Genomic DNA, 71,071 nt, shown 5'->3' with positions numbered 1-71,071 from the left:
CGTTTAGGGTGGACGAGGCGCGGCTGGCCAGGCTGAAATCGGCCTCCGCCTCCGCCTCCGTGGGGGATTCTCACGGAGGAGGAGGGCCTCTGTCCAACGGCGGACACCTCGGTGGCGAGACGGACCACCGGCGGGGAGAAGCAGATCCCTTTTTCATTTCAAGCTCGTGCGGAGAAGAGATTATTGTCCAAAGTCCCCAAGGAGCCGAGCAGGGGAGACATAATAATAGCCACACACTGACTAATATATTTATATACCCCATCAAGTCCTGTGCCGCATTTGAGGTACGTACAGTACTGTATAGGCAGGGTATGCCAATGTGCCAATGCGCCCCTGTGCCACCCACGGTGAATTATAATTTTCAAAAAAATGTAATTTCAAAGACGTGAAATGTCACAGAGCAGCTTGTAATGCCACACACAGTCATTATGCAAATTGCATCCTCCTCCTCCTCCTATGTTAGGGAAGTTGCGGTCTCTTTTTATTTTAACGATTTATGTGTAGTGTTATGTTGCCATGTCACGTCTGGTGCTCTCTCTGTCTGCCACGTGTGTGTGTGTGTGTGTGTGTGTGTGTGTGTGTGTGTGTCTGTGTGTATGTGTGTCTGTGTGTGTGTCTGTGTGTCTGTTTGGACTAAATGAATGCATTTGTATTCATCTAGTTCATATGCAATAATCCATGTGATTTTCACCCGCTTGTTGTGTATAGCTGAAAGAGTGAGGCTGGGAAGTTTGGGAAGTTAGAGTGTCTCATCTCTTAAATTGTAGCAGAGTTTCCTCTCTGATTGTAGTGCAATGTTGTGTAAATATATTTCCTCATATAATTACGATACGATACAATAACCCTTAATTGTCAGTTTTCACTGAAATTCATTTTGCATCCCTGAACAAGACTCGTTAAAGGAGTTTTTATGAATAACCCATGTTATTTCACAGTAAAATATGCAGTGTTAATCCAACACTGGGAGAGAACTCTGGGACCAAAATACACTAGAAGATGTTAACCTGACTCTCTCAGAGTTGAATCAGCAGTGCAAAATGAATTGCGTTGCACCCTCTCGTTGTGTGTGTCAGGTGAAAGAGTGGAGCGTGGGTCCTGTGGGCCTGCTGTATGATCGCGTGTGGATGGTGGTGAACGAGAACGGGGTGTGTCTGAGCCAGAAGAGGGAGAGCAGGCTGTGTCAGATCCAGCCGCAGATCTCGCTGGCCTCCAATGCCCTCCGCATCAGGGCTCCAGGTGCGACCTCCATCCAGCCTCTAACTGGGTTATCTGTATTGCAGGGCTTTTTTTGCTATGTAATGAGGAATAAGGATTTCTCTTTTGGAGTCCTTCTAGAATTTTCCTGGAACATTCTACCCCTTCCATAGAATGCTGTGTTAGAAATCCTGCTGATTATTAGTGACATAATAGGGCTATCTCAAAGTTCAAAAAAAGTCTATTGCCATGTCGACATAGTCAATAGGATTTTTTCTTGGCATATCCCCAACATCAAAATCATACAATTGACAAGCACACAACAGCAAGGTACATACAGTAAATAAAAACATGGATAGACATAACAATTGACAGAAATGGTCCCAGCAGTCATTGGACAGCAGTTAAATTACAGATAGCCCTGAGTGTTAAAGTGCATTGTAGATAAAGTGCATAGGGAGTGGGAGTTATAGCATGTTAAGTTGTCTGATGGTCAGTGGGTATGTGCTGTTCTTAAATCTGGATGTACAGTAGATGATGTGATGTTTCTGTACCTTTTACCTGATGGGACGAGGTTAATAAGGTGGTGTGCTGGGTGTGAGTGATCAGCTATGATTTTCCTTGCCTTTCTGATAACCCGTCTTATAAATCTCAAAATGTTCACACGTGTGGTCATACTTCTCAAGAGTTAAGAGGTCATTGACGATGGTTTTATTCAATATCTCGCAAAAGAACAATTCAAAGGTAATTTTCTCATTTATTCAGTCGGGATAATGAATGGGGGAAAGTCCCCTACAAGTTGTTGTGCCTAGGCTGACAGCGGTAGAACTTTTTTGTTTTCTCCATGGAGGCGGGGAGAGGACGGGAGGTCAGATAATGATTTGGACCCTTATTTCAGTGATGGGCATCCTGGATTCGGAAAGCATAATCTTATGCCACAATTTCCCAAATAATCTGGTTCTACATGTGCACGTCATGTAATAGATATGACTTCAATACTTCAATCAATCAATCAATCAAAAATATTTATATAGCACATTATCATACATAAATGTCATTCAATGTGCTTAAGAATAGAGAAAAGAGAAGAAAAAAACTATATTGTGTTATAGATAGTGTGTAATTAACTATCACCAAAGGCAGATGAGAATAAAGCTGTTTTTAACTTCCTTTTAAAACAAGATATTGTTGGGGCAGTTCTAATTTGGACAGGGAGTTGGTTCCAGCATTTTGCAATTTACTTGACTTCTCTACATAGTCTACTCTCTGTTTTTATTAAGACTGATGATTTAGAGCACGACTACAACAAATATGTGGTACAAGGTTATTTCTTTGCTGTTCAGTCCACCCAGGAATTCGTGGGCATTTTTTCCAAAATTCGCGATCTGAAATGCCCGATGGTGCATGAGGATTTCCAGAAAATCGTGGTAAAAGTTGCAGAGCTTTTGATGTTGTTGAGGTTTTGTTTTACTGTAGCTGTTGTCGTTGTTGTAGTAGTGGATGTTCAAGATGTGGTACCAAAATGTCCCCCCACAGGCATGAAAAGCATGAGCGTGCCCCTGGGGAACTGGAAAGAGCTTCAGGCCTCAACTCAGAGGACTTGCCAGAGCAAAGTGTGTGGAGACAGGTGCTGCAGCTCAACATGTCATGTTCTATTTTTTTTAGTCTTCTCTTCCTCAGTGAGGACTATATCTGCACGTACACTGTAAGAAGACCAAAAAAAGCACCCATTTCTCTTTTACCTCTCTCTCCATCTCCAGGGTACAGACAGTAGATTGCGGAGATGAAGCTGCCGCTTGGTTCTCCGAGTTCCTTGGAAAGCCTTGTCGCCTTATCAAACAAAACCCCGACTTTATCCGTAACATGAAAAAGGCTTCAAAAAACGGTAGGTGTACCTGCCAAGTTTTTTTGTCATCATTTTTGAAAGATTTACACTGAGGTGACACACAGAAGTTTTGATATACCTACATAGAATACGCATATGTAGACAGCATGTAGCACATCCAGTTTTGTATTTTGTATCAAACCACATCTATTTTTTAGTATTGAATTGACATCAGTTGAAAATAGATGTCTTTGAGTGAAAAAAACCCCTCACTTTTCATGCATCTTATGATAATTAGATACAATGACCCATTTCCATTCTCCTTTTTTGAGATTCAGTAATATGACTCAATTCCATTTCTCCGGCAGTAGGAGACTGCCCTGCCGCTGGTCTCTCCCTGGTGAATGAGGCCCAGTACCTGCTCATCAATGCAGCCAGCGTGGAAATGTTGCGCCTGCAAATTGCCAACCGGTAGTACCACTCCTCATTATTATCATTCAATCATTTATATATTCGCTGCCAATACTGCATGTGGCACATTGAAATAATGTCCAATTTGACCTTTTCGCCTTCCCCCTACCACACAGTACATTTTGCAGTGTTAACGCAACTCTTAGAGAGATTCACCAACACTGTGAATGCTATAAAGGAAGGAGTAATTCCACACGTTTCTGTGTTTCATCTGGTGCATCAATGGCAAACGGAGAAAGTTCTTGAAACTTACAAGAAATACTGTCTGGAGCAACACAGACCACAAAGACAACACAGACACAGATTAACGTTTCCCTACCATGTTGATGAATGTTTCCCTACCATGTTGTGCACCTGATTAAAAGAACAGACTGCATATGTGTAGCTGTTTCCTCTTAAATGTGACTCTATTGAAGGTGCACTGTAGTAGGTATTGCAACTATGCTGCCTGCTTACTTTGCTACCTATTGTCAAATTTGATCTTTTCACGAATTTACTAAATAATAAACTAGTATTTACTAGTATGACAAAAGTACAGTAAGTTTTGCAACTTCAAATGTCTATTTCTGGATATTCAAAATGGCGGACATGGCAAAAATCCACCTTGTCATGAAAAGTTTTTTCAGTCATAATGAATACTTGGAATTTGATGGTGGTGGTAAGTGGTGATGGTGGTGGGCTGCATGAATTCTGGAAAAGAAACTGCTAAATAGTGCAACTTTAAGCGTCAAATTAACACTGCAAAATCTACTTTTTGTTGCATGTTCCTTCCTGGTGGTTGTCCAAACATCCACGGGACAGACGGGACGACTCAGGCATCCCTCAGCCAATCAGCACCCTACAGCTCACAGCCCGCTTCCGGGCCAATTTGGTGGTGTCCGGCTTGCATCCTTTCGAGGAGGACGACTGGTCCGGTTTAACGATAGGCCACACCAAGTTCCGGGTAAAAAAAGTTTTAACAAAAGAACTTGTCAAATTCCAGGTGAAATGCTTTCTGTGCATCACAAATAGCCTTTACTATTTTGGTTGGTTACCAATAGAAAACACACACCTGGTCGAAACTCTTTGCTCATCTCACACAAGTCGCACACAAACTGCCACTGACGAGTACTGATTATTTCTGTTCATATTATTTTACATTAATATTCCTGGCTGCTTAATGTTGCTTTATGTTAGTATTCATGGTAAACTTCAGTAAAATGGCAGATCTCTTAATTCGCTCCGCACGGCACTATGTAGTTCTGCTGGTTCTGCAGGAAGTGTGAGTGTCAGAAGAGCTGCAGTGTGCTTGCTTCCTCGTCTGCTCTAATGAGTGGCATTTTCCTCAGGTGGTGGGCCCATGCGGCAGATGCCAAATGATTGGCATCGATCAGGAGACTAGCTCCCGCAGCCAGGAGCCGCTCAAGACGCTCGCTGACTGTCGCCAGTCCAAGGTACTGTAGCATAGTCTTCATTATTCCCACTATAAACTAGACCAGATCCTACCGGCAGAACATGTTTTTGGCTTGGTGGGTTGGTCTGGCATCGCACCATAGGGGATAAACATAGCTGGGCCGGGTATCGGGCCTGGCTCTGTCCTCTAATTACAGCGCTCTGTATAGTCTTGAGTCTGTGTAGCGAGATGTTGCGATGGGCTTAACACCCTGAATTTGCCTATGGTGCGGGCCCAGACTGTATATTTCATTTCATGGTCTGGCTTGCCAGGCTACTGAATTGGTAATAATGTATAAAATGCGTGCAAGATTTCAACACATTCTGATTGCTGTGACAGAGAACATTGTAAGCCATAGGTAGCTGGATAACGGCTTTGTCGTCTAAAGAGGTCTGTGATTGTTATGAGTGACTGCCCACCCCCCACCCCCCCTCCACCCCATCTGCCTTACTTGATATTTTTTTTCATTCCATCCTCCTTTTCAGTCAGGGTGAAAATTGGTGTAATCAGAATATCTTCATGTAAAATGGATCTATTCTTCTCACTGCCCGAAGGCAACATGACTTAAGGACTAATAGCTCAATTACATGCAGACATGAGACATTTTCCAATCGTCACACAAAGCACTTTTCCCATAGTGCCAAGTCATAGTCTCATTAATGCGTTTGTTCACAGGTCACCTTTGGTATTTATTTGCTACATGACACGATGGACAGCTCTGGCACAACTCTCACCACACTCTCCGTTGGGACTCCGATATATCCAGAGAAATCGAAATTGCACGACTGCTGATGGACTATTTTATTATCAGATTTGTATAATTTTTTTACAAAAAATATTTTTAATATCTAATGTCTTTTAATGTCATATTGTGTATGATATATTGAATATTGTGCCTTTTTGTGTGCTTGTACAATAACCTGGACCAATGTGACCTTGCTGCTCTGCGGATCAGTCTAAATGTATTTTGGATTTTATTACGTCCGTCAAGGAAGTTACTGTATGTGTTTTGGATATTATTTTCTCTCTTACTGGTCAAGAGTTTAGTTGTTGACTAATGGACTTCTTTGTGGATCTGGAAGACATTTCATCTCTACACTAAGATTCATCCTGGGCTGCGTTTCCCAAAACTATTTAAGTAGTAGGCCTACTTAAGCCTAAGCAGTACTTCAGCATGCGATGCCCCAAAGGCAATATACCGCATCACTAAAAGTTCATGCATACAATAATTTCATTGGCCTACATACAATATTTTATTGTATAAAATGCTTGCGCGAAGTGCACGTACAAGGTAAACTAGTGTATTTATAAACTTTTAGTGATGATGCGAGACCAATTTCTGATATATTGCCTAGGGGGGAACCTCATACTTAAGTACTACTTAGGCTTAAGTACTTCATAGCCCTGGTCAGATCAAAACTAGGCATGAAGAAATGTCTTCGAAAGCGAGACAAAACACCTTCAAGCCTCAAAAGATGTCCACAGTTGCCTACAACTAAACTCTTTTGAATATGATGACCTGAATGAAGCACAATATCCACAAGACATCTTCTCTCTTAAAGGGTTTACAATGGGTGTTGGTATATCAAGTGGACTTACACTTAAGTTTTTAGTTTAAACCACAACTGGTATCAGTGTCCCAATTTTAACACGACTCTGTATGTCATGCTCAACTCAACCTAAAAGTCGAACAATTTTTTAATTGAAGATGTTAAACCCATTTTACAGATTTAAAATCATTGAATAAGCACTGAGATGTGAGGCTGTGTTGAAAACGAGTCTCACGTTTTAGAATCACATGAATAAATGAAGGAATAAATGAATGAATGAATGAATGAATGAATTAATGTTATTTGCCCGATGGGAATTTGTCTTGCCATAGAACAAAACATCACTTAGTCATACAGACTAGTACAGCAGCAATACAGAATGACATGTCTAAAAACATACAGTTGTCTATATAGATTTAAACAAATAAAATAATAAAAAGCCTCTCTGAATTTAAACTTATTTAGCAGTTGAATGCAGATAGGCACAAAATATGTTAAGGCTCTAATTGTTTTTTTTTACATAACCGCACCAAAGTCCTGAGGGAAGAGGGGTGTAGTGTATTCATATTTCATAGCGTATTCAAATTTGCTTGATAGCTTGATAGATTCAGCTTTTGTTATTTTTCGCTAGTTGTGTAATCTTGTCAGGCATGTTTGCTGTTTTGAACAGAATTCTATTCTCTTGCGGTCAGCATCACAATCAGGGGTGCATTTCTGGAAAGCGTAGTTGTTAGCAGTTAACAACTTTGGTAGTTGCCAATTGGAAACCAACCTTGCAACCAACAAAGTAGCATAGTTAGCAACTACGCTTTCCAGAGTTGCACCCCAGACTAGTAGGCTACTTCAAGACATTCAGGATGCACAGGCCAAATTTAGGCTATGAAACCCAAGGCCTTCCTTGTCTTCATGGCCATGGAGGAGTGAGATGATTGATACCCTTCATTAGCCACACTGGTTTCCTGCTCAATCTGGTGTCTTTCAAAATCCTTCTGCTTGTTTATAATGCTTGGCACAACCTAACACCCACCTCTCTAGTCTTCTTACGCCATAACTACCTGCATTCCTCTGACACACTCCTTCTCACCACCTCTTCCACATATCTCCGATCTATGGGTGACAGCAGGTCTTTTACTGTGGCTGGCACCAAACTTGGGACCAGCCTTCCAAGTTCCACCTTTAAAAAACATACTCAAAACCCAACTCTTCACCCTTGTTTTCCCATCACAAGGCTGACAGGTTGAGGTTTTATTATTTGTCATTTGTGGCCTAGCAACAAGTGTTGTTTAATCTCTTGTTCTTCTTTTACAGCTTTTTCAGCTTTATATTTGGCAAAAGCATTATATTTAGTAGTTCTATTTCAGCATTACAGTATATTTTAAAGTGTTCTTGGATATTTTGAAAGGTGTTCCAAGTAATATTTATTATTATTATCATTATTATTATTATTTAGGCCTATTATTATTATTAATTAATTAATTAATTAATGTGTTGGCAGAGCGATTTCTTGTGTTGTAGGGGAGCAAATTGGGAGTCAGTAAGGCACTGCCACCTGAATAAGAGCATTACAGGTAAACATGAGTATGCAGAGATGGACACATGAAGCATTCCAACTATGGGATGCTGCTTTTGAGAGTATTTTTAGAAGTAGCCAGCTGCACCTGCCACTGTGATCAAGACTACGTGTTCTGGTCACGTCGTCCGTGCTGTGGAAAGATCATCTCTCTGAAACATCACTTCAAGTCCCCCCCCCCCCAACCTTGCCATCATGGTCACTGATGTCAGGCAATAGAAAAAAGCCTTTCCCCGTGTGTTGCCAATGCCATTCCTCTATTGTCCTTCACTGTGTTTGTGTGACTATGACCATGTAGCCCTTACTGAGGTTAAACTGGAGCTGAGAAAAGTGGAGCGGCATTTCTCATCTCATCACAGCATTCGGGATCTAACTCTATTGTATTACTATCTGTACTGAAGCAGAGGGAGCACAGCTCCAGCGGTTTGGCTGCGTTGGTGAGGGGGGGAGGCTTATGCCCTTATGCAGAGAACATATGTAGCCTATACAGCTGGGAATCCCAACCTTTTCCAACTTGGGACCCCCTTGAAATGTTCACAAATGTTTGGGACCCACTTCTGACCCAATAAGCAATAAAACTCAAAGAAATCGACAGCAACACAAACAAAAATAGGATTTTGATATTTAGAAAATTATTTCAAGGTCCACTTGGAATGCCTTCAGGGCCCACCAATGGGCCCTGGCCCACAGTTTGAGAATCGCTGCTATACAGTAATGACACTTTTTTGTGGCTTTTTTGTTTTTAAATAGTTTAGTTGTTGACGTATTTAACAGTATCTAACAACAACATGGTAAATGTTTCATTAGCTGTTCATTACATTTTTTGGTTATAGTTCACTTTAGTCAGCAGACTACAGTATGTGTCAGTAACCTTTCAAAATAACTGTTTTGAGCAGAAGATGACGAAGCTTCCCAGGCACTCACCATTTTGTACATTGCATAGCAAACAAAGCATCCCCTGTGACATCCAGGAATGTTTCATTCCAGTGACTAACACATGATGATGATGACCGGCAGCTCTGATAAGAAGAGCCACTTGCCTTGGAGCAATGTTAAGAGAGCTCTATTTTTAGAACTGTGTCATGCTGAAGTAGACGTCGCCCCCTAGTGGATGTTTGTATTTATGCAGCAGACGTCCCGCAGTTTATATTTGGCAAATTATGTCCTCCAACTAATACTGCTGGCATTTGGGCCAAGTGGTTTGTCTGCATGTGAGAGAGACTGTTCACTGCCGATGACAGCAGTGCGATAGTGGATGACAGCTCTAGTACACAGTAATGTGTGGAAGTCGCATACGCCGCCTGAAGAAGATCGTAGTTTCTCCGAGGTACACTGATTTATAGCAAAATGGAATGATGTTATGATGAGAAATTATGTCAAATGTGTATCCTATATAGCCTAGATCAAATTGTGTCATGTTCTTCGGTCTAATTCATTGTGATTTTATCAACATACAACTTTAGGGAGATGGCAGGGTATTATGTAATTTTGGTGAATACAAGACAGAAATGACCTGCACCTTGAGCACATTTCCTTTTCATGACTTAAAAAAATGTGCATGTACTTTCCAAACTGATCGAGCGAGAGGATGCAGCTGCATTTTATGGCACAATAGGCATTACATTCAGGTCATTCTCTAACCTTCAAAAAATACTGGCGTTCTTTTTCCTTTTGACCCCCATTTTTAGGACCTACCTTTGATTACTATATTCGATACACACACGCACACACACACACGCACGCACGCGCGCACACACACACACACACACAGGGAAGCTGACAAGGGGGGGCACAAAGTGGTCAGTTGTCCCGGGCCCTGGGAGAAGGGGGGCCCAGAATTGGGTCCTCACTACATTGCATTTATTGGGTGTGGGGGCCCTTTCAGATGACTTTGTCCTGGGCCCAGCCAAAGCTGTCAGCGGCCCTGCACAAACACATGCACACACAATCACATTCACCAATGTGCAGGCCTACATGTGCTGTCTGTAGACATGTTCACTTTGCACTTCAATGAAGTGAAGGTCAGAGTCCCCATTCAAGCCACTGGCCTCTTGGAGTGGAAAGGTCAGCCTTGCTGAGATGGTCAGGAAGAAAAATAAGTCACAGGGGTTTAGTCCTGATAAAAACAGGAAACTGGAAAGAGAGTCGCAAATAAAACATCCTTCAAAAATATATTTAGAGTTCAGAAGTTGTTGTTTTCCTTTGATGCATTCAATTTCGACTCACTGCTGGGTGTCAAATCAATTTCAGACTGATGTGTTGCTAATGCACAAGAAATAAACAATGTCTATTTTTTCAATAGTTTCCGGAACCTTTTTTACAGCGAATCCTAAAACACAACACTGTAGGTGCCATAAATGGCAGCCTTTAAATAGGCTTTAATATGCTCAGCAGTGTACCCAAGGTGGTTCATCTTCTTGATGATAGACTACAGCATACAAGGCACCAATCTGCAAACCATGAATGGTATGCCCATAGGAAAAAATACAAATCTTATATAAGAAATGAGCCACTTTAGTAGTATGTATGTAAGCAAGCACACATTGACTAAACACTTCATGAGCGATGCTTATACTATGTTGCAATATATATATGAGTGCCTTACTTATATGAAGAAACTGAAGAATGGACCATATACAGGGGCAGTTCTAGACCAAAATTACCAGGAGGGGCGAGGTGGGGCCATCATTTCAGGGGGGCACATAAATTGGCAAAACAGATACATTTTGTATGTTATGAATATATAATACACAAAAATGCATATCATGTCGTGGTCATTGACTGTACAGCACAGGGGCCACAACACAGGGGTCAGGAGGAAATCTACAGGGGCCCTGGCCCAACCTGGCCCACATCTAGAACCGCCCATGATCATATGTGCCATATAAGAATTGTATAGTTTCATATACAACATATTTCCCTATGTGTCGAGTGCAATTTCCTCTGATGTAGTGAAGGGGAGTAAAGTTGCCCCTTCCGACCTCTACTTGGGTCAGGGTATACTGAAAGGACCTTCTGTTGGATCCTGAGGGAACATGAACATTATCTGAGGAACCATAAACATTTTCTGAACCTTTAGGAAGAACCCCCATTTTCCGCAGAGCATTTTTTGGGGATTATTCTTGCAGTTCTAAAATAATAATGTATATTATGCAGGCACCATTGATAGCAATAAGGGTTTCATGTATTTTAGCAAAATGCACTTACTGACTTAAAGGAAGTGACGTATGCAGAACACAGCAGTTTCCCCACCAGTAGGCCTACAAATGGCCCATCTTACAAAGGAAATATTCTAAGATTATCAAATCGCATCCTGATATGATTAAAATCCCATTCATTTCCTAAATCTAGGTTGCACACATCACAAAAGAAGGCTTAAAGTCAACTAATGTATAAATAAACCGTGCATAAGTAAACAAATGGGAGTCATGGTACACATTTCAGTCGTGAGTAATGATGACTTGACTTTGTCTGCTAAAAGCAACAGGTGGGCTCTACTCATAATGTAAGGTGGGCAGTCATGGGTGAGCGGTTAGGGCGTCAGACTTGCATCCCAGAGGTTGCCGGTTCGACTCCCGACCCGCCAGGTTGGTGGGGGGAGTAATCAACCAGTGCTCTCCCCCATCCTCCTCCATGACTGAGGTACCCTGAGCATGGTACCGTCCCACCGCACTGCTCCCCATGGGGCGCCACTGAGGGCTGCCCCCTTGCACGGGTGAGGCATAAATGCAATTTCGTTGTGTGCAGTCTGCAGTGTTCACTTGTGTGCTGTGGAGTGCTGTGTCACAATGACAATGGGAGTTGGAGTGTCCCAATGGGCTTTCACTTTTCACTTTCACTTTCAAGGTAAGATGCCTCAAGAAGACCGATAGCAAACCACATGATATTGGAGGAAAAAATGCACTCTCATTTTTGGTAAAGCGTGTGTGTGTGTGTGTGTGTGTGTGTGTGTGTGTGTGTGTGTGTGTGTGTGTGTGTGTGTGTGCACGTGCATGCGTGCGTGTGTGCATGTACGCACCAAGCCTTGACTGGTAATCTGCTATGCAGGCATTTTTCCTGGTGGGTCAACAGTCCTCAAGTGTCGATGTTTTTTTGTTGTAGAGATGGCCCACAATTTAAAGGTGGTGGGCCGACGGCCCATTGGTCCATCAGCCAAGTATTTGGTCACCAGATTAAAGACACACTATGTAATAAACACACGTTTAGCCCATGGACAGCAAAATTCAGGGGTTTTTTTTAAAGATAAAGGATGGAAATGCCCTCAAAGTTGCAATGAAACATAATTTATTGTTACAAGCTACTGTAAATAAAGCCTGGGATATCATTCAATTTGATTTGTTCAGAATATCCCTGAAGCAAAGATACCTAGGATACCTATACGCAAATATGGCTGCATAAAGCCTATGTGATATTTAGGACCCAGCTTGCAACTTTGAGTTTATGAATTTAGGATCATGAGTACCAGCTTTTTTCAATCAACCCATATTCTATTAACACATAAAATCACCAAAAAATATATCTGGAAGAAAATAAACAAGTAAATAATAATAATAATAATATTGTTATTAAGACAATGCCCGAGAGACAATGCTATTAGTATGCTTGCGGCTTCTGCACACACACACACACACATACAGAGCTGTCGTATACACACACAGAAACCCGAGGGAAAGAGATCCCTGAGTGTGTGTGTGTGTGTGTGTGTGTGTGTGTGTGTGTGTGTGTGTGTGTGTGTGTGTGTGTGTGTGTGTGTGTGTGTGTGTGTGTGTGTGTGTGTGTGTGTGTGTGTTGGCGATGGAAGTGTATGGAGATGCTTCAGGTGCCTTTCAGCAATGGGTGGGTAGGGAGAGGTAAGGGTGGGATTCGAACCTGCAACCCTCTGACAGACCAACACCCGATACCCAGTAGGCCACTGCCACTTACTGTATAGAGTGACCACAGCAGCGTATTAGGCCAAGGTTGTCCAGGTTCTACAAGGCTGCATGTGTGTGTGTGTATAAATGAAGATTCTAAAGGTGACAGTTTGGCAGTCAATAGCTGAGTAATATGTGCAGCCCAATAGACCTCCTTGGTGCAGCCTTATCTCCAAAAGTTTTGCAAGTTGTCAAATGATATTGACACACAAATGGCATAACCCTGTTCTTCATGTCGAATCTGAGATCGCTTTTCTAGGCCAAATCGTTCAGTCAAAAAGTGGACATATTCACGCCTATGTGCTGAGCTGTTCACATATTTTTTCTAAGTGAATGGGGTCACATCATAGGGATTTAAAACTGCTCTCTCTCAAACATTTTTAAGAGTTGGCTAATGATCTTAATGATCTTAATGATCACAGTTTGTATTCAGAGCCAAGACCTCTCTCTGACAATGCCTTTACCTAGTCGAAAGGTGAAGCGGTTTATTTTATTCTATTAAAAACCCCAGGACAGGTGACCTCTCACTCTAACTGCCACAGTTTGTGACATCATCATCTTGACCATTCTACCATTCATTTCAATGAGGGGGAAAACAGAGAGAAAACTGAGGAAAACGAGTCTGGTGAACGAATGAAAGGGGGTAGGCCAGCGAAAAATACACCACCTTGAGCCCTTTTCGAGCTGTTCGTTTTGGCACTGAAACCTTGTCTCTCTAACGCTGCAACGATTCAAAGCCACCGTACTAATGAATGGAGGTGAATGGAAAAATGTAGAATAATAATATAAACTGTTGATGAACAATTAGTATGCTTTCCCGCACTAAATAATAAACTGTCGGACAACAAGCTTGTTGGGGGCAAGCAGAAGCCTTTGGCAAGCATTCTGAATAATACTATAGGACTGAAGGATGAATCACCGCACACTGGTGTCTTTGCTGGTAGTTTATTTGGTGAACAACGCGTTTCGCTACTGCTTCATCAGGTTCACTCTGACATTACGCATGTCACCCAAAGGTGATAAGGGTGATTACCTGGTCACATGACCTCACCCACATTCAACCACTCCACCCATTTAAGTGCTAGACAACACCCAATCCTGGTTTAGGTATGTATATTATCACATCCTACCATTTAAATTACTATACAATTCTCATGCATTTTACCAGATAAATATGCTCACGTCCCTGATATGTGTATCTATATTCATATCCACATAGAGTTCATACAATGCATATCACTCCTCAGATGCAGGTTCGGGCCATTAGTAAATAAAAACACATGATATCAAAGTGCAAAAGTGCTAATCCCAATGTGCAAAAAAATCACAGTATAATCAAAATCCTTTCTCAAAAAATATTAATGTCCATATTGTAGTAGGTCTCTCATCCAGTCCGACATCTTCATTTTTACATTACATATCCAACTCCTGAAGCATGTTCTTTAGTCAACAATAGTCCAAATGACAATCTTAATGTGGCATAGTCCCATCCATTTAAAAAAGGACGTTTACAGTGTGCAATTCAGCAGTGCATGCATGTTACAAGAATACACTGAGGTCCTGTAATTCATTCAAACCATGGGGTTCTACTGTGTTCAGTTCGTGTATCCAGTAGGCCTCTCTCTGCAAAAGTTGCTTAATTATATTCCCCCCTCTTGGTTTTTGTTGTATGCGTTCTATACCTATGAATTTCAGGGAAGCGGCTGATCCATGATTTTTTCCTTTATAGTGCCTAGCTATAGCATAATCCATGTTTCCGTTTCGTATTGCCCCTTTGTGTTCAGCAATTCTTAGTTTTAAATTACGCTTAGTTTGGCCAATGTACATCAATCCACATGGGCATTTTGTATACCACATGTGTCGAGAGGCAATTGATGAATTCTTTTATGGGATATTTCTTCCCAGAGTGGGGATGACCGAATGTTTTTGTGTCAAATGTATGTGAGCAATGAGCACATTTCCCACATCTGTAGTTTCCATGTATCCCTTTGGCCAGCCAAGTCTTTTTGGGGGTCTCCATGTAGGTGGAACTAACCACCATGTCTTTGATATTTCTCCCTCTTTTAAAACAGAACCGAGGTGGCAGTGATGATAGATGGTGTAGACTAGGGTCACATTTTAAGACTTGCCAGTGTTTTCTGATGATCCGCTTGACCTGCTTTGATGTGGTTGAGTATTCAGAAACAAAAGTCACTCTGTTTTCAGTGTTTTTGGGTGTGGGGTTAAGTAATGATGCTCTGTCCCTCCTGTGGGCCTTTTCTGCAGCTTGATTAATTAGCGAGTCATCATACCCCCTTTCCCTAAAGCGTTGAGACATTTCATTGGCCTTAATTCCATAGTCATTCTCATCACTACATATCCTACGTAATCTCACAAATTGTCCATATGGAATGTTTTGAATGGTATGATCAGGGTGGAAACTCGAAGCATGCAAGATAGTATTTCTATCCGTTGTTTTTCTGTAAATAGAAGTTTCCAGTTTTTTGTCAGCATTTACAGATATGAGTAGATCTAAAAAATGTATTTTTTCACTGTCATATTGAATTTCAAAGTTGGATACGTTCCATTTATATGTTCATTAAATTTAAATAAGTCATCTTCAGTACCCACAAACACCACTAGGATGTCATCAATAAATCTTTTGTACAGTAAAATGTTGTCAAAAAAAGGATTGTCGTTAAAAATGTTTCTCTCTTCCCATAAACCCATGTACAAATTGGCATAATTAGGCGCAAAAGGGGAGCCCATGCTTGTCCCTTGAGTTTGCAACGAAAACGAAAACCGGGAACTTTTTGTATTTTACAGGGAACAGAAACGAAACCGGAAACGTTATTATTTTTTATGTTCTGGAACAGGAACGATATTGAAAAATAATGGTAACCGGTTAATACCGGTTTTATTTCGTTCCTCAAACTGAAAAAACCAAACAATTATTTTCCTAAGGTTCACGTCCTGTGTGACAGACATTCGCTGACTGAATGGAGAGAGAGAAGTGGCTTACAAAATCTCCACTCCCCATCCTAAATAAGAGAAACCACTGTCAACTTCTGAAGTTTGTCCCCTGAAGAACACCGTAGCCTGGGGTACGTCATCCAGTTTACTGCCGCCATCCAGTACGTCATCCAGTTTACTGAGTTTTGTTTTCAGTTGTAGTGGGGTTTGATATAACAATGATTTGTTGTATCTCTTTCTAGTTGAAATAATATAATTAGCGACACATTTTGGATGTGGGTAGTGACATTACTAATGTCTGAAAAAACGGAAGAAAATGTTTTACCATACACGAGATGAATTAGCAATGCAAAGCCCAGTGCTTGCTAGCAATGCTGAGTGTGTAAACCGTGTGTTTAAGACAGTGTTTTAAGGTAGGCCGTTTGGTTATTAATTTAGTCCGCTGTGGCATGTCAACTTGGGGTCATGTTTTGGCTGTGAAGAACTAATTTCTCTGAAGGCAAGCAGGCTTTTCTTGGTTTGTTGCGCTATGACGGAGAGTGTGAAATATTGCTACAGGTATAGGTAAACGGCTATTTAAATGCAAACAAGCCAAAACAACCATGGAGTGCACATTTCGAGTCGTGATGCTTGAGTAACCTGTGTGAATGCATTCACCACTTCAGAGTACAACAGCACTAGGGGTGCTGTGAAGGATCGTTTAGTGGTACTGTAGTATCGCTGGTTTCGTGGATGGGTTTTGGTGCTGTGAACCAGGCAGCGTGCGTGTGTCAACAATCGGCTTTCGCCCAGGCTGTGTGTGTGCGAGCCTGTGTGAACGTTTGGCTACGCAGCAGTCACTGTAGCGTTCATCAATAACCAAAGCTAGTAACCACATACTGTATCTGTACATACGTCTTCAAGGTGATGGAAGAGTCGCGTGATGCTTGAACATAGTTCGGTTAATCCACAATTTTTATTGGTATTATGTCACATTTGAGACGCAACGTGCAACTGAATGCTTTGGAAGGGAATCGACTGCGTTGTGTAACGAAGTGACACCCAAACACACACACACACACACACACACACACACACACACACACACACACACACACACACACACACACACACACACACACACTTTGGAAACACTTTTTGCACTATGATCGAGGTGAAATAACAGTGAAAGTAAGGATGTGTTTAGGTGTGTAGGTGTTTTCATGATGTGTAGCCTAGTGTAGAAGTAGGCTACATTTGAGGTTCGGTATGGTACCATGGTTGTGCTCAGTGTCTCGCTGCTCAGATCATTCCAATAATTGTAGGTATAAGTAAAAATTAGTAAAAAAAAATTCCATCATTATTGACAGGGTCTGACGGTGTTGCCTAATACACGAGCCCCCTTCATATTTTTTTGGTTCTAACCGGTTCGGGAACGTCAATTTACTGGTGGAACTCATAACCGGAAACGTTATAATTTCGTTTCTGTTCAGAGTGGAACGTTTGGAAAAAAATAACGGTTCAAAGCCCTGATTGAAATAAACACATACTGTATCATAAATGGTTCACGCTCGCACGACAATTTGTCCCGGTTTTTTACCACGAAATGTGGCAACCCTAGGTCTGCTTTGGTAAGCTGTGCAGATTGGGCATCATGTAGGCCTACATTAATTATTCACGTCACGTTTGTCATCGGATTGGTACAAGAAATTAAGTTGCACCCTACCACAGGACAATTAAAATACAACATAAGTAATATTTTACCAATATTAAAACCGTTTGTAATGCTAGTGCCGACAGATTACAGCCTACGAAAACATTAGCAGACCGTAAATAGACTTCGGGCCCGATCATATCACCAAGCAACAAGCAAATGTTCCATGAAACCGTCTTTAGGGCTACCTGTATATGACGTTGTGGCCCACTGTAGTGTAGTGTAGTAGTGTATTGTGTTGCAGATTGAACCTCCGATGGACATCAACAGACAGTCTGAAGCTTCGTGGCATTTGCTGATCAGTGGATTTACCAGCACAAATGTAAACTATGACATGCCAACAGCAATTTTGCAAACATTTAAGGAGAGGACTAGGAGGAGAAATTGGGAAGAGGCAAGGAGGAAGGTCGGGAAGTCAATTGGAGGCGGACTTTGAGAGGTGGATGAAAAATGTGGCTGGATGACAGCGTGAGTTGCAGTGCTCATGCCACAAATAGACTTGTCGTCTTGACTAGTCGTCTTGTCTTCACTCTGAGTATTAACACCGGATAGCAGGGATTTTTGTTGTGTCACTAGCCCTGAAAATGCACCAGTGGCCAAAGCACATTTTTTGAATATTTCAATAATGCCGTCTCCAGGACATCTCGAGCCCGTCTTTCAAGATTCCCACATTATTGATATGACCATACCTCTTTTTTAGAGCTCAAACATGGTCCTCGCCGGACTGGACTGGACTGGACTGACCTTCGACACACACACACACTGGGATCACACTGGCTTATGAATTTGCCCCCACCAAAGCTTACATCAAACCTACTGCCCTACAAAGCAAAAAGGCAGTAACTGCATTGCTGTTTTAAATGAGTTACTATGACTTTAATGCCATATACAGTCCCAGGGAAAAGTTTGTACACCCTTTGCGATTTCTTACATTTCTGTCAAAATTGATCATAAAACATGGTCTGATCTTCCCGGAAATCTCAAGGAGGAACAATCAGAGTCTGCTTGAACTAATTCCACCCAAACATTTACATATTATCATATTTGTATTGGCCATAAGGTCATACGATTCACAGGAGAGGAAGGCATAAGTAAGTACACCCTTGCATTAAATTGGTTTTAACCCTCAGTTTAGTGGCAATATCATCAACCAGACTTGCCCTGTAGTTGCAGATCAGATTAACAAAACAATCTGGATGTGTCTTGTCTCCCTCTTTTTTAGAGAACTGCGTCTCGTCACCAAGGTTTCTGGAATGTCTGGACTGCATAGCTTTCTTGACTTTATGCCATATAATCTCAATTGTTTTTTGTCAGGGCTTTGACTGGGGTATTCCAGAATGTGTTTTTCATTATTATGAAGCCATTCTTAAGTCGATTTGGTTCTAAAGTATGGATTGTTGTCACATTTCAGCACCTATCCTCTTGTGTGCTTCAACTGTGTGACAGACTTCTTCACGTTTTTCCTGTAAAATATCACGATAAACTTGAGTTCATTGTTCCACTGATAATAGCAAACTGTCAAGGGCCTGAGGCAGCAAGGTAGCCGCGTATAATAATGCTCCCACCACCATACTCAGAAGTGGAGATGTAACCAAGAATAGCTAAAAATGGGGTTCATTCTGCCAATCTAAAATTAATGGGGTTTCTGTTCAAAAAAATATTGCTGCACCTTTGAGGTTTGCGAAAAAGCATTCATATGCTTCATAGAATTACTGCTAAATATTCTGTAGACCAGCGTTGAAACCAAAGTTAAATTGTTCAGGGGAACACACAATGTCATGTTTGGATGACAACTGGAGAACCACACCTTCACCAAAACATCATGTCCACTTTTGAGTATGGTGGCTGGAGCATCATTATATGCGGCTACCTTGGTGCCTCAGGCCCTTGTCAGTTTGCTATTATCAGTGGAACAATGAACTCAGAAGTTTATTGAGATATTTTACAGAAAAAATGTGAGGTATTCGTTCACGCAGTTGAAGCACACAAGAGGATGGGTGCTGAAATGGGACAACAACCCATATTTTAGAGGCAATTGACTCATATTGCTTCATAACAATGAAATACTCATTTTGGAACAGCCCAGTCAAAGCTCTGACAAAAAACATTTGATATGATATGACATGAAGTCAAGAAAGCTGTTCACTCCAGACATCCCAGAAACCATGCTGAAGAAGGGCAGTTTTCTAAAGAAGAGGGAGACAAGATGCATCCAGATTGTTTTGTTAATCTGATCTGCAACTACAGGAAACATCTGGTTGAGGTTATTGCGACAAACTTAGGGTTAAAACCTATTGAATGCAAGGGTGTACTTACTTATACCTTGCTGTCCTGTGAATGTTTACATCTTATGGCCAATGGAAATATGAAAACTTGTAAATGTTGAATTGAATTAGTTGAAGCAGACTCTGGTTGTTCTTTCTTGTGATTTCAGGGAAGAACAGACCACGTTTTATGACCAATTATGACAGAAACGTAAGAAATTTCAAAGGGTGTACAAACTTTTTCCTGGGACTGTATATCAAAGTGTAAAGTTAAATAAAATGATTGATTTTCAAAAAAGGTGGTAATATAAAGTAACAAAACTGTCACATGCCAAAAATCTCCCAAAAACAGTTATACTAGATTGCAGTATCATTTTAAACTCAACTGACTCAGTTTTGAGCTCTGCGCAGTTACTGCCTTTTTGCTTTGTAGGGCAGCCTACGCCCTTGCATTCATCACCATTCTTGTGACAGATAGGCCTACATTACAGTAGGCCACTCCTTCATAAGATTATAATGCCAACCTTGCACTGGAGGTGCAGTTTCCTCTGTGTGGACCTATTCTAATCTCGATTTTAGCTGCCTTATGCTTGGGCCATTTCTGGTAGGCCAACACAGATGTTTCAACACTTTTCTTCATATATTCAATGAATGAGGGTGAAGCCTTGACAAATGATTGGTACAAGCAAGGGCAATTTGGATAAGCAAAGAGTAGGCTAACCAATATAAAACAATATAGACCTACAGTTCAAGATCATACATATAGTGTATCGCTATTCCTAATCACGCTATAAAAATCGAAGGGCTATATTGAATTCTTACTAGGCCTAGAGTATCTTCTCATAGCTAAAATGAATGTGACTATTTCATTACTACTTTATAAAACATGTATTGCTAATCAGGCTGTGACGATCATAGCTGTGCAGATAGGGATGAGGTGGGCTAGTAGCACACTAAAGCTCCTGTTACTTTACTGAATAAAAGTGCCCTTTTTTAAATACAATATACTGTACTGTGTTCAATATAATATAGGCCTAATATAATGTAGGCATCATATAATATGTGTATAATGTATGATAATATAATAAAATAAAATATATCATATCATATCATATAATATAATATCATATAATATAATATAGACTCTATACAAGGGGGTGCATTTTTTTCTTTATTTCCTAACAATGTTACTGCTGCTGCATTCCACTCGTTTGTTTGCTGTACAAGTAGAGATCCTCATTTAGGGAGTCCAAAAGTGGGATTGCAAATGCAGCACTGCATCTCCCCTTTCCTGGCCTCTTTAGGCCAGAAAGGAAGTTTCACGTGCCCCCGCCCCCTGCCCTGAGCACCTTCCCCCGGAAAGTGGCTTTGCAGCCTTTGACCGTCTTCTCTGTGCTGTCTGAAAAGTGAACCCCCACTTCTTTGCTTCGTTGCCGGCAACCCGTACATAGTGGCGACATGATATGCATGTCATCAGAAAGAGATCGATCCGGGCATATGACACTTGCCTGTATGCGGAATGATGATTGAGGAAATTGATCATCATGGGCTACTGGTAGGCCTACAGCTAAAGTCCATAAGTTGATAATGGAACTGTTTGTTGATGTTAGCCTAATTTCTCAGGGAGGTGGAACAGCACAAACGTGGAATACACATCGTAGTGATACCACTCTCACATACGCCAAAGTGATATCTATACAAGTGCCATTCTTTTTTCCCCTGAAATGCCGGAGTTGAGTACTTCAGAGATATCAAAGTAAGTAGAGTGGGCCCATAGGTTTGATATTTATTAGATATGCACCGGATCCTGATTTTTAGGATCCTGCCGGATACCGGATCCGCTGCTTAAGATCCTGCCGGATCCGGAACCGGATACCGAATCCTACGAAAGGGTTGAAACACATAGCCTACTCGCACACGTGGGCCCTTTTTATTACGTTGGCTCAAACAATTTTTTAGACTCATTGGCTTACTGCCACGCTGCTTTCACTGGCCGCTTCCAAAGTTCTTTCACTCCATGCAGCAATTGGGGTTGTGAAAGACTGACTGAAAAACCTGGGCTAGAGATAGGCTACACCAGATCCTGATTTTTAGGTAACTGCCGGATACCGGATCCACTGCTTAAGATCCTTCCGGATCCGGATCCCGTGAAAAACCCTATTATCCTGCGGGATCCGGAACCGGATCTTGGATCCTGTGCATCTCTAATATTTATATTAATGCTACCACTGCATTGAAATATTCAATTAATCAATATAGATTTGTGCTATAATAGGCTTACATTAAAATAAAACGGCAAAAAATGGGTAGGGACTATTTTATATCCCCTGAATATTGGTTGTGACATGTCACGATCGTCCATATATAAAATTACGCCCATGGGAGATTGAGGAAATGGTCAGCAATATGAAAATACCCGTCTTGTGAAATGAGAGAGTCTTGTGACTGGTGTTGCTCAATCAAGACATGTTTCAAAAGTTTGGGAGACCCCTGCACATTACATCTTAATTCTGTGATCAGAACAAAAACAGCCACTAATACACATTGATTTGCTTCCATCCCTGGAGGTAAGGATGTTGGAAGAATGGCTCCACTGGCAGGTAGGAAGAGAAACCAGTTCATCAGACCAGTTCACCAGACATGCTTGACACCATCTAAAGCAAATTTGTTTATCTTTGTCTCAAGAGAGATGAACAGACCAAGGGTATGGATCACTGGAACAATGTTGTGTGGTCTGAAGAGACCAAGATAAACAAATGGCTGTATTTATTTATTATTAAGATATATTTTTTAGGGGCTTTTTTATGCCTTTATTTGATAGGAAAGTCTGAGATGGCGACTGGAAGCGAGTGGGACATGGGAGATGGGGTGGGATCGGGAAATGACCCCGGCCGGACTCGAACCGGGGTCCCCGTGGGCATGCAAGCCCAAATGTGGGGGGCTTAGAGCGCTGCTCCACAGCGCCCCCTTTGATTTTTTTTAGAGTGAACAAGATATTTTAGCGGTTATATGTTGTTAAAAGGTCACTAATCATTGTGTCAAGGTGAAATTTCTTTAATGCTCTCCTACGAAAAGATGTACTCACAAATCTGCAAAAATATGAGGAGTGTACTCACTTACGTGACATACTGTACCATAATGGTCTATGGGCACTTTATAGAAGCAGACAAGTGGCAGCAGTCTGGTATTACTGAATTGCCAATTGTTCTATGCAGAACATCTCCAATTCAGTCAGGTTACTTGTCTGCTTCAAATCAATTCATAAATGTTCAATGATGCTAAGACCTCAACATTGGTATGGCCATTTCAAAACATTGTACTCTATCCTTACTCGTTGAATGTTAGTAAGTGCAATACAATCATTGTCCTGATGGAAACTCCAAACTTGGCAGCTTTAACTTTGTCACTGACTCTTGAAAAATGATCATGAACATTAAAAAAAAAAATGCAGATATTTGGGGAAAAATGAGCAAGGCTTTCAACTTTACTAAGGTTTAGAGTACCAATGCTATCCATGCAGACCCATGACAGGATGTGCCTTCCACTGGATTTCATAGAATTGAGTGTGCATTTTTTGGCCATACACACCTCCCTCTTTTATCACAATGGTCAAATAACTCTCGCTCAGTCTCATGGGACCACAGTATGGTTTTCCAAAATGCTTTTAGCATGGCCATATGTTTTTTGCACAAGTCATAACGTATTTATAATACACAGGAAATCCTTGCATCACCCATACAGAAAGCTTTTGCCTTGTGAAAATGATACGCTGAAGGAACCATGTAGAAGGCTGCACTATCAACAACTAGATGTTCTTGTAGTTCCATGGAGTGTTCTGTCGCTTGCCCATTACTATTCCTTAACCCTAGCCTGGTGACGCCATCCTACATACTCCAACCCAAAGATTCTGACTCCGTACATAGTCTGGCCCAACCCTCTGAGCTCGGTTTGCTCACAGTTCTGCCAATCAGCAAACAGTTGACAGTGGTGACGCAGAACTCGCCCACAGAGTCTGTTACTGATTGGTTTAGTAACACTGACTATTCACACCTTTGTCTTGTTATTTGTGGTTTGGCAAGAGTTTATCGTAACAGTAATACTAATAAAGTACAATTTTAATTTTACAAAGAAGGAGGAAAAAATGGTTGATTTTAAAAAGTCCAAAATAATCTTTATTTAGTGGTGGGCTAATACATTACAATTCACCAACGCGTATCGGCCATACAGCCCTCATCAGGGTATGTGTTTCTTCTGAATTTGAATTTGGAACTCCAATGAATTTAAATTGCAGAGGAAGGTCAGACCATCTCCCAACCTCCAAAGATTCCTCGGCTTGGTCCAGACTGTTTGACCGAGTCAACAGTCGGCTTTCACCCAGTATACCTTTACCCATGTCTTTTAAACAATTTTTCAACAAAGCACATTTTTCTTTCACAAGGACCATTAACTTTCCATGCTTCCATTACTATGGCTTGCCATTTCTGACAACGGAGAAACTTTCTCCAAAACCTTCAGATAACTTTGTGTGCCTTTGTCCTTATTTATTTATAGTAATTAATATAGTTCGAGTTTAGTGAATTTGAATCGTTTAAAGTCAGTGAACATTGTGTAACAGGGTAGAGCTGTCTACGGTCAAGGTGAGCATTGTCCCTTGCCAGCTCCCATACTAGTCTGACGTCACAGACTCAGCTAGCTACTGAGTGGCTCCGCAGTAAGTGGCGGCTAGCCCGTTGTTTTATAAAAACAGCGGAAAGTGAGCGGTTAGCTGGAGCTTTCCCGGTGTTTGGGATTGTGTGCTGGCGAACGCTGCGCTCTGGCTGAGCTAGCCAGAGATCCTGGGATGGCCAGCCCCAGGTGTGAATCCATGTCTGTCAATGTGGAGGTACGTGTTCGTGTAACTATTTATGATGTGTTTGCTAAACCTTCAGAACAGTGTATTCACTACTGTGTTAATCTCTAGGTGAGCCTGAGATTCTCCCTTGGTGTGCGACCTGTCGGTACCAACCTGTAACTCACACTCTGTCCACCTGTGCTGAGGTATGTGTACCGGTGTGTCATGTTAACACTATGCTATATATATATATATAATGATGGACTTTCGCTCACTGATGTTTGTTTGCCTCACCCCTCAGAGTGTGCCGTCGAGGGTCGGCAACCTTGCTTACTGCTGTTTTGTCCCTGCTCAATTAGTTTTGCCTTTCTGTTATGTTTGTTTTTGTTTGTTTAATTTCTGCCCGGCCGCCTTCCCCCCTCTCCTGGTCTGACTAGTATTGCTGCCGTTAGTAGGCAATAGATTTACCCTGTTAAAGCTCTATTCTCCCACCGCTTTCAGTGCAGGCCCCGTGTCTCCTTACGCACTTATTGTAGCTTTAGGGGTGACGTGCACAGTTTGAGATCACCTTTGCGGTGTAAAGACTTACGGTACCCATCCATTTGTCAGTTTGACGCAAGCCGTACCAACGCATTCAATTCATTTTCAATGAAATGCGGCATATCGTCGTTACCGGACTCGCAATGCATGTTGGGATTCCGGCACGGCGAGCGTGGGTCCGGTGGCACGTCAAAAAGTTGAGCTCTCCTGAAAGTTATGCAAATTAGCAGCGGCTGACGGACTGCGTTACCCAATGACTGTTGAGCACATGAAGATGTCCCATGATACCTGTGGTCATCACGAAGGTGCATTTCCCTCCGTAAATGTAGATTTTTGACGTCTGTCGAACTTTTGGATGTACAAAATATAGACTACAAGCATTCATGTTGCACGTGCTTATGATGCCTGGGTTCAAATGATTATGTTCGATTTCGACCATAAGCATAACAACAAGAGGCCAAGCTGTGTGTGAAAAAAAAACATGTGCCGAGTTCGGTAAGAGCATTTAGAACTGTTATTTAGGGGCAGTTGGTTTGCTATATCGATAAAAACGGCTAGAAATGTAGATTGATATACTTCCTGTATATAACTCCCGGGCCACGCGAGCTGTAGTAGCAGTGCGTCGACACTGGGACATCCAGTACGTCGAGCTACTATAATGTAACGCTATAGTGGATCTCTAGCCTTACTGATTGAATCACTTGCTTGCCGTGGAAAGACTTACTGTTCAAATCACTTGCTTGCCGTGGTAGCCTATGCCTATGCGCATATACGCATATACGGAGTACTGCAGACACGGTTTACCTGCACTGATCGTCTGTGAGTTCAACCATAGGAATCTCAGACCTCCCCCTCTGCACAATCCCGTCCCCTTTTGTTTTAGGCGGTGCAGGAGTTTGAATGTATGTTTATTTTCTTATTTTAAATATATGTTAATAAAGATTTTTATTTTGAAACAAGAAGTACATGTCTCTGTCTACGTTTATCCGAACCTGTTGTGCCTTGGGTTATCACTGTCTTGAATCAATACTCTGGGTGGCGAAATTCCCCCAGTGGCGTAGTCGTGCAGTTACACATAAAAAGGGGTAATTATTATTTTAAGGATAATTACCAGTAAAAGTCCACTTGGTTACAATTGGTTCAGAACCCCCTACAATTCCTCTCCAAGAAAGAATTTAGGACAAGCATAGGTGTGCTCCTATGTATGACAACCAACCTTATTATGACTGTGCCTGTTTGTGTTTGTTACTGAAGGCCTTAAAATAATCATTAAAACAAGTTTATGTTGCAACTGGATGACTATAAATTAGTGATGGGCCAATGAAGCTTTGTTGAAGCTCTGAACCATTAGGCACATTGCTTCAAAAAATGGGTTAGTACTTGAAGCTTCAGTAACAGGGCCCTCTCCTGGTGAAAAGTCATGTCTGCAATAAAACGGGTTCAATTCGATAAGATGAGATGTTGTGCCCTCATCATCTGCGACATTACCCCCAATATTGGACTGCTCTCATACTTTTGCACTAACTTCCAGACATTTGACATTTTGGGCTACTGATGACTGTGAAAGGTAGAGTGTCGAGGGGTCTTGGAATGGCACCAAAAATGCTCCAACAGGCAAAAACTGCGTCGACTGTATTTTTATTTTTTCCACACCAGGAGTGATATTTACAAGAGTGTCCAAAGAATCCAAGAAGAAAAATATTTACAAAAATATATATACAAAAATAATAATGAAAAAAGGTCAAAATCAAAATGTCTCTTCAGCAGAGAAAAATGCTTTGGAATAGCAATACAACAATATTCTCAGGTAAGGTAACCTTCACCTACCGACCTCCCTGAACAAATGAGGAGTCGGACTTTTTAAGCAAAAGTTTTCCCGCCCTGGCCACTGGACTAATCCATTACAGAACACAAGCCAGGGGGAGTTACAAACAGAACTGAAAATATCTAAATAAACTCTATAAAACGGTACCAAACATATAATAACTAAATCAGGCCTTTAACACAATTGATAACAAATGAATGCATAAAGAAATAAAGCAACAAAAAGCAAAAATAAAGATAATTGATTTTGCAGCGCGCAGCGCTGCCAATGAGCGAACGCGCCCATGGATAAATGCGCACAGAATCATGCCCTCGGTTTCTCTCACCAGACCCGGAAGAGCTGCAACACTACAGGTAAGTTTTAAAAAGCTACAGAAACACTTGGCGAAAGAAAGAAGGCTTAAACAGTAAACACAATACATTTAGGAGATGGTATGCTTTGCAAACTTGATGAAAGGGAGTTATGACAAATAAGTGTTTCGCGGAGAACACCGTGTTTGTGTTTGCTCTCGCTGTGCGAGGTGTATGGCGTGTGTGTGTGTCTATGTGGAAGCGCTTAGCGTGTGTGAAATGTTTGTCATGCCGCGATCAAAACGTGTGCACCCATATGATTGCAAACATTCAAACTACACATTGCAAGATGTTTATAACAATGTCCCAACATAGAAATCAATGTTCAATGCGCAGCGTTACAGCTGCGGGCTCATAAGAGGTGAGAGAGGGGAAAGCGCTTTGGCGGCAATAAAGTTTAAAAGCGTCTGTCAGGACGCGGTGGTGACGCGCCCATAAGCCGCGTCATCACACACCCCCCTCCTTAAGATTGCCCCTCCTCCTCGGGGCGGGACAGGAAGTCAGCGGAAACATTTTCTTTTCCGGCCTTATACCGGATGGTGAAGTTGTACGGTTGCAATGACAGGTACCACCGCGTGACTCTGGCATTACTGTCTCTCATGCGGTGGAGCCACTGCAGCGCACGGTGGTCTGTCTCCAAGTCAAACCGTTTCCCCAGCAGATAGTACCGGAGACTGTCCAAGGCCCACTTGATGGCCAGGCACTCTTTTTCAACCGTGGAGTACCGGGTCTCACGGTCGAAAAGCTTACGGCTGATGTACTGCACGGGATGTCGGTCTGCCCCTTCCCCCTGCAGTAGCACAGCACCAAGCCCCAGCCCAGAGGCGTCGGTCTGCACCGTGAAGGGTAGATCAAAGTTGGGGCTCTGTAGCACAGGTGAGTCACAAAGACAATCCTTCAGGTCCTGGAAGGCTGCCTGACAGTCATCTGTCCAAACAACCTTGTTGGGGCTGTTTTTGCGAGTCAAGTCAGTGAGCTTGGAGGCACGTGTGGAGAAGTTGGGGATAAACCGCCTGTACCACCCCACGAGACCCAGGAAGGATCTCACACCCTTCTTGGTTGTGGGTCGTGGGCGGTCACGGACAGCCTCCACCTTGCTCACTTGTGGCTTGATGTTGCCACTACCCAGCACGTAGCCTAGGTAGCAGACCTCCGGCCTAGCCAGCTGACATTTGCTGGCATTCACAACCAAGCCGGCGTTGCTGATCCGGCTGAACACGTCAGCCAGATGGGTCACATGCTCCTCCCAGGAAGAGCTGTAGATGATTACGTCGTCGATGTAGGCGGCGGCATAAGTCTCCGCCCCCCGCAGTACTTGATCCATGAGCCGCTGGAATGTAGCGGCCGCTCCGTGGAGTCCGAAGGGCATGGTGGTAAACTGGTAAAGTCCACTCGGGGCCCGAAAGGCTGTCAGTTCTTGGGCCTCTGGCGTGAGTGGCACTTGCCAGTACCCCTTGCAAAGATCAAGGGTACTGAGGTACTGGGCTTTGCCCAGCCGTTCCACCATCTCATCTACCCTTGGCATGGTAGGGGTCAAAGGCTGAGATTGAGCACTATCACGCCCATGTCCAGCATTGCGTGGACCTCCGCCTTCAAAGCAGGGATGAGCCTCGCCGGGACCCGGCAAGCAGTCTGTCGGACCGGACCCGGTCCTGTCAGACGGATGTTGTGCTGCATCAGCGAAGTCCGTCCAGGCTCCTCTCTGAACAGGCCCTCGGGAATGACCTGCTGCACGTCGTCCTGCTGGCGGCTGGACAGATGCTGCAGCGGTGGAGAAGTCTTGCCTCCCCCCGTGGGGAAGTACTGCTCCTTGGTCTCCTCCTCTTCTTCCACCACCCGAGCCCAGTTGAGGTGGCTGGTGGTGTCTGGTCGAGGTACCCACTCTTTGAGCAGGTTGATGTGGAACCTTTGTCTTGGCTTTCGACGATCTGGCATGGCGAGTTCGTACGTCACCGGACCCACTTTCGCCAGCACCTCGAACGGCCCCTGCCATCTCGCCAGGAGACTGCTGGTGGACGAGGGCAGTAGCAGGAGAACCTTCTGGCCCGGGTTGAAGGTGCGGCTCCGCGCTGTCCGGTCGTACGTGGTCTTCTGGCGTGACTGGGCCTTGACCATGTTGTCGTGGGCCAGGCTGCTGAGCTCCTCAAGCTTGGCTCTCATCTTCAGCACGTACTCCGCGATGCTGGTTTGTTGTGGTGCTCCCTCTCCAGTCCACGCCTCTTTGAGCACATCCAGGGGTCCTCTCACCTGGCGGCCGAAGAGGAGCTCGAACGGGGAGTAGCCAGTTGAAGCTTGGGGGACCTCCCTGTACGCGAACAGGAGGTATGGCAGCCACTGGTCCCAGTCTGCGCCGGTATCACACACAAACTTCCTCAGCATGGATTTGAGGGTCTGGTTGAAGCGTTCAACCAATCCATCAGTCTGTGGGTGGTACGGTGTGGTTCTAATGGGCCTAATGCCCAGGAGGGAGTAAACCTGTCTCATGAAACGGGAGTTAAAGTTGGTTCCCTGGTCTGTAAGAATTTCTCTCGGGATGCCTACTCTAGAGAACAACTGTATGAGACAGTTAGCCACTTGTCTGGACTTGACATTTCTGAGGGGGTAGGCCTCGGGATATCGAGTGGCATAGTCACAAATGACTAAGATGTAACGGTGGCCTCCTCTACTCTTCTCTAAAGGGCCTACAATATCCATAGCAATTCTTGTGAATGGTGTGTCGATTATGGGCATGCTCATGAGTGGTGCTTTTTGGCCTCTGTGTGTTTTGGATCTGAGTTGGCATGTGGGGCAGGACTTGCAGTAATCGATCACCTCCTGATACCACTTGGGCCAGTAAAAGCGCTTAGCAACTCTGTCAAGTGTCTTCTGCTGCCCTAAGTGTCCTGACCAGGGGATACTGTGAGCAAGGTGAAGAACTTTGGATCTCAGTGACTCAGGGACTACAATATGCTCTGCTTCCTCAAACACACACATCAGCACACCATCTCTCACAACAAAGCATTCTTTGCCACACACGATAGCCTTCATGACATCCTCCTCACTCACCACTTTCTCAAAACAAGACTTAAGTGTGGGGTCAGCTTTCTGAAGGTCTTTGAAATCTGCACTGTCTACCACATCGCCATCTAGTGGTGGAAGGGGCAACTGCTCCTGCACAGGAGTACCTAAAAACTTGTCCCTTCTCTTCAGTGACCTAGACTTCTTAGGCTTAGCAACAGGCTCTGTGACTGGAAATGGTAACTCCGCCAACTCAGCTTGAGCTTGTAATCGTGTCGTAACAAAGGCAGATGCTACAGGTGCAGACTTCTCCAGTAACTCAATCAACACAGGCACATCCTGGCCTAACACAATGGGATACGGCAGTGAATCCATTATGCCCACATTTAGCAGATACCTCTGGCCATCAATCTCCATGTCTACATTAACTGTCTGGTGTTCAGTTTCATCTCCGTGGATACACCTCACCCTCACTCTGCCGACAGTAGCATAATCTGCAGGGTCAAGACAAGCGCTCCTTACGAATGTCTGGCTACTACCAGTGTCTACAAGGGCCTGCAAAGTCCTACCCCTGATGGTGACGGGAACTAGCGTGTCCGTGGAGCTAGGTGTAGGCGTGGATGTGTGAGATGGTGTGTAACACAAGCTGGCATTGCTAACAGAGAGTAAGGGGCAGTCTGGCTTGATGTGATTGGGTTGATGACAGTTATGGCAAACTATGTTGGGCCTGGGCTTAGACTGCGTGCTGGGCTGGGAATTGGGGTTATGGGAGCTATAGGACCTATTGAACACACGACCGCCACCCACAGACTTACTGGAAGGCTGACGCGTTGGTTGCCTCGGTGGTGGTTGGCCCCGCCTAGCCGTGGTGTCGTGGGCGCCGAGCTGGTAGGTGCCTCTGTGGCGTCGAGCAGCGATGAAGGCTTCTGCCAGGTCCGCGGCTTCTTTCGACGTCACCGGGTTGCGCTCCTTGACCCATATCCTCAGCTCCGGGTTCAGCATACGCAGGAACTGCTCCAGTACAATGGCGTCCCCGATTTCAGCTTTAGTCTTCTGCGCCGGGCACATCCACTTGGTGTACAGGTCACTAAGTCGTGCCTGTAGTTCTTTGGCGGTCTCTCCGTCCAATAGCGTCATGGACCGGAACCTGTGTCGGTAGGTGTCGTTATTGATTTCATACTTGGCCAATATGGCCTCTTTGACTTTTGCATAGTCCATGGTATTGTCAATGTCCATTGCGACATATGCCGCACGGGCTTTCCCTGTCAGCAGGGGCACAAGGTAAACAGCCCAACTGTGTCTTGGCCATTGGTTAGCCAAAGCAAGTCTTTCAAAAGTAGTAAGATAATGTTCAATATCTTCATCTTCTTGGTACGGTGTCATCTTGGGACGACTCCAGCCATAAAACTCAGATGGGGTTACGCTCACCGACCTTGGAAGATCTGGCATGGGGGTGACTGAGCGTGTGAATAGCTGGTCCCGCCCTGGTGTGCCATGAGCTGGCGTAACAGGCTCCAGTGGTTGACCCGTCGCTGACCTTGCTGCATCAGACGCGCCGTGGGCTGGACTTTGTTGCTGCTCCTCCCGTCTTTGGCTGGGATCGTCTGGTACACCGGGCTCTCGTGCGACTGGATCTGGTAAATGGCTCGTGGCTCCCTCTGCTTGACGTTGGTCGAAGTGCTCTCCGCTCACAAGCATCTGGAGTTGCTGGAACTGGTGTTGCATTGATCGCCACTTCTGGTCCTGGCGTTCCTCCCTGGCTTGCTGTGATTGTATGAATGAGCGGAGAGTCTCCTCCAGTCTGGACGTCCGGTCATCTGGGGGTGCAGAATGGGGCCTGGAAGCCATGTTGTCCTCTGTCGCCGTCTGGTGTGCAGTCGACTCTGCTGATCTGCTTCTCACAGCATTTGGTTGCAGACTGGCCTGCTGTGACATCGTTGGGTGCCACCCTCTTTTGACACTGGAAAAACACAGCTGCCACCACTTGTGAAAGGTAGAGTGTCGAGGGGTCTTGGAATGGCACCAAAAATGCTCCAACAGGCAAAAACTGCGTCGACTGTATTTTTATTTTTTCCACACCAGGAGTGATATTTACAAGAGTGTCCAAAGAATCCAAGAAGAAAAATATTTACAAAAATATATATACAAAAATAATAATGAAAAAGGGTCAAAATCAAAATATCTCTTCAGCAGAGAAAAATGCTTTGGAATAGCAATACAACAATATTCTCAGGTAAGGTAACCTTCACCTACCGACCTCCCTGAACAAATGAGGAGTCGGACCTTTTAAGCAAAAGTTTTCCCGCCCTGGTCACTGGACTAATCCATTACAGAACACAAGCCAGGGGGAGTTACAACAGAACTGAAAATAACTGAATAAACTCTATAAAACGGTACCAAACAAATAATAACTAAACCAGGCCTTTAACACAAATGATAACAAATGAATGCATAAAGAAATAAAGCAACAAAAAGCAAAAATAAAGATAATTGATTTTGCAGCGCGCAGCGCTGCCAATGAGCGAACGCGCCCATGGATAAATGCGCACAGAATCATGCCCTCGGTTTCTCTCACCAGACCCGGAAGAGCTGCAACACTACAGGTAAGTTTTAAAAAGCTACAGAAACACTTGGCGAAAGAAAGAAGGCTTAAACAGTAAACACAATACATTTAGGAGATGGTATGCTTTGCAAACTTGATGAAAGGGAGTTATGACAAATAAGCGTTTCGCGGAGAACACCGTGTTTGTGTTTGCTCTCGCTGTGCGAGGTGTATGGCGTGTGTGTGTGTCTATGTGGAAGCGCTTAGCGTGTGTGAAATGTTTGTCATGCCGCGATCAAAACGTGTGCACCCATATGATTGCAAACATTCAAACTACACATTGCAAGATGTTTATAACAATGTCCCAACATAGAAATCAATGTTCAATGCGCAGCGTTACAGCTGCGGGCTCATAAGAGGTGAGAGAGGGGAAAGCGCTTTGGCGGCAATAAAGTTTAAAAGCGTCTGTCAGGACGCGGTGGTGACGCGCCCATAAGCCGCGTCATCACACACGCAGTTGAGGTAGACGACATTACAAAGGCTACGATGCCACATTTATTTATTTATTATTAAGCTATTTTTTGGGCGATCAGAATAAAATGTTGCTGAACATTAATGTCTTCTCCTTGTTGTGTTCATAACGTATGATGATGTTGTCTACTTGTCTATCAAGTGGGACTTATAGGCCTAATGGCAGTCAATAAAATATCTATTCTCTCCACTGCAACCTGGCAGACGGCTCTGCAACAGTCCAAACACATTTGCGCGCGCCTGCTGGTTCGTGTGGCAGCGCGAAACACTGCAGCTTCTTTCGGAAAACTGAACCAGTTTACTGTTTCATACGTCATATATCACGTGGTTTTTCCGTACTGAAGCAAACTTCGGAACAGTGGTTTAATGGTTTTCACAGTTAATGGTTTGAAACACGTTCCAGCGCGCTTGTGCCAGACTACCATCACTACTATAAATCCATAATCTTTTTTAAATGTTCACACATTTTAAAAAAGTTTTTAAATTTAATTTATTGTTTTTTTATTTATTGTTATACAATCATATAGCCTACATCTACTCTAAGTATTTTAGTCTGGAATGCCGTCATGTTTCTGTATATGTAGGAAGAAAAAAGCTCTGAGATTGTCTCACGAAACTACACCAGTTTATGATGAGATCTCATATACTGTAGGTGCTCAAACTTATTCATATCACTGTATGTCCTTCAGATTATGTAAGAGAACATGCCTTCAGTCAGTTTTTATAGTTGGCTTACCAAAGATAAGCATTTTATTTTGCTTTTTTATAAAGTCTTCAATCAGGATATCTCCACAGTCAGAACACTTCCACAGTCTATCAGGAGATACAATATGTCAAAGTAAAAAAGGGAAGTTAAAAGATTATTTGAGATAAAAAGTGTTTAGACCACATCCCTGTTCTTTGAAGGTATGTAATAACTAATCAAGTACAGTCATTTCCTAACAGCCATTGGCTGGTACGAGTGCATAATGTCATGGTTTTCCACTTATGAAACCCCACTCTACTTATGGTGAACATACAGAATCTCCTACCATACAGCTACAATATCTTACAGTGATTTTATTTACAAAACAGGTCCCATCATTTCAACATAGCAGATCTCTAATCAGTGGATCAAGACTGACCCCTGTAGCAGCCAGTTAGCTGATTGTTGTCTAGTACAACAGTGCCAGTGCTGATGAACTCAAGGGCCCTCCAGTTGATCACATTTCCAGGGGTGAAATTGAGATCATTGGTAAAGGCCTGGATCTCACACGGAGAGAGCACGTAATTACACATGTGGACATCAGTGATCATCCCCACAAATGACTGACCAGCGTCAAAGTTCCCACCCACAGAGTCCTGCTCCTGGCCCAGAACAATGAATGGCTCTCTGTCCAGAGTTCCTTGGAAACCGGCCTTCTTGGTGCTGGGGGACCCGTTGGACCAGAGCTGGACCAGCCTGGAGTTGCCGTCCCAGGTGCTGCATATGGAGTACCAGGTGTTCTGCTCACTGGAGATGCCGTCAAATGTAGCAGTCTGACCGCGGGTATACACGTCAAAGCGTCCAGCCGCCGATGTTTTAAAGATCAAGAAGTCGTTGTGACTAGATCTGCTTGCCATGGAGAAGAGGCCATAGTTGCGTGTGAGATCAGTGATGTACCTGCCAAAAAAAGAATAATTGACTGACATACGTATGAACAATCTGTCTGATGAAGGGCATGCTGCCCGAAACGTCACATTAAAAAAAGAGCAACGGGAGCTTGGTGTCGCAGACTTTTCTTTCAGTTTTTTCACGGGATTTGGTCAGACACATCTGGCAACACTGCCTGTGAGGTCACTAATTTATACTTCCCTGTATATAACTCCCGGGCTACACCAGCTGTAGTAGCAACGCGGCAACACTGGGGCATTCAAACTCGCGAGCTGCATTGACGTGCCTAACGAGTGGATCCTTCAGCTATTCAGTTATGTCAAATTAAGGGCCTTGTTTTTAACAGAAATATCTCCTTTTTCTACAACATCTTTATTTTTATCTACTTCATATACTTTTTAATCTTCTTGGTCCCATGTCTGTATGTGTGCCGTTTGCTTTTTGCACATCTGTATGTATGTTACTGCTGCAACAAATGAATTTCCCCAAATAATAAAGGGCATACTTATATTATCTTATCTTATCTTGCCGGATACCCTGAAGTTGCCGTAGATACATTTTGTAGGGGTACTCTTCCATTGTTCATAAGTGCGCTATCTGAAATTAGAATTCAGTAGCCTATGTATGCATACATCTTCGTTCTCGCTGCAGAACGGGCTTCTCGTGATCGTCCGCGCGGCGAAGCGATCATGAAAGTGCTTAACGGGGTCGCTGGACCACTGCACTCGAGAAGTCGTGAAGAGTGCTTTACGGGGTCGCTGGACCACTGCTTTTCGAGGAACATGAGTTAAAAGCGAATAGCAAAAAAATAGCGTGTTGGGCAAGGTCGCTGGCCATGGTGCTGAAATTACTGCCGAGCCCGAAATCTGATATAGATAAAATCTGATGCGTGGGCTCGGGAGTATGGGGCTCCAACTGAGAGCTCGGACAATACCCGCGCCCGCGAAATATGTGCGCTGTATTTATTCCCCACTCACCTGCTCCTAGTCAGAAACTCGCTTTCTCGCTCGCAGGTGAGTGGGGAATAAATACAGCGTTGATAATTGAAGGGGATGAGATTCAGGTGGATAGGTAGGCGTGCCTGTACTAGCACGCAAGGAACTGGACAAATGACAGACAAGCAGGAAATACGGAGCAGGTGTTAATTTAGACCTGTCAAATTTCATTACGCTTCTCCCGAACTTTCGTTTCGTAAACGGAACAACATTTCAGTCAATGCAAGCAGTTTCCAACGTTTTCAGTTCATTTTCAATTAAATCCGGACGATCAATGTCCCCGTGCTCGCAAAGCATGTTGGGACTCCAGCACGCTAGCGAGGGACCTGTGGCACGTCAAAAAGTTGGATTCGCTTGAAGTTTATGCAAATTTTATGTAAATGGCCACGGCAGTCGTACAGCCTTACCCAATGACTGTAAAGCACATGAAGATGTCCCATGGTCATCACGTGGTCATCACGAAGGTGTATTTCTCACCTAGTATTTCTCACCTCATTTTTGACAGGTATCGAGCTTTTGGATGTACAAAATAAAGACTACAAACCACTATGATGCATGTGCTTATGGTGGCTGGGTTCAAATTATTATGTTTGATTTCGACCATAAGCACAACAACGGGAGGGCAAGCTGTGTGTGGAAAAAAAAAATATCCTGAGGTCGGCAAAAGCACATTGAGCTGTAACTTAGGGGCAGTTGGTTTGATATATCGATAAAAATGTCTGGAAATCTAGATTGATATACTCCCTGTATATAACTCCTGGGCAAGTTTCAGTAGCGACATGGCGACGCTAGGGCATCCAATCCGGCGAGTTGTGTTGATGCATAGACATAGATTAACCTAGACTGGCAATGGGCGGTTCAAGGCACTAGCAGAATTTCGGATTGACTGGGCGCAGACATCTTTGCGATTTTCACGCCCCATCGGCTCCTCCCACAGACATAGCTCCTCCTAGTGAAGACTATCAGAGCTGTGAGCCATAGGAATGCATACGATTTCAAACTGTGACTACAACATTATCAAAGTGGGTTTCAATAATTTTCTGTAAGATTTTGACAAATTGTAACATCTATATTGTCACTCCAGGAAAGGAATCACCCTCACTACCATCAAACGTTTTATAATAGACCCAGAAGTTGAGCGGTCTTGCCAGATCGGACGGTTTCTTGCCAAATCGGGCTGTTTAGGAAGGCGGTCTTCGGGTAGAAAAGGGCACACGATCATCATCTCATCTGGCAACCCTGCCAAGACTCTATTCGTTGCAGCAATGCCGGTTACGGTTTGAGGATATTTTCTGATACTGAATCGGTCATGCTTGTGTGTATGCAACTTATTTGGTATAATTTACTCAGAGTTATTGACAACTATATACATAGGCGTGTATAAAACCAGTACGTTCAGTAAAGCTGACTGTGCAAGCTTCCCAGAAGACGCTGATGGTAACCTAGCAACATCACGAGCCCAGACAGAAAGATATTCAGACCCTTGTCTTTGCCGCGTGTAATGGCATTGTACAACATTATGCTGTGCTGTATTGTGTTGTATTATATGATGTTGTGTTATATATTATTATAGATACTCAACACATACGGCAAACGAAGCATAACATTTATTTTTGACACTTTTAGAAGTTCATTTCACATACAGGAAGAACTTTGCTTATGGACTGTTGACATCATTACGTAAAAGTTTGTGGTTAAGGGAGTCTTCACCAAGATGGCGGTCTGCTTTGGTCTGACTGCTGAAAAATCCATAAATTTTGAGGCCCATTGCCAGTCTAGGTTAATCTATGTCTATGTGTTGATGTACCGGAATAATGGATCTCTATTGTCAGGGCATGTCCCAGGATTTATACATACAGTAGTACCTTGAACAATACAGAAAGCATAAACCAAATGGCTTTGCAAAATTTAGGCCTACACATTTTTCGATGCATAACAATTATTATGTAGTGGCCTACGCCATGTTCATAAAAGGACTATTCTTGCACACCTTGAACCAAATTAAACCAAAAAGCAAAAGCACACCTTAACTCTTCACCAACCTTAAGCAGACTGTCACTGATGCAAAGTTACTTCCTGTTGGCAGGAGCTGAACACGAGCAGTTGCAGACTCCACAGGAAAGACGAACATTTTACCTGATAGATCTGTTTGGATGATAGTTACAACAAAGTGATGTGATTATTTTGTTTTATCGTTTGATACAAGGTGACTATAGCCAAACAATATGGCTTGAAAATATTACTGTAGTTTGAGATTTAGATTGAAATTTATAGTGACTTGCTGTTGTACCTTTTAAACAATGCATAATAAAATAAACAATGATATGCATATGTACCATACACCATCTTACCCATTGGAGTAGCCTGGCAGGCTGTGAATAGCAGGGTCATTATGAAGAGTTTCATCCTTCAAGAAGGCTCTGGTGAGATCACAACAATTTCACAACCATTATAACAGTTTCCAGGACAATTCATGTGGTAACTCATATACTCGACCTCATGGACCACATTTTATTACTTATTAGCAACACCAACATGGTCAGGTTGACGCATAATAAAGGAGACAGGACAGCATTCTTAGTTGCTTGTACTTGTATTGCATTTCAGACATTTCTGTCTTAAACATCCCTGCATGACTAGGGTACAAAATGAAACGATTTCCTATATAAAGAAATGGCACTGTAATAGAAGGCGTAGCAACACATTTGGAGTACTTTGACTTCAACGCATTGATACCTTCACTCCTACACCCTACACCCCCCCTTCGTGCAAGAGGACTAGGAGTGAAGATATCAATGCAACGAAGTCAAAGTACTTTGGATGTGTTACTACGCCTTCCATTAAAGTGCCATTTCTTTATATAGGTAGGAAATCACCACGTTTCATTTTGTGCAACAAATTGTGAAACATGGTGGACTGTTCCTTTCCAAGCATTATTCATGAATGTGCATATAATTTTTGTCTATGTGTTTCCATTGCCTCTATGGGGTCTATGGGGGCAAACAAAACATCTTCAAATGTACTTATAAAGTACTTTAAAACTAATGTAAAATTCACCAGAGTGCAAAACAGCAATTTTATTCCATTCTGTGGCTCCAGTGATTATGCTAAGCTAATAATTCTGATCCAATAAATCTAAGTACTGAAAAATCTGAGAAGAAAATGATATGCACATTCATGAATAATGCTTGGAAATTCTGCAAATATGTGAAAATCAAAAAAGGGTGGACTGTTCCTTTAAATAGGGAACACGTGGAACAATTTGGTCATTTCTAACTTCAGGCTCCAAATGTGCCCTGCGGCAAAGCTGAGCGAAGCTAATGCTAACGAGTTTGGGCTGCGCGCATTGCTGACTGGGGTCACGTCCTAAGACGACATCTCATGTCAGAGAAGAACACACCTAATTATTGAAACACTGCTCCTTTAACCTTCTTCAGTGTTGGGCAACATTTCACCCAGGTGCACTCAATATACAGTACAGTACAGTATACAATTAAAGCTTGTTGCACGAAACCATTTGACATGACATTTTTTCGCTTTTTTTAACCAAAACAAAAACAAAACACAAAAAAACAATTCAAGGCATTTTTTTATTTAGTCTATCATTGTATGAAGTTGGCTTATCCAAACACATTCTCTTTGAAGTAGTAGCCGGTCCCTATCCCCTACCCTTCTTGCCATCGCTACTGTCTCCACCCTGCATAATTTCAGGTAATTCACGTCATGCTTAAGTTCATGGAAGTGTTGTGCCTGTAGTGAATGGGAGTAGAATTGCCCCACTGGGACTCGATCCCAGACCTTCTGGGGTAGTAAACTGGGGCTCTGACCGCTACACCAAAGAGCCAGGCTTGTTGGCATAACAGTCAGAACACACACACAAACCTATTGATGGTCACTCCATCAAAGTGCCACTGATGATTTCTGATCTCTGTTTTCTTATTGTGCACTTATGTTCACATATTTTTGTTTTAAGTTCTAGTTTACTTTTGCCAACATACATGAGATTACAAGCACACTTCAAAGGTTGACGCATAAATATCTGGGTGTGTACTTTGACAAAAATCTGTCCTGGAAATTGCATGTTTCACTGTGAACTATGACCCAAACATGGCTTGACTTTACATAAACTCAGGGTTTTAAGCGTGCAAAAGGGGGTAATGCTTCATTCTTATCTTGTCTGTTGTTGCAGATTCATTTGGGAACAGTTAAGTCACAACTGAGCGACTGACTGACTCTGACTGACAAGAATGAGGAGTCTGTGTTCAGACATGACAAGAAAATAATTTAAGATCCCACATTCATTTTACACTCAGAGTATGAGCTTCTGCCCTCTGGCAGATGATACAGAATCCCAGTAAGAAAAGGTTTCTGAACAGGTACAGTTTTATTTTATCCCCCCATTGGGTATCTACTTGTATTTCTTGTGTCTTTTGTATGTTATGTATTGTGTGCTTTGTGAATGTACAGGGCAAATTTCCTGTGGGACGAATAAACAATCTTGAATTTTGAACTTATCTTAAGTATTTTGATAATGCTTTAAAAAAGCTCAACAGATCTATGTCTACGTGCAAAATCATACAAAGCAGAGACCGACATACTATAAATTTGCCCATATGTGACTAAATAAATGGTATTGGATTTGGAAATGTGATGCTGGATATTGGCCAAAATTATCTTTGATCAAATGTGGTGCAATTCAGCAACTTGGAAACGCTATAATGTTGTGTATTTTAGGGAAGTGGTGTAGCGTAATGCTACCAGATTGTGATAATGGGCTGCTCCAGTTTTCTCAGCTGACTTTAATTGGCTGTCATAGACAAACAATCATGAGTATTGATAAACCCTTCAAGCTGCTGTTCCAAATATTGTATTTACCTAATTTTCTGAAAATTAGTCAAAAATGAAGAGAGGAGAAGCATATTTTTCAATTTGAACTTGAAAAAAAGGTGGAAAAATGTATCAAGCATTAAATGATGTCATAGGGTGAACCCTTCGCCCAATGATCCCAGGGGTAGGCCTACCACATTTTTGAAGATTGAATGTACAGTTCTAAAGTTACATGCAAAAATGTACAGTATGTTCAACTTTGACCAGTTGCTGTCACCATTTCAATGTGTCAGAACTTTCTGCCCTATGGTTCTATAGATAACATTGAAAAGCAAAATGGTTTCAGACAGATATACAACTTAAAAGCATAGAGATGGGCAGTAAGTTAGTTACCTTCTCCTCATGTTCTTACTCGTTTGGATGTTTGCCTGTTGTATCACAAGTATGTACACTCCCTTTACTCTGCTTTTTACTACCACTCTCAAGTTACTATAGGATACTACTGTTGCAGAAATCAGAAAAACATTTACTCACTTTGCTTTTGACCTATTCGAGGCTTGTTGACACTGTCAGGATCTTCGAGTTGGATTGTTTCTATTCAAACCCTTACCCCAGTGCAGTCTTATAAACCAACCTGACAAGGGGAGTGGTCTATATTCCATCATATTGTCATCATACTGATGTAAGGAAATGTGCAATATTATTAAGGTGTCTGTAAGATATGTGTACCGGCTAAATAGGTCACATTGATAACTTAGTTTGTAGATGGTAATGATGGTCATGATCATTTAAGTTAAATGAAAATGTACTGTCACTGATATCAGTCATGTGTGTGTTTGTTTAATGATGCCTTCTGTTCTCTGAACGTGAACACCCTAGCACCATCTGACCACCGTTTTCCCAGGTCTAGTTTTATTATAGTGTTTGTGAAGTGTGAGAGCTACCAAGTGTTTTATTTGAGTTTTTGACATTTGCATTGATTTGGTTGTGAGAGAACCATTCCTTTTTCTATGTTTGTCATTTTCTTTCATATCCCCACCTACCCACTGCACCAGCTCCACTTGGGACTCCACTTGGGCCAGTACTCCCGCCTCCTTGTTGCATGTTTGCACCCGTTTGCTGTGCTTGTGTCATACCATAGAAGAAGTACAGTGCGTCTGTGTAATAAGAGTGATTTTGACACCGTATTAGTGTATCTGGCCATCTCAGCCGTAGTGTTTTGGTGGGTTAGGACCACATTGGGGAACTTAATGTAATGTTGACTCATCTGTATTTACTGTTTATTTTTCATTTCATTTGTCAAGTCTGTTGGTCTGCTATGAAAAAAAGAAAAACAAAACAACTTCACTTTTAAACCCATATTTATTCAACCAGAGCAAATAAATAAAAGAAACATGACAATTGCCTCCTCATTCATTCAGTTGAATAACCTGCAGCCTGGTACTCAAACTTGCGACAACAGGAAGTATGTTCTTGACCCCTTTATTTATCTCTTAATAAGTAATGGATCTGCCCTAGTTTCTTGAGTGAGCTTGAACAACACAGAAAAAAGAGAATGGTTGTATCACAAGCAAAGTGGGTTTCTCGCAGCATTCTCGCAGCACATGAAGTTAGTGTCCTTGGTCCGTGTATCATCCGATCATTCAATTATTCCATTAAATTTGGCAAACGGAAAAACTAAAAAATGATGCAATATTTCATTTTCCTGTTTTTCAGTATGAGCAAAACATTGGGGATTGATGTTTGTTTTCGTTTTTCAACCTAAAACAGAACAAATAATAAACAGGGAAACCAAAACGAAATTTCAACAGTAATTTTCGCTTTTTTGTTTTCTTTATTCTTCACGGTACATTAGCCTTCCCATGGTCTCGTGGAGGCGCTAGAGCCTCGAGATGTCACAAGACGTCATTTCAATTGGGATGTTGAATGAAGAAATGTCCACCAACATTGTTCTGCCTAGGCTGGCAGGGTGGAAACTATTATCTCCAGGGAAGCGACTGCCAAGGGCCATTCCACAAGCGCAAATCGAGGAAGAGAGTTTAGATAATGGCGTGTATTACAGGCTGCACTCTGTCTCTCACGGCACGTCAGTCAGTGTGTGACTTCGGGCACAAACGCGAGATGCAAGTTGACCATGGTGCCATTTGCGGCAAATTGCGCGCAGTCTGGGTTGACAGACAGCACATGTAACATGTAACTCACCCGACTCGCTTGGTAGGGTAGGTTAGTGGTCAGAGCGAGGGACAGTAGCCTATCATCTTAATGGAAAGACACTTCAGGTCCACGTTTAAATGGCCATGCGTCACGCATCCAAAACCAGGGAGGTGTTCCATGGTGTTATGACAGATAGATGTAGCCTATAGGTCGGTCGGATGGAGACGTCTAGCACCTTTCACAAATGTTAACCTACAGTATCTTAAGTAGTAGCCTAATGCTGATGTGGCATGCAGAAATAGCAACCAGATAGGCCTACGCCTAAACTGTGGAGGAGACCTCGCTGGCAGTTCCCAGGAATAGGCTATCAGTAGACGGTACCACAACAGTTGAAGAAAAGTTTCTTCCGATTCACGCACCAATGGTCAAAACTTCATTCCACCTGTAATAATAAAATGATCTAGTGGAAGGAGCCTTAGCCCATTGGATAGTCACAATTATTAATGTAGTTAGCCTATGGGGTAGACATACTGGACCGGACACAGTACAGTGCGAAAAAGGAGTTAGGCTATCTTTACCACCCACAGGCACCGACATAATTGGGGCTACCAGTAGGACAGAAAGATGTTCTGTGGAGTAGGAGCATCAGCAGGCTGATTATAGGCCTCGGGGAAATGCGTAAAGCAGCGCGTTAGGCGAGCAATAGAAAAGCACCGCGGAAAATGGGACCAATAATCGTAAATTAGAGTTGTTATTTCGTTTTGGTTTTCTCGTTTATTACTTGTTCTGTTTTGAGTTGGGAAAAGGAAAATCAACATAACTCCCCATTTTTTGGCCATATGGAAAAACGGGAAAACAAAATATGGAGTCGTTATTTCTGTTATATATGGGCCTTATGTTATTTAGTGTTTGATCGCCACCTTGTGGCGATCATATACCTTCCCAGTTATGTGACTGTAGTTTCAGTTCAGCCATGAGTTTCTCATAAACAGTCAAACGTATCCCTGTCTCCGTCTCCGTTATTACAAAGACCACGGATATCACAGTGGCGACGAGGATGGGATTAATGCAAGGACAATAATCAAAGGACGCGGAGAGAACAAGTGGAGAAAGTTAAAGTCACCAGACTGACGAGGAGAACAACTGGTTAGTAGTGAAACAGAACTTGTTGTGCTAGCACCATGGCGTTCCAAATTGGTAGCATTGGGGAGTATAAGGAATCAGAGGAAGATTTTGAATCCTATCTCGAACGTTTCGAACAGTGGATAATTGCAAATACAGTGCATGCCGACAAAAAGGTCAGTGCTTTTTTATCTACGATTGGACCAGACGCATATCGCCTACTGAAGAATTTAACGGCCCCAACGAAACCTACCACTATGGGATACAAAGCACTCGTCAAGGAGCTAACAGATCATTACAAACCACAAAAGAATGTGATTGCGGAAAGATTCCGTTTTCAACGGAGAAGCCAGCAAGAAGGAGAAAGTGTAACCAGCTTTATTGTAGCCCTGAAACAGCTCTCGATACACTGTGATTATGCTGGACATGAAGCACTCCGAGACCGTTTTGTCTGTGGATTGCGGTCAGAGGCGATGCAAAAACGACTTCTAACAGAACGTGAGTTGAAATTCAAATCTGCTTGCGACATTGCATGCACGATGGAAATGGCGTCTAAAAACACAACGGAATTATCAGACAAGGCAAAGGCGACATCATCAGAGGTGTGCACCGTATCAAGCCAGAGAGTAAAACGTGAACAAATGAGGCGTGCCAATGCAAGTGGTAACCCACTCGACGGATCGGCAGACGTGAGTACACAGTGTTATCGATGTGGAGGCAAACACGCAGCCAGCAATTGCAGGTTTAAGAATGAAAAATGCCACAATTGTTCGAAAACGGGGCACATTGCTCGAGCTTGCAGAAGTAGAAACAGAGCTATGCCCACTCAGTATGTTGAACAAGATGATGCAACTAATGAAAGTGAAAATGAGCTTTTTGGAATTTGGTCAGTGTACACAGCTACAGATGGGAATCGTGGCATTGACGTGCAGATCCACATTGAAGACAGTCCAGTGCAAATGCAGTTAGACACTGGGGCTGCGGTGACACTGGTGTCAGAGAAAGTGTACCTGCAGGCCCTGTCACATTTACCTCTGCAGCCATGTAATTTGACATTGGCAACTTTCACTGGAGATGCCATTCCCTTGAAGGGTCAAGTAAACGTGGCAGTTAAGTATGGCAGTCAGAGCCACACACTGCCACTTGTAATCGTTAAGGGGGACCGGCCTGCGCTGTTAGGGCGAAATTGGTTGAAGAAGATCAGACTCAACTGGACGAGCATATTTGCTGTTGAAGGCAAAAACGACCAGCGGCCAGAGGTGGCGGCGTTGCTCCAGCAATATGAGTCAGTGTTTCAAGAGGGGCCTGGCGCCATCCGGGGATTCAAAGCACACATCAAAATCAAGCCTGGGGCCATACCCATTTTCAAGAAGGCCAGATCGGTACCCTATGCTTTGAAAGTGACTGTGGAGAAAGAACTGGACAGGCTGGAGGCTATGGGCGTCATCTCTAAAGTGGATAACAGTGAGTGGGCTTCACCTTTAGTGGTGGTCCCAAAAGCAGACAAAAGTATCCGAATATGCGGAGATTACAAAGTCACCATTAACAACAGTGTGGAGGAGGAAACATACCCACTGCCAAATACAGAAGATCTGTTCGCGACCTTGGCAGGGGGGAAGTGGTTTTCAAAGCTGGATCTGTCGCACGCATACCAACAGCTAGAGCTGAGCCCCGAATCTGAGAAGTATTTGACAGTAAATACCCATCGTGGCCTGTACAGATACCATCGCTTGTCGTATGGGGTCTCCAGTGCACCCTCAATTTTTCAAGGAGTTATGGATCAGGTGCTGCAGGGACTGGAGGGAGTCACCTGCTTTTTGGATGACATACTTGTCACAGCAGACACAGAGCAAGCCCACTTACTGAGATTGGCAGAGGTCTTGAGCCGACTAGAGAAATTCGGAATCAGGGCAAAGTCCACAAAATGTCAGTTCATGAAGAACCAAGTGGAATATCTGGGGCACCTCATTGATGGAGAGGGCCTGCACCCCACAGAGGAAAAAGTGACAGCCATAGTGAATGCTCCTAGGCCTACAAATGTGACAGAGCTCCGTTCGTTCTTGGGCCTCTTAAATTACTATGGGCGTTTTTTTGAAAGATTTAGCCACTCTGCTACAGCCACTTCATGCTTTGCTAAAGAAAGATGTGCCTTGGGAGTGGACATCTGCCTGCGATGCTGCTTTCCAGCAGGGTAAGGAGCGGCTCTTGGGAAGCACAGCTCTGGAGCATTATGACACCAGGAAAAAGGTACGGCTGGCCTGTGATGCTTCTCCGTATGGGGTGGGGGCAGTGATTTCACACGTGTTGGAGAACGGTGAGGAAAAGCCCATTGCGTTTGCATCCCGCACCCTCACGGAAGCGGAAAAGAAGTATGCCCAAATCGAAAAGGAGGCACTTGCAATTATCTTCGGGGTCAGAAAGTTTCACAAATACCTTTATGGGAGGAAATTCATACTGACTACTGACCACAAGCCGCTGTTAGCCATTCTGGGGCCTAAGTCAGCTATCCCAACTCTGGCAGCATTAAGAATGCAGCGCTGGGCGCTAATTCTCATGGCCTACACATATGACATTGAGTATCGCAGATCAGAGGATCATGGAAATGCTGATGCATTGTCCAGACTGCCAAGAACACAGAAAGATGACACTGCGGCCGAACAGGGAATCTTCTACTTCTCCTACGTGGATGAACTGCCAGTGCAAGCTGTTGAGATAGCCGAAAACACCAAGAAAGATCCTGTCCTCCACAAAGTGCTGACCTACACTCTGGAGGGTTGGCCTGATGAGGTGCAGGATAGCCGGCTGCAACCGTTTTTCAGTAGGAGGTCTGAGCTCTCTGCTGACCATGGCTGCATTTTGTGGGGGCTTCGAGTGGTCATCCCTCCAATTTACAGAGAACGACTGCTGAATGACTTACATGAGGGACACCAGGGCATCTGCCGTATGAAAGGTGTAGCCAGGAGCTGCATGTGGTGGCCTCAAATAGACAATGACATCGAAGTCAAAGCACAAAAGTGCATAGCTTGTGACACAACGAGGAAAATGCCTGGGGTGGCACCGCTGCACTGCTGGAAGTGGCCAGCTCGAGCATGGCAAAGAATCCATATCGATTTTGCTGAAAAAGACAAGCAGCATTTCCTGGTGGTGGTGGACAGTCACTCAAAATGGCTTGAAGTGGTCCACATGACCTCCACAACCGCATCCAAAACCATTGAGGTCCTTCGGGGTCTATTTGCAGCTTATGGATTGCCAGAAGAATGCGTGAGCGACAATGGGCCGCAATTTACCTCTGCGGAATTCCAAGGGTTTCTGAAAAATAATGGAGTCAAGCAGACTTTGGTTCCGCCGTATCACCCTGCCTCGAATGGGGCTGCGGAGAGGTCGGTGCAAACACTGAAGGCGTCGTTGCTGAAGCAGGTGCTCAGTGAGGGCCCTGCAGCCAACAAAACTCCTCTTCAGCATCAGCTTGCTAACTTCCTCCTAATGTACCGCAGCACACCCCATGCTGTGACAGGCTGCACACCAGCAGAATTGTTCTTAAAGCGGCAATTGCGGACCAGATTCAGTCTTCTCAGGCCTGATCGTGCAAAGTTCATGGAGGCTAAGCAGGCCAAACAAAAAGCATACCATGACCGTCCCTCGTCTGTTCTACGGGAATTCAATGAAGGAGACCTGGTCCAGGTCAGAAACTTCCGCGAGGGGAAGGAGAAATGGAAAAGGGCAACAGTAGCAAAGCGCTTAGGGCCAGTGACTTACCTAATTCATGATGGGGTACGAGAGCGCACAGTTCATATTGATCACATGCTGGCTTCAAGGGCATCTGGAGAGGTGGCCAGTGGCAAGGCCACGGACACAGCAAGTGACCAAGATATAGGCTGCCAGCCTGCGGGAGAAATCCACCTGCAACAGCGGAGCCTACTGGGGCCAGCAATGATGAGCAAGATGCACACACCTCAGCTCGGCCACAGGTAACTACCCACACCCCGGCTCCGGTGACTCCTGTACCTCCGGTGCCTGTCGCCTCACCTTCAACAGCGCGAACACCACCAACCATGGCTTCCACCACTGCACCAGAACCACGCAGGTATCCTCAAAGGTGTCACACTGCTCCAAAGAGACTGGACTGGTGATTGGGTGGGTTTTGTTAGGTTGGGGTCTTTGGGAGCAAATGTATTTTGTAACCTTATATTTTTTTGGATCTCTTAGTTTCTTAGAACAGGCACCAACTAAGTTTTTGTAAGATTAAACCCTTGTTCATTTTATGTGTTGAAGCAATTAAGGAAAGGGTTCTCTATACTAAAAGGGGAGGAGTGTTATATATGGGCCTTATGTTATTTAGTGTTTGATCGCCACCTTGTGGCGATCATATACCTTCCCAGTTATGTGACTGTAGTTTCAGTTCAGCCATGAGTTTCTCATAAACAGTCAAACGTATCCCTGTCTCCGTCTCCGTTATTACAAAGACCACGGATATCACAATTTCGTTTTCCGTTTGCCAGATTGAATGGAATAATTGAATGATCGGATGATACACGGACCGTCCTTGACCTCCTAAATGATCTTCTAATAATCCAATTGTCAACTGCCTTGCTATTATACATCTTGATTTCTCAGGGAGAGATTTCTCAGTTATCTGTTGTCCGCCATGTATACACAGACTGCTTCAAATCAATTCATACCTTTTCAATGATGATTGGTTTGGCATTTTCAAAGCATTGCACTTATGCCACGAACAGAATTCAGGTCAAAGCAATGCAATCATTGTCCTGATGGGAACTCCAAACTTGACACAGCTTTTATTTTGTCACTGGCTCTTGAAAAATCATCATGAACATTCTTTTGAAAAATCTGCTGATGTTTGAAAAAATGAGCAAGGCCCTCAACTTTATTAAGGTTTATAGTACCAATGCTATCCATGCAGACCCAGGACAGGATGTGCCTTCCACCGGATTTCTTAGAATTTAGTGTGCTTTTTTTTTTTTTGCCATGCACACCTCCCACAATGGTCAATTAACTCAAATAACCATAACCACATTATGGTTTCCCAAAATGCTTTTGGCATGGGGTTTTTGCACAAGCCGTACAACTTATTTCTGGTGAATACACTGGATATCCTTTTTAGGCGTAGCACATACAAAAACGTTGCCTTTGATAAGTATATGCTGAAGGAACCATGTAGAAGGCTGCACTTTCAGCATCTAGATGTTCTTAGTTCTATGGAGTTTTCTGTAGCTTTCTTGTTACCATTCTTTACCCATGCCTTTTAAACATTTTTTCAACAACCACATTTTCCTTTCATGAGGTTAATTACCATGGCTTTCCATGCTTTCCATTTCTGATCAGTCAGACACATTGTCCAAAACTTCAGAATAAATTTGAGTGCCCTATTACCTTCGCTATGTCACCTCTGGGCTTCCGTAAAGTTAGAGTTTAGTGAATTTGAATAATGTAAAGTCAGTGAAAATTTGTTCAGAGCCACCCACAGTGCTACACTCTCCAAGAAAGAATTTAGGACAAGCATGTGTCTGCTCTAGTGTATGATAAACAACATTTTGATGGCCTTACAAAGTCATTAAAATAAGTTTGTGTTGCAAGTGGATGGCTATAAATCCATAACCTTTTTAAAAGGCTCAGACTTTTGCAAAATCCCCCTTTACATTTGAATGTATTATTATACAACTAGGCTATAGCCTACAGAAGAATTATTGTCTGGAACACAGTCACATTTCTGTATACATGCAGGAATACAAATTTTGCTCTGCGGTTGTCTCGTGAAATTACACCAGTTTATGATGAGATGTCATATGGGTGCCCAAACATACACTGTATGTCCTTCAGATGATGAAAGAGAAGATGCCTTCAGTCAGGTGTTATAGTTGGCTCACCAGAGATAAGCCTTTTATTTTGCTTTTTTCTCTCTCTCTTCAATCAGGATTTCTCCACCGTCAGAACACTTTCCCAGTCTATCAAGAGATCCAATACGTCAAAGAAAAAAAGGGAAATTAAAAGATGAAATTAAAGGTGTAAATACTATAGAAAACAGATGGTCCCTTATTTAGCACCGTTTATTTACTGTTATTTTAGTGACTCAAGCAATTGCATTTAGACCACACCCTTGTACTTTGAAGCTATGTAATAAGCAATGAAGTAATTTATACAAGTTTAGACTGAATTTAGACTGATACGAGTGCATAATGCCATGGTCATTTTCCACTTGTGTAACCACACTCTGCCTATGGTAAAGATACAGTGCCCCCCACCACTCAGCTATTTAATGCTGATTCCATTTATAAAACTGGGGCCCCTCTACAGGGCTCCCAACAAAGCAGATCTCTAATCAGTAAATCAAGACTGACCCCTGTAGCAGCCATTCATCTGACTGTTGTCTAGTACAACAGTGCCAGTGCTGATGAACTCAAGGGCCCTCCAGTTGATCACATTTCCAGGGGTGAAATTGAGGTCATTGGTAAAGGCCTGGATCTCACACGGAGAGAGCACGTAATTATACATGTGGACATCAGTGATCATCCCAACAAATGACTGACCAGCGTCAAACTTCCCACCCACAGAGTCCTGCTCTTGTCCCAGAACAATGAATGGCTCTCTGTCCAGAGTTCCTTGGAAACCGACCTTCTTTGTGCTGGGGGACCCGTTGGTCCAGAGCTGGACCAGCCTGGAGTTGCCATCCCAGGTGCCGCACATTGAGTACCAGGTGTTCTGCTCACTGGGTATACCGTCAAAAATAGCTCTCTCACCACGGGTACGCATTTCAAAACGGCCAGGGGCTGATAATTTGAAGATCAAGAAGTCGTTATTATTGGCCCTACTTGCCATGGAGAAGAGGCTGTAGGTACGAGTGAGGTCAGTGATGAACCTGCGAAAAAAGAATTATACATAAAATATATAAGAACCTAAGAAGAATGCTCTTCATACCGTTATACAGTCATGGGCATCTGTACCTTTCACAAAAAAGCTATCCACCTGAACTTTGTATGTCTGTAAGTCTTAGCACTCTGAATAGTATCAAGGGTACCAGTCTGTAAGTATGCTGGCATTCAAGATATTTTTATGGGCTTTTATTACAGGAAGTGAGTGTGGAGAGAGATGGGGTAGGGTTGGGAAATGACCCAGGCCGGACTCGAACCCAGGTCCCCATAGGCATGCAAGTCCAAGTGTGGGGAGCTTAGCACGCTGCGCCACAGTGCCCCCTGACTCCACAAGTCTATGAACTAATTAAATTTTGGAGATGAGCACTTTTGAGACGGTTAACTTTCAAGATGGTCGCTTTTTTGCTGCTCAATAGCTACCGCAGTATGATTTGTAATTAATCTATGGTTCAGATAAGGTTTAGGGAACAGAAAAGAGGCATCAAAATAGATGCGTTGGTGCTGAGTTCTACCAGTTTTCATTGTCATGTCAGTGCAGTGTTTCCCACAGAAATTTTGGAAACTATGGGGGCAGCCGCGAATTTTTTTTTTTTGGATGGACGACGACACCCGACATGGAATTTCACGCGGCGTAAATGCAAAATGGCAAAACAATGACATTGGCGCATGGAGAGACTACAGGCCTACATTTCAGCCATTTATATTTTGAGAGATTGCATAAGTTTTTACCCATGACATGTATAGTAGTACATTGTCACTTATATTTAAAAAATGCAGTACAGTGATTCATTTCTTTTTACAACACACTTTCATTCATCCCTCATGCAGGGGTCCATGCAATGTTTTTTTTTTTAACAAAATAGGAGCACAGATAAGAATTAAGGACCACTGTGAAATTGTTAACGCACAGACAAAAAGGGTCTACGATGGTCTATGCCTTTTCCCCCACAAACATAGGCGTACACATTCTACATGAGGGGTGCTGGTCACAGGGCCAGTTTTTCAAAATTCCTCCCAGTAAAAGGGCTGAACAACATATTACACATGCATGTCTGTATTCACATTCATGACACATTCCTTTCTATATGCAGCCCAATGTCTCCTCTGCTGTGTCAATGAACTGTAAAACAAAGCCTGGGGAGTGTCAGTAAACTCATCCTAACTGTGCCTTCTCTGAAGGTTTTTTATTGCTCCCGACCCAAACCCAAGATAACTACAACAACTTGACCAGGCTTTTGATCCCTCTGTCTTTCAAGCACTTATGGTGTTCCATAGGATGTATGTACTCCAAGAGGAAAATGCGAAGGAAATCGTTTTTTTTTTTTACATTTTCGTAAACTATGGCGGCAAAATTTAAACTATGGCGTTGCGCCATAGTTTCCTCAATGTATGGGAAACACTGCAGTGACAATAAGGTTCCTATACTCGCTCTAACAATCTCTTTCTAGTGCTCGAACTGGACTGTCAGCTTTTAGGCCGGCCGCACACCGGCTCCGACAAAGTGCGGCGCACTTTTGCTTCCGACAGAATTCGAACCCCCAAACCCAATTTCACATGAACATCGCATTGATAGTCAATCGGCGGCGCCAACAAAATAGAACTTGTCTCTAATTGCTATCCGACATCGGCGAATGTCCGCGGACATCGGCGCCAGTGTGCGTGGTTCTATTGAAAACAATAGAATCGAATTTTAGCTGAGCAGTGCTCAGCACTTTGTCGGAGCCGGTGTGCGGAAACCATTAGTTTTGAAGCCTGCACATCATGGAACACAAGTCAACACACCCACTAGTACTCAAAGTAACGTCCCTGTGCACAACCACTGTCCAGGTGCTGGTGATGTGCAGTAAGAGTAATCCAAGTAAATGAAGGATGAATCACCGCACACTGGTATCTTTGCTGGTAGTTTATTTGGTGAACAACGCGTTTCGCTATTGCTTCATCAGGTTCACTCAACACACTCACTCAACACACCCACTACTTTGTGCAGATCGCTGACCTGTTCACTCTTTGCTGAAAAAACTCAATTAAATCACAACAACATTGCAATGACAGTACAGAGAGCCTTAAAGGTGTGGTTGCAGGTTTACCAACATTCTCAAGTAATTTGATTATGATGTCACGGTGGGGACTCCCATAGATGTCTGTGGGAGTCCCCACCGTGACATAATCAAATTATTTAAGAATGTTGGTAAACCTGCAACCCCACCTTTAAGTAATTACCTTCTGAGTGACAATAAGGTTATAGCAGAGGCTCTGTGCTAGGGCTTAAACTGGAATCCCTGTTAATCTCGCTATCTCTTCAACTGTCTACAGATCTCACACACACGCACACACACACACACACTATTACATTACATTACATTATTACATTGCACTTAGCCAACGCTTTCATTTATTCAAAGCGACTTACATTTATTATTATTTTTCAGGGTATTCGTTAGAGTCCCTGGAGCAATGTGGAGTTAGGTGCCTTGCTGAAGGGCACTTCAGCTTGATGTAGGGAGAGGTCAGGGGTGATTCCTGCAACCCCTAGATTGAAAGACCAACTCTCTAACCACTAGGCCACGGCTGCTTACGCACACACACACACACACACACACACACACACACACACACACACACACACACACACACACACACACACACAGCCCTCAATTGTTGTGCCCTCAATTGTTTTGGCGAGAATTTCAATGAAGACACAGTGTTCTAGCATGGCACTTGAGAGTCACATAGTTGTCTTTCTGACTGTTGTACCTGCAAGTCTGGTTTTTCGTACAACAAAATAACATAGCTGTATTTTCTTAAACCAACCTTAAGCAGACTGTCACTGATGTGAAGTTAGTTCCTGTTGGCAGGAGCTGAACACGAGCAGTTGCAGACTCCTCAGGAAAGACGAACATTTTACTTGATAGATCTGTTGAGGAAAAAAATAATTGTGACAAAGTGGTTATTTGGTTGTATATTGTGACAATCTGAATACACAGTAGGCCTAATACTTATATAAATAATTATCATTACAATAATAAACAATTACCCATTGGAACAGCATAGCAGGCTGTGAAAATGAGGCTTATGATGAAGAGTTTCATTCTTGAAGAAAGATCTGAGGAAAGAAAGTATTTTTACATTTTAAAAATCATTAGAACAGTTACATTTTCCAGTAAGATCGATGTAAAAAAGTGGTCACACATTCTACTCTACTATGTACGTATGGTCACTCTTTCTACTCTACTATGTGTAGCAGAGTGGAGGTTGGTAGGATTACTAACTTTTAAGCAATTAGGTTTTAAAAGGTGACTACGCCAGTCTCGTTAAGGGTGAGACAACCCAGATGTTAACAATACAATTTTCCCCGACAGGTTCTAGATGACAAGGATGACACAGCTGTTGCACATAGGCTACAATAGTTTTTATTTTCTTCTGCTCTCAGTCTTATTTGTTCTCAACATGTGCAGGCAGTTCACTTGAGTTCATATACACAAACATAGTCTTAACTCTACTGAAGTCAATACAGGTACATATCGTGAAACGGTGACGGCTTAAGTGCGAGAGCACTGAGTAGGCCTAGTACAGGTAATTTACTGAGTGTGTTAACTACACACTGCACTGCGAATGCAAAATAACACTGCAATCAATCAAAACTGTACACACAAAACATAATCAAAATAAACAAAATAAGTCACAGCACACTAAAATGATTCACAGTGAAGAGGTAGCCTATGTTTATCAAATCAGGCCTCTTGGCAGAGAGTTTACTATACCACTCAGGGGATCTACACCTCACCAACAAGTTTACACGATGATACTACTAATCTCAACCAGCCAGTCTCCAATCACTCATCCCTTGTCCAAGGGGTGGGTGATTGGAGCTGACCGTGTCAGACCGTATGGCTGAAAGACGAAGGCGTCACGCACCTGCGCAAAGAACAACAACCTGCCACTACTAAAAGAGCTCGTGGTGGTAAAAGGCAAAATAACAAACACAAACACCGGGAAAAGACGGCGGCGTCCCCCCACCCCAGCCAATTGACAATAATGTGCTCAACCTCCAACCGGTACTGAGGTTAGCCACACCTGGCTAACAGACAACGTAGTAGGCAATTTATACCAACCGGAAGGGCTCCACCCTCGCCCACACGGGCAGCTGTTTTCAATTACAACATGCACACTAACAGGGGACCTAGTCCAACCTGTTACATATGCTTATGTCCACAGGAAAGGTCTGTCCTCTGTGTGTGTTTTTTCTTCATTTTATAAAGTACATAGACTGACCTTGTGAATTATTCCCCCACCTCTAACTTGATATAGTCTCATTCCACCCAACATGGGCAATGGGGAACACCACCCTCCAATGATGTCCAGTGACTAAGATCACAATGCATCCAGAAAGCATATTAGAGACACATTTTACAAATATTTTCACTCACCTTGCCTATGATCTCTTTCAGACTTGCTGCCACGCTCTCAGGATCTTCAGGTTGGGTTTCTTGTGCTCAACTCTAAAGCACAGCGCAGCCTTATAAACCAACCTGACATGGGGAGTGGTTTTGTTCAAGAAAAAAAAAACTTTCAAGACAAGGCTCCTGAGGTAATTACCAGCAGCTTAATTTTGACATTTGTACATGTACTTCCGTAGCATATAACTTTTTGACAGAATAAGGTTGCTAGCCTTATTTCAAGCCACTCACCATAACTGATCAGATGTTGCTGCCCTATGCGCCGAATGGCGTGATGGGCAGTGTTGGGAGTAACTAGTTACAAAAGTAATTAATCACTGTAATGCATTACTTTTTGATGTAACTAAGTAATGTAAGGCATTACAGTGGGAAAACGCTGTAATATATACTAGTTACAAATGCTAGTAACTTAAGTTATTTTACTCCAACTTTGATTTTTAACCCTATGGCGCCGACTGCAACATATTTGTTGCATCAACTTCAAAGCCCTCTCCACGCTGACATAAAAAAACGATCTCAAAAACATGTTGCGTGCCTTTTTGAAACTTGCTGCACTACACGGAAATCGCCACAAGAGAGCAGCGGTCAACAAGTTCACCACAGCTCGGCGAAACATGGCGGCACGGTGGTAGGAGCGGTTTCCGCGACCGGAGCAGAAATATCATCAAATTGGGTTTGTGTACAAATATCCGAAATATAATTCTATATACTTTAATTTGAACACTTACTTTGTGCAATTAATCAAGGAAGATTTGATATTTTTACACCGTGTTGCAGAGAGATCGTGCTAAAACTAATGAAACAAATAAGCACCATCCGGTGTTGGCAGGAAGTTAGCCATGGCATGCAGTGCATTTTGCCATAGGGAAACTTACAAAGCATACCACGACAATCATTTAACAAAACACACAAGTTGTTTTACTTCAAAACAAAGATATTACCTTAAGAAACAGGTTTTACTTGCAATTTTGAAAATGTAATGCAAAACGTTGAAATTATGATCTCATAAAAAAATTGCATTGACGTGAATGGAGAAATGGACCAATTGTAGTCATGGACCCATATATTCAAATTCCACATCAAAAATGAATAATGATCTATATTATACTCATAAATAAGCATTCAATCAGCTATGTTTTTACATAGATTTTTAAAAAAATACCCACCCAGGCTGTGGGAAATGTAAGATATGGCCCTGCTAAAACGTGGACAAGCTAAAAAAAAAATTGGCAGGATCTCACTAAATATTTTAAAGATAATCCTGAAATTAAATTGTCTGACAACTGTTTTTTTTTCAGTTTTAAATGGATTAAAAGTCATTGTTCTCAATGGTCATGAAATTGGCCTGGTCAAATATTTAAAGCCTGATGCAGCTATATGTTGCGTTTCATATCTCAAAGACCTTAACAAAATGTGGATTTTTTAAACATTTCTTATGATGGACCAACACTGAGGCAAATTCCAAGAAATTAGAATATTCTTTCTATGCTTTCATGGTTCAGGTCTTATAGGGTTCATGGTGTTCAGTGTGGTGGGTCGGAAAGAAGCTATTTCTGAACCTGCTACTCTTTAGTCTGCATGCTGCCGAAACACTTGGATGAAATGATAAAGAGTCGTGACTAATGAGCTTGATTTACACTGTAAATTGAGAGATCCATATTAAGTTACTTTGGCGAGAGTAACTAAAGTAATGCAAAAGTAGTGTAATGCCTTACATTTTAAATAGTAATATTGTAGTGTAAGGGATTATTTTGAAAAGACAGTAGGCCTAACATGTAATCAGCAATGCATTACAGCAGGGGTCTGCAAACAAAGGCCCGGGGGCCGGATGCGGCCTGCCACACCCCTTTGACCGGCCCTCCTCCTCTCTGTACCTTGTTTATCAACAGGCCTTCCTACAGTTTATTTTTCACTAACCTACTGTGAATCTCCTGATAAGGGCACACAGGAGTGATTCTACGATTGCTAAAGCAAAATGTCAATTGTCAGTTTTTTGATCTAGATGTTTCCATAGTGTGTTTATTTAAGTTACCAAACAAACAAATTGCCTAGCTGAATCTTAAATCATTTGTTAAATATTTATATGAAAGCGAACAGTTGCTAGATTATTTTGTCAACAGTGTTATGGACAAATACTATGTCATTTCAAACATATACAAAAATACTACAACATGTGTTTGAAAGTGCTTATGTCCATTAACAATAATGTTGTCATTAATCTGTGCAACTATGGAAAATGTGATTGTTGAGTATCATAAGTAGGATTTTATGATTCACTGTGATACAGACTGACACTTTTTTCATTATAAATCCCTGTAACGTCTGGTTTGAATTTAGTCACCCTCCTTACACAAGACTTCCCTCTCCAGAGATAATCCCTAGTATCTGTTGTTCATAGGATTTCCTGCACATAAGAGACCAATAGCACAAAAACACGTTCAAAACAGTCAACTGTGTTACGGTCAACAGTGCAGGGGAACAAGCCGGCACTTTTTTAGGAGGAAAAAACAGAGCAGACAAACCCATCTTCCTAAAACAAATTATTTTGTTTGTTTGTCTATCAATATGGAGATAAATTGGGAAAAACATACTTGTAATGACGGATTTCAATATTTAAATTAAACTGGTTGTGGGAATGGTGACCGCTGTGAAGCATCAGTCAAAATGCTTGATTTCAAAATCTTGAATATTTATTCGCCATCAAAGAAGATCTGTACAATACTTGCATACTGGTGCAGTTGTATTATCATAAGTTTGTATGTGTGTGTGCGTGTGGTTCCACAAGTAGAGAAAACAGAAAATACACCTAAATAAGCATTACCATGTGGTCGGCTGATCATCGCAATTAAGATTACCAAATATCCTCAAATTATACCAAAATATACACATCTTCATATAAATAATGATGTTAGTAAATTACTTACATATCCTTGGACGCACACAGAACACAAAAACTAGTGGATGGCGAACTAAACAAAGATCTCAAATTGGATTGTGCCTTCACGCATCCTTCCACTGAACTGCCATATTGAGAATGATGGAAATTAACAAGGAACATGACTGGGCAAATCTAACCTGCAATAACTACCACTTACCAAAGGGGGCGCTGGGTGGCTGCTTTACACACAATGGGTATTTCGCAAAACCTAGTGCACACACTTCCAAGTGTAACAGCCTAATTAGTCATGCCCAGTGGACTACTACCCAGTTGGATACTCTTTGGTTAACTCTACGGAGTATCCAATCACTGGGTGTGACTAATAAAGAGTATCCAATCACTGGGCGTGACCAATTAGGCTGAATACACTTGGAAGTATGCACACTAGGTTTTGAGAAATGCCCTATAACTTAAATAGGTCTAAATAAATCCCAAACCCAGATCCTTCAATACAGCCTCCCCCAATTATGCAAAGTCATATTTGTCATCCTGGAGAGGGACTGGCGTCGGGAGCAGTCTCTGGAAGGCCCGGCAGTGGGACCAGACGGGCAACTGGCCTAGTGTAGCTCCTGCCGTTGACCTGGATGTCCGCTGTCCTGATCCTCCCGTCGGCACTTGGGTTGACCTTCGTGATGCGGCCTATAGGCCACGAGGCTCTGGGAAGTTGTGGGTCCACTATCATGGCGACAGCACCTAACTGCAGCGGGGTGGTGTCCCTCTGCCACTTCGACCGTGTCTGAAGTGTTCACAAACTGAATTTTGGTCAGAGCAATGCAATCAATATCCTGCTGGGAACTCCAAACTTGACACAGATTTAATTTTGTCACTGGCTCTTGAAAAATCATCATGAACATTCTTTTGAAAAATCTGCTGATGTTTGAAAAAATGAGCAAGGCCCTTAACTTTACTAAGGTTTATAGTACCAATGCTATCCATGCAGACCCATGACAGGATATGCCTTAGTACAGTGTTTCCCAACCACTGTGCCGCGGCACACTAGTGTGCCGTGAGAGATCATCAGGTGTGCCGTGGAAAATTCATGGGGATTTTTTTTTTTTTTTTTTTAATTCATCGTTATTATCAGCAAATAATGCCAATGTGATTTTCTAGTAGCCTAGTGTCTGCTGTTGACTGGCGTCCTAAGCATGAAATAATTCCTTATCACTAGGTGGCAGCAGGTAGCGAATTGCATTGATGTATCTTCAGTAGCCCTAACAAAAAGCGTCCATCAGCTGCTAGTCAAAACAATCCTCCTGACGTGACTGATAGTTAAGTTTGCTAACGCTGTTTCTTCATTAATTAGGTCAGAAAACAAAATCCTACCCTGAAATGGATTTGTGTTTTGCTTACAACCTTACTGAAAAGTTCAACGAGTGAGGTGGTGGAATGATAGAGCAAACAACGTACTTTATTGGTCCGCGTGCTTTCTAGTCGAGTGTGAGGATGACGAGACCCTTCAAGCCAGACTATCCAACTGCCGGTAAGCATAAGCCCGGTTTTAGGGAAAGGGGAAAGGGGAAAGGGGAAAGCGATTACCTCCTGTTACCTCGCGGGGAAACTGGCACCTTTGTCACAAACACCCCAGGCACAATTTTCAATCCGTTTTTAGTAATAATATGACCGTAATATCTTGCATTTGAAAACGAGAATTGAGATTTCCGCTTTGAGTTCATGGAGCGCTGTCAAACTGTCCGACTTCTTCTGACCGACCTCGTCCTTTTGCAGAGCTGTGATTGTGTTCAAACAGCATTTAGGGCGGGCCTTAGCCAAAGGTGAAAGACGCATAGGTTTCACATTAAGATTAAGTGAGTAAAATATACAGAGATTGATATTTGTACATATGCATCTTCAGTGAAATATTTACCAAATTTTGCTACTGTCAGAATAAGCATTAATTTCTGTATTCCTGCTAATAGAATGCTTTTGGACAGAATAACAATTTATAAATTGTAGGCCTACTTTGAAGTTTATAGCTTCTTTAAGAAGTGAACACTAAGTGCACTTTTTATTTGAAAGAGGAAATATAAAATATGACTAAAAAATACAGTTTTGTGTTTATTTGATTGCTATTCAAGATACTTTGTAGCCGCCTATATTAACAATATAGTCATTCTTATCAGAGAATAATTTATTTTCATTATTTCATCATTTTTGGTTGGTGGTGTGCCGCGAGATTTTTTCAAGGGAAAAAGTGTGCCTTGGCACAAAAAAGGTTGGGAAACACTGCCTTAGTAAGCATTTTTTTTGCCATGCACACCTCCTTTTGCTATCACATTGTCCAAATAACTCAAATAACCATAACCACATTATGGTTTCCCAAAATGCTTTTGCTGTGTGGCTTTTGCACAAGTCGTAGGCTACAATTTATTTCTGGTGAATACACCGGATATCCTTTTTAGGCGTAGCCCATACAAAAGCGTTGCCTTTGAAAATTATGCTGAAGGAATCATGAAGAAGGCTGCACTTTCAGCATCTAGATGTTCTTGTAGTTCTATGGAGTGTTCTGTAGCTTTCTTGTTACCATTCTTTACCCATGCCTTTTAAACATTTTTTCAACAACCACATTTTCCTGTCATGAGGTTAATTACCATTGCTTTCCATGCTTTACATTGTCCAAGACTTTGGAATAACTTTGAGTTTAGAAATTTTATTTTAGTTTTAGAAATTTGTTCAGAGCCCCCCACACTGCCACACTCTCCAAGAAAGAATTTAGGACAAGCATATGTCTGCTCTAGTGTATGATAAACAGCATTTTTGATGGCCTTACAAAGTCATTAAAATAAGTTTGTGTTGCAAGTGGATGGCTATAAATCCATAACCTTTTTAAAAGGCTCAGACTTTTGCAAAATCCCCCTTTACATTTTCATTTATTACAATAAAACTAGGCTATATAGCCTACAGGTAAATATACTCTTAAGAATTTTTGTCTGGAATACAGTCACATTTCCGTACATTATGTAGGAAAACAATTTTTCTCTGCGGTTATCTCATGAAATTACACCAGTTTATGATGAGATGTCATATGGGTGCCCAAACATACACTGTATGTCCTTCAGATGATGGAAGAGAAGATGCTTTCAGTCAGGTGTTATAGTTGGCTCACCAGAGATAAGCCTTTTATTTTGCCTTTTTTAAAGTCTAGCACAGTCCAAGTGCTCTTCAATCAGGATTTCTCCACCGTCAGAACACTTTCACAGTCTATCAAGAGATACAATACGTCAAAGTAAAAAAGGTAAAGTGAAAGATATGAGATTAAAGGTGTTAATACTACAGAAAACAGATGGTCCCTTATTAGTTTGTTTACTGTTATTTTAGTGATTCAAGCAATTGCATATAGACCACACCTTTGTACTTTGAAGCTATGTAATAAGCAATGAAGTAATTTCTTAACAGCCATTGACTGATACAAGTGCATAATGCCATGGTCATTTTCCTCTTGTGTAACCACACTCTGCCTATGGTAAAGATACAGTGCCCCCCACCACTCAGCTATTTCATGCTGATTCCATTTATAAAACTGGGCCCACTCTATAGGGCTCCAACAAAGCAGATCTCTAATCAGTAAATCAAGACTGACCCCTGTAGCAGCCATTCATCTGACTGTTGTCTAGTACAACAGTGCCAGTGCTGATGAACTCAAGGGCCCTCCAGTTGATCACATTTCCAGGGGTGAAATTGAGATCATTGGTGAAGGCCTGGATCTCACACGGAGAGAGCACGTAATTATACATGTGGACATCAGTGATCATCCCAACAAATGACTGCCCAGCGTCAAACTTCCCACCAAAAGAATCCTGCTCTTGTCCCAATACTATAAATGGCTTTCCATCTATATTGCCTTGGAAACCGGCCTTCTTGGTGCTGGGGGACCCGTTGGTCCAGTACTGGACCAGCCTGGAGTTGCCATCCCAGGTGCCGCACATGGAGTACCAGGTGTTCTGCTCACTGGGTATGCCGTCAAAAAGAGTATTCTGATCATGGGTCCAGAAATCAAAACGGCCAGCAATGGATGTTTTGAAGATCAAGAAGGCGTTGGAATTGGTACTGGTTGCCATGGAGAATAGACTATAGTGACGAGTGAGGTCAGTGATGTACCTGCCAAAAAAGAATAATATATAAAATATACAGAATATAAGAAGGACGCTCTTTATACAATTATACAGTCACTGGCATCTGTACCTCTCACAAAAAGCTATCCACCAGATCTTTGTATGTAAGTCTTTGCGCTCTGAAATGGTATCGAAGGTGTCACTAAGTATGCTGGCATCTGGCTGAATTAGGTACCCAACTCTTCCCTCCACATAGACCTTGCAAAGCAGCTGAGACTTAAAGGTGCAGTATGTAGAATGGTGGCCAGAGAAAGTATTGCGATTATGCTGTCCATTGCAAATGGGCTGCCTATACCCAAATTTGATCTTTTCATGAATATTTCCTTATCAATACACTAGCTATGACCAAAATAATTTCATGTGATATCTAATAGAAATAAACTACTAAAAATTACATAGGCTTCTCTGCGTTTAAGGTTGAGTTTCTTCATAGAAACAAATCATCTTTATTTTATAGGCATATTGTTCTCATGGAGCCGATTGACTCCACAAGTCTGTGTCCATCCATCACATTTTTGTGTGCGAGATAACTTTTGAATGGGTGGATGGATTTGCACCAAATCGTGTGTACTAAAACTCTACAATAGGTGGAGGAAGTGATTAAGATTTATAGGCCAATTTCCAAGATGGCCGACTTTCAACAGGACATATTTTTTGTTTGTGTGATTTGCACCAACTAATTGTACATCAGCACTTTTAGACACTTTCACTGGTCACTTTTTTATAGCTACCATAGTTAACCTGACTTAAGTCATCTGGCTGCGTTCAGCAACACGTGGGGCATTCCCTTCCCTCACACACCCCCAGAGGGCAAGAGTAAACCGTAGTATGATTTCCAAACAATCTATGGTTCAGATAGGGATTAGGGAGAAGAACGGGACATAGGCAGAGGCATCAAAATCGATGCTTTAGTGTTGAGTTCTACCTGTTTTCATTGTCATCTCACTGGCAATAAGGTTCCTACACTCGCTCTAACAACTTCAACTTGTAGTGCTCGAACTGGACTAGGGATGTCAGCTTTCGGTTTTGATGCCTGCACACCCTGGAACTCAAGTCAACACACCCAGAGACACTTTGTGCAGATGGCAGACCTGTTCACTCTTTGCTGAAAAAACGGAACTACTGCACATCATAGCAACGTTCCTATGACATTACCAAAAGCTTTAAGTTTAAGACTTTGTCATTACATTGTGGTTGACAATATGATTATAGCAGAGGCTCTGCACAAAGGACTAAAACTGGAAATCCTGATTTTACTCTCTTCATCTCTTCGACTGGTTTCTTACTTTTTCATTTTCATTTCATTTATTTAAACTCGAAGAATCATTGAGGGCCCAGCCCTCATTTACAATGATGTCGAGTAAAACAAACAATTGCACATATAAAATCATATATAAACAACGAACATACACAATACACCATAAATCATATAAGAGATAAGAATTAAGACAAACTATGAATTAAAACTTATGAGTTAAAACAAGTGCAAGTATGTGATAAAAAACTTCCCAGTGTAACTTTAAAATGTTCTAATGGCACAAAGGCTTGAAGACCCATCCTTAGTTGTAAGTTATTCCAAACTGAAGGTCCACAGACACTAAAAGCTGTTTTACCCAGTTCTGTGCGGGCATAAGGGACCTCCAGTAAAAAATTGCTGCTGCGGGTTTGGTATGGGTTGGAGTGCCAAACTAAAAGAGATGAAATATAAAATGGGAGTTTGCCAGTGAGGGCCTTATAAATAAAAATAAAATAATGCATGTCCCTTCTGTGAGAAAGTGGAGCCCACCCAACTTTATCATATAACAGGCAATGATGTGTACTATATGGATCCCCAGTAATAAAACGAAGAGCTGAATGATAGACAGTGTCAAGTGCCTTCAGATTAGAGAGTGGTGCATGTCTGTAAATAATATCACCATAGTCAAGGGAAGACAGAAAAGTAGCTTCAATTAACTTTTTGCGCACACACACACAGTGTAGTATATATATGTAGGCCTATGTATAATGTACTGAACATATTAAAGGTATCTTGTCTGCATTGAAAAAAATGACTACCCTCAATTGTATTGCCGAGAATTTTGATGAAGACACAGTGATCTAGCTTGGCACTCAAGAGTCACATAATTGTGGTTGTCTTTCTGACTGTTGTACTGGCAAGTCTGGGTTTTTTTGTATAATAGAATAACATGGTTGCACTCCTTAAACCAACCTGAAGCAGACAGTCACTGATGTGAAGTTATTTCCTGTTGGCAGAAGCTGAACACGAGCAGTTGCAGACTTCTCTGGAAAGACGAACATTTTACCGGATAGATCTGTTGAGGAAAAAAATAATTACGACAAAATGGTTGGTTGGTTGGTTGTATTATATTGTGACAATATGAATATACAGTAGACCAACTATTGATTTAAATAAACATCATACCCATTGGCACAGCATAGCAGGCTGCAAAAAGGAGGCTTATGATAAGGAGTTTCATTCTTGAAGAACAATCTGAGGGGGAAAAGTATTTTTTACATTAAAAAAAATAATTAAATCAGTTACATTTTCCAGTAAGATCGATGGAAAAAGGTGGTCATGCTTTCTACTCTATGTCCACAGGAAAGGTCTGTCTTCTCTGTGCTTTTGTTTCTTCTTTTTTATATGAGTTAAACCTGTCTAGTTTCATTTTATAAACTACATAAGCTGACCTTGTGAATTATTCCCCCACCACCTGGACTTTTAAAAAGTAGCTCTATACTCTGATACCACCCAACATGGGCTATGGAGAACAACACCCCCCAATGATGTCCATTGACTAATATCAAAATGTGCATTTCAGGACTGAAAGCATATTAGAGACACATTTTTTTTAATCGCCTACCTTGCCTATTACCTCTTTCAGACTCGCTGGCACACTCTCAGGATCTTCAGGTTGGGTTGCTTGTGCTCAACTCTAAAGCTCAGCGCAGCCTTATAAATCAACCTGACATGGGGAGTGGTTTTGTTACAGGTGAAAGGATTCAAGACAAGGCTCCTGAGATAGTTATCAGTGGCATCATTTTGACATTTGTACACAACAGAAATTGTTTTCATTGGAACTGTGAGTTCCATTCACCTGTTCCTTACTCCTCTGAAAACACACAAACAGTACTCACCTTGTGAACCTTGTGCTCTAACTCAGTGAAGAGGCCAGTGGACACTCCAGATTTTTTCATTGCGAGTGGACATTTACCAGTGTTCATTAATGTTAAGCAATTACATTTTTGATGAATGAATGATTCCATAAATGGACTTGCATTAGATCAGGGATGAGCAACTTTCATGTTAAGGAGGGCCACATTTTTTTATCGCCAACATTGGAGGGCCACATGATCACAGATCTGTCTGCAACTCGCAGAGTTCGAGGTGCATTTGGTTGCTCACTGACTATATATATTGTTTGGAATGAATAGGAGTGTGCTCTATCGGTAAACAGTATAATTACAATGAATTAATTCAGTAGTGGTTTAAAAAAATCTTCTCATTATTTTTTAAAAGTCATGTTTTATCCATGTAAGGGCCACACTGAGTAAGGAGGCGGGCCGCATGTGGCCCTCGGGCCTCCAGTTGCCTATCCCTGCATTAGATGATAGGCCAATATATGGGTTAGCAAACAATAACACTTAAAATTGATAATATAAAGATAAGTTGTTTGAGAACTTTTAGCCATACTGTACAGTAGTCTGCCGTTTTACACACATTTTGGGGAAGCAGAGGAAGCATTTTTGTGGAAAACGTTTTCATTGGGACTGGGTGTCTCGACTAAGATGGCTCTTGTCAGATATACCGGATCTGGGTGGATTTTCAGAGTAGCCCAGCTCACCAACTCCCCGGCAGTCGTACCAATTAGCATTGCGGAATTTTCCAAGATGTGACGTAGTCAAAGTTTAAATGTAGTGGAGAAGAGAAATAGATGTGAAATGCGACAGTTGTTTCAGACAACAATTACAGCTTGTATACTGAAGGACTCACTCATCAACATCGATCTGTAATTTTCAAATCTATACTTTAAGGTAGCATGTCATCATGAAGCTGTTTACAAGCACAGTATGTAGATGTTTTTGAAAACGCATTGGTGTTAGCCTCTCATTTACACGTAAACAGAGTTTTAGTTGAACATTTCAGAACTCCGGTTTTAAAAATATCACAATAAGGGCTCTAAAACGCACCTGTCACAATGGAGTTGTTATTTTATCCACATGTCGTGTTTGCACGTTAACGAATACAATTATCTGCATTTAAAAATATCTGCATACGTGTAACGAGCACTTAAAGTGTAATTAAAAGGGTTTCTCCAATCACCGACATTTTTGATAAAACCATGTCTTCGGAGGGCTAAGCATATGGCCATGATTTCAGATGAATGTGGAACATGGCTGAGCTACATTCATCGCGATAGCCTGAACAGAGGATTAAAAGCAACTGTACTACTACATTCACGGAAAGGAAAACCTTGCTGTCTAGGGTGCTGTTTCCACGTAGCTGGATATTTCTATATGTGGATATTTTTTTCTCCTGCTTGTATTGGTTTTGCATTGGTTTTGGCCTTCCGTTTCCACGTAGCAGATATTTAAAAATCCAGGTATAAAAAGCAGGAGAAAAAAATCCTGTTTGGGGGGCTGAAACGCATTTGTTACAATGGAGGATTTTTTTATCCACATGTTGCGTTTACACCTAGCAGGAGAAAAAAATACCCTGCTAAAAAAATATCCTGCTACGTGGAATCAGCACCTAGATCTCAACTGCTACCATAACAAACATTTCATATGCTGCTTTTTCCTTCTTCTGCATTCCATCCTGTGGTATGTTACCACAAAACCTGTTGATCTGCATACATGAGGCCTATGCCTGATTGCCTCTACATGGGAACTTAGTAGGTAAATCGTCATCATCACAACATGTGTCAATGCATAATCCACTTCCTCAAGCTACTGTATTCTCTCGAGTCATCCTGCCTGCCGTTCTCGCTGACTTTGAAAAGTCACATAGGGGAGAAATTAACATTTCTTTACCATTTATCTTTACTATCTTCTATCTCAAAGACTGACTTTGCATTGTTTTCGCACCCGAGGAAACAATAGCCATTTGGTTTGACATCACTCTGGTTACATGAATACTTTCTTCACCTAATCCAATATTTTTGTTCATCATTTCGCTGTCGCGGCCATACGGTGCCTGCATTCCCCAAAAGATTTTTTTGGGGAATAGGTTACAGAGTGGGAAGATCTAGGAATACTGCCATTTTCACTACCATTGTTACAACCAGAATGGATTTGTTAACATCTGTCTCACAGCCAAATAGGCCTACGTCAGTGACCAGAAGAAAGTTGAGTGCTGTTACCGCACTCAAATGGAAGTGTTATCAACTGTCTGCTTCGAGGGAGTGACAAGAGTCGGTCCAGAAATTCTCCCCATGGTCCTGCCAGTTAGCCTAGGCCTAGCCTACTTATTCCACCAGCTACGAAAGTCAAGAGTGTGTGGCTTATCAGGCTACTTGCCAGCAGATTGTGTGCCAGATACCACCAAGAATACAAAAAAATGCAAGCTCACCCTCAAGCTCCAGAGAGTAATGCCACTCTTTTCTTCATACAAGCACTGTTCATATGGTGAACACAAGCCTCTAAACAGCTCACTGGGCATGGCCTCGGCGGGTATGGAGAAGCCTACAGCGGGGTGACTTCCTGTCCTGTCCTGAATCCTGGCATTGCAATCGGGAGTGATTGTACAAACCTTTAGTGAGACGTTGAGTGAGTTGACCGAAAGAGAACTAAAGGTCATGGTGGCTGTGACCCCGGTTCTCTGAGGGAGATGAAGGAGACATCTCACTAGACGACCCTTGTTGCCCACAGGATCAGAGGTTTGGTTGTCTTCAGATGAGCTCTGAGCATGCGCGAGGTCGGCCTGAGCCCCGGATTCGCGCAGCTCATTGGCCTGGCAGCATGATTGAAAGCTCTCATGGCAAATGTCATGCAAGGCGGTGCTACCCATAGTGAGATGTCCCGTTCATCTCCCTCTGAGAACTGGGGTCACAGCCGAGAATTGAGTTTTATGTATGTTGCTCTAAACACTTAAAAAATGATTTGAGCTGCTACTTTTCTATGTTGCCTGGACTAAAATCCACTAGTTTAGACTGATTCGATTCAATGTGCAGTGTGTGTGTGTGTGTGTGTGTGTGTGTGTGTGTGTGTGTGTGTGTGTGTGTGTGTGTGTGTGTGTGTGTGTGTGCGCGCGTAATGTTTGGAAATAGTTTTGTGAGTCGGGTACCTTTTGTGAGTCGGGTGCCTTTTGTGAGTGTTTATCTTTTATCCTTGTTTTATTGTTATTACCTCCGCCAAGGAGGTTATGTTTCCGGAAGGAACAAGTGATTACATTTTGGTGGTGATCAGGATTTTTTAGTTCTTCACCATTGCTAGCCTAGAAATCTAGATGCCCCTAGTGACCGCAAATTGAATTGCGGGACAGGGTGAATTTTGACATTCGAGTTTCTAACTCCACAAAAAGAAGGCAGAAAGACTTAAAGAATAAAAAATAGTCTGTAACATAGTCAAATGTTCTATCAAACAGCTTCCTTAGTGGAGGTCTGCACTCTCTGAGTGCATTTCTAGTTTTTCTGATTATATTTAGTTTGCTACATTGGTGCTCAGTCCCTCCGTGCAGACTTAAGCGCCAACTGGAAAGTTTGGCCCTTCAGGATGAACAAATAAATGACAGTAGTCATAATGAATGCTTGTATAATTTATTCACACAACAAAAGTTATAAAATTAATTATGATGATGTATACAATGACAACGCACTTTAAGGAGACAGTTGATTTGGGCTACTGCACACCTCTCTGAAACGTCTTTGGTCAGACCTCTCAATAATCCGACCATTTCCATTTCATATCTTTGGAGGTAACCTATTTGATGGTTCACTGATAAGTCTTAAATACTTGAAAGGATGTTGTTGGGTTTTATACCTGCTACTCGCTTTCTTTCATTCAATGGCTGCATTTAGCTAAAGCACATGGAAACCTTATTACTCCCAATTATACACGATTTACTCATTATTATTCTCCTCATTAATATCCGTAATCTGTGATGGCAGTTGAGAACATGTAGAGTAGGCTCCTGATTCGGCCTCAGAATTTGGCTTAGAATACCAGTCATTTGAATTATCAGTGGAATAGCATCGCATTATTGAGAGGTCTGAACAGTGGAGCTTCAGACAAAAGGCATGCGACTATTGACTTGAGTGTGTGCTCATTAATCAGAGGTGCAGATCTGAGAATTAAAGGCTGTAAGAGAAGATGATTCATGATTATAATTGGCATTACATGTGATAAGACGCTGATATTTTCTGGGTGAGCGTTAAGGATAGGAGGTCCCTAACCCAAGGCCTCACCATGCCTAGCAACAGCACTGTGATCAACAGACGGATCAAGACTGACCCTTGTAGCAGCCAGTTAGCTGATTGTTGTCTAGTACAACAGTGCCAGTGCTGATGAACTCAAGGGCCCTCCAGTTGATCACATTTCCAGGGGTGAAATTTAGGTCGTTGGTAAAGGCCTGGATCTCACACGGAGAGAGCACGTAATTATACATGTGGACATCAGTGATCATCCCCACAAATGACTGAGCAGCGTCAAACCCCCCATTCACAGAGTCCTGCTCTTGTCCCAATAATATGAATGGGCTTCCATCTAAGTTGCCTTGGAAACCAGCCCTCTTGGCACTGGGGGAGCCGTTGGTCCAGAGCTGGACCAGCCTGGAGTTGCCATCCCAGGTGCTGCACATGGAGTACCAGGTGTTCTGCTCGTTGGAGATGCCCTGAAATCTAGAAACCTGACCACGGGTAAACACGTCAAAAGGGCCACTGCTCGACACGAAGATCAAGAAGTCGTTGTCACTAGCACTGCTGGCCATGGAGAAGAGGCTGTAGCTAGGAGGTTGGTCAGTGAAGTACCTGGCAAAAGAAAACACCATATCTCTAAAAATCACTGTTGTACATTGCATGACATACAAATAAAACAAGAGCAACCAGAAATGGCAACCTGTGTGTGTGTGTGTGTGTATGTGTGTGTGTGTGTGTGTGTGTGTGTGTGTGTGTGTGTGTATGTGTGTGTGTGTGTGTGTGTGTGTGTCAGGGCTTGAAAATGGCACCTGCCAACCGGCCAAATGCTGGTAAACCTTGGCTGTGGCTGGTAACAATTTCAGAGTCACCAGGTAGCTCACTCTATGATATGACATATCACAATAGCGTATATTCTGCACTTTGCCCCTTTTGTATAAATTGTTTGTATTTAAGTTCAAGAAAAATCTCAGTTACTCAGTTTCTATTTACTTGTTTTATTTCTATGTTGAAACCCATGCACTCATCTTCTTGCTTTAAGCACCTCATCTTCTGAGGTTAGATGTACAGCGTCATGATTTAAAAAAAATGTGGCTAGTAGAACAGCTGGATGGCTATT

At 42.5% G+C, this 71,071-nt stretch overlaps 5 protein-coding genes across 9 annotated transcripts in view; 1 reads left to right on the top strand and 4 right to left on the bottom strand.

Moving 5' to 3' along the window:
• Nucleotides 1-6,757, top strand: part of mocos (molybdenum cofactor sulfurase) — a 13,915-nt gene extending 7,158 nt beyond the window's left edge. Inside the window, exons 8-15 of one of the 3 annotated variants that reach the window (XM_063190854.1) lie at nt 1-284; nt 1,074-1,236; nt 2,731-2,821; nt 2,955-3,079; nt 3,391-3,490; nt 4,292-4,433; nt 4,819-4,923; nt 5,598-6,757. The exon at nt 1-284 is cut by the window's left edge and continues 142 nt beyond it. In XM_063190854.1, the coding sequence (XP_063046924.1) occupies nt 1-284; nt 1,074-1,236; nt 2,731-2,821; nt 2,955-3,079; nt 3,391-3,490; nt 4,292-4,433; nt 4,819-4,923; nt 5,598-5,714 (1,127 nt within the window). In that variant the 3' untranslated portion in view covers nt 5,715-6,757. Of the gene's footprint in view, nt 285-1,073; nt 1,237-2,730; nt 2,822-2,954; nt 3,080-3,387; nt 3,491-4,291; nt 4,434-4,818; nt 4,924-5,597 lie in introns of those variants that run through there. The other 2 variants (XM_063190853.1, XM_063190856.1) reach the window with 2 other exon arrangements.
• A 27,490-nt stretch (nt 6,758-34,247) lies between these two features.
• LOC134440932 (mucosal pentraxin-like) lies at nt 34,248-38,528 on the bottom strand. The gene is made up of 3 exons (XM_063191085.1): nt 38,460-38,528; nt 38,151-38,253; nt 34,248-35,122 (listed from the first exon to the last, which is right to left on the bottom strand). The coding sequence occupies exons 1-3, from the start codon at nt 38,512-38,514 to the stop codon at nt 34,594-34,596; spliced, it is 687 nt and encodes a 228-aa protein (XP_063047155.1). The 5' UTR covers nt 38,515-38,528; the 3' UTR covers nt 34,248-34,593.
• Nucleotides 38,529-49,953: 11,425 nt separating this feature from the next.
• LOC134440776 (mucosal pentraxin-like) lies at nt 49,954-55,866 on the bottom strand. 2 transcript variants are annotated; one of them, XM_063190908.1, is made up of 5 exons: nt 55,787-55,851; nt 55,526-55,627; nt 54,133-54,201; nt 53,910-54,012; nt 49,954-51,085 (listed from the first exon to the last, which is right to left on the bottom strand). In XM_063190908.1, exons 3-5 carry the CDS (start codon nt 54,185-54,187, stop codon nt 50,557-50,559), a joined length of 687 nt encoding a protein of 228 aa, XP_063046978.1. In that variant the 5' UTR covers nt 54,188-54,201; nt 55,526-55,627; nt 55,787-55,851; the 3' UTR covers nt 49,954-50,556. The 2 variants fall into 2 exon arrangements, with proteins under 2 accessions (XP_063046978.1, XP_063046977.1); XM_063190907.1 differs by having other exon boundaries at nt 55,526-55,866.
• A 5,628-nt stretch (nt 55,867-61,494) lies between these two features.
• Nucleotides 61,495-65,565, bottom strand: LOC134441841 (mucosal pentraxin-like). 2 transcript variants are annotated; one of them, XM_063192250.1, is made up of 4 exons: nt 65,476-65,565; nt 65,025-65,093; nt 64,812-64,914; nt 61,495-62,588 (listed from the first exon to the last, which is right to left on the bottom strand). In XM_063192250.1, the coding sequence occupies exons 2-4, from the start codon at nt 65,077-65,079 to the stop codon at nt 62,060-62,062; spliced, it is 687 nt and encodes a 228-aa protein (XP_063048320.1). In that variant the 5' UTR covers nt 65,080-65,093; nt 65,476-65,565; the 3' UTR covers nt 61,495-62,059. The 2 variants fall into 2 exon arrangements, with proteins under 2 accessions (XP_063048320.1, XP_063048319.1); XM_063192249.1 differs by having other exon boundaries at nt 65,464-65,550.
• Nucleotides 65,566-69,443: 3,878 nt separating this feature from the next.
• Nucleotides 69,444-71,071, bottom strand: part of LOC134441002 (mucosal pentraxin-like) — a 2,570-nt gene continuing 942 nt past the window's right edge. The window contains exon 4 of the mRNA XM_063191192.1: nt 69,444-70,566. Within this exon, the coding sequence (XP_063047262.1) occupies nt 70,041-70,566 (526 nt within the window). The 3' untranslated portion in view covers nt 69,444-70,040. The remainder of the gene's footprint in view (nt 70,567-71,071) is intronic.

Source organism: Engraulis encrasicolus, chromosome 24 (assembly GCF_034702125.1).
Source record: "Engraulis encrasicolus isolate BLACKSEA-1 chromosome 24, IST_EnEncr_1.0, whole genome shotgun sequence".
NCBI classification, from domain to species: domain Eukaryota; kingdom Metazoa; phylum Chordata; class Actinopteri; order Clupeiformes; family Engraulidae; genus Engraulis; species Engraulis encrasicolus.
This window is presented reverse-complemented; position numbering and strand designations above follow the sequence as displayed.

What these genes read in the sequence shown, in the direction of transcription:
- LOC134441841 (XM_063192250.1), bottom strand. Translation starts at nt 65,079, where the DNA reads ATGAAACTCCTTATCATAAGCCTCCTTTTTGCAGCCTGCTATGCTGTG. An exon ending in CTGCTATGCTGTGCCAATGG is followed by an intron (nt 64,915 to 65,024) that starts GTATGATGTTTA and finishes TTTCCTCAACAG; the next exon opens with ATCTATCCGGTAAAATGTTC. An exon ending in TCAGTGACTGTCTGCTTCAG is followed by an intron (nt 62,589 to 64,811) that starts GTTGGTTTAAGG and finishes CTTTTTTGGCAG; the next exon opens with GTACATCACTGACCTCACTC.
- LOC134440776 (XM_063190907.1), bottom strand. Translation starts at nt 54,187, where the DNA reads ATGAAACTCTTCATCATAAGCCTCATTTTCACAGCCTGCTATGCTGTT. An exon ending in CTGCTATGCTGTTCCAATGG is followed by an intron (nt 54,013 to 54,132) that starts GTAATTGTTTAT and finishes TTTCCTCAACAG; the next exon opens with ATCTATCAAGTAAAATGTTC. An exon ending in TCAGTGACAGTCTGCTTAAG is followed by an intron (nt 51,086 to 53,909) that starts GTTGGTTTAAGA and finishes CTTTTTTCGCAG; the next exon opens with GTTCATCACTGACCTCACTC.
- LOC134440932 (XM_063191085.1), bottom strand. Translation starts at nt 38,514, where the DNA reads ATGAAACTCTTCATAATGACCCTGCTATTCACAGCCTGCCAGGCTACT. An exon ending in CTGCCAGGCTACTCCAATGG is followed by an intron (nt 38,254 to 38,459) that starts GTAAGATGGTGT and finishes TCATCCAAACAG; the next exon opens with ATCTATCAGGTAAAATGTTC. An exon ending in TCAGTGACAGTCTGCTTAAG is followed by an intron (nt 35,123 to 38,150) that starts GTTGGTGAAGAG and finishes TTTTTTTGGCAG; the next exon opens with GTACATCACTGATCTCACAC.